The sequence below is a fragment of the Durio zibethinus genome, chromosome 25, assembly GCF_047325235.1.
Source record: "Durio zibethinus cultivar Kanyao isolate XHJ-2024 chromosome 25, ASM4732523v1, whole genome shotgun sequence".
NCBI lineage: Eukaryota > Viridiplantae > Streptophyta > Magnoliopsida > Malvales > Malvaceae > Durio > Durio zibethinus.
Window position 1 is genome coordinate 11,508,622 of NC_143186.1, and position 59,091 is coordinate 11,567,712.

General features: G+C 32.3%; 5 protein-coding genes, 1 long non-coding RNA gene and 2 pseudogenes across 11 annotated transcripts; 1 reads left to right on the plus strand and 7 right to left on the minus strand.

Moving 5' to 3' along the window:
• Window positions 1-622: 622 nt before the first annotated feature.
• On the minus strand, window positions 623-2,724 carry LOC111276576 (Carbohydrate-binding X8 domain superfamily protein). Of its 2 annotated transcripts, XM_022862326.2 has the most exons (5): window positions 2,571-2,724; window positions 2,192-2,220; window positions 1,863-2,097; window positions 1,217-1,269; window positions 623-892 (listed from the first exon to the last, which is right to left on the minus strand). In XM_022862326.2, the coding sequence occupies exons 1-4, from the start codon at window positions 2,623-2,625 to the stop codon at window positions 1,244-1,246; spliced, it is 345 nt and encodes a 114-aa protein (XP_022718061.1). In that variant the 5' UTR covers window positions 2,626-2,724; the 3' UTR covers window positions 623-892; window positions 1,217-1,243. The 2 variants fall into 2 exon arrangements, with proteins under 2 accessions (XP_022718061.1, XP_022718060.1); XM_022862325.2 differs by lacking the exon at window positions 623-892 and having other exon boundaries at window positions 921-1,269.
• A 3,485-nt stretch (window positions 2,725-6,209) lies between these two features.
• Window positions 6,210-9,453, plus strand: FAP3 (Chalcone-flavanone isomerase family protein). Its single transcript, XM_022861676.2, has 5 exons — window positions 6,210-6,511; window positions 7,820-7,921; window positions 8,518-8,673; window positions 8,819-9,033; window positions 9,196-9,453. The coding sequence occupies exons 1-5, from the start codon at window positions 6,307-6,309 to the stop codon at window positions 9,352-9,354; spliced, it is 837 nt and encodes a 278-aa protein (XP_022717411.2). The 5' UTR covers window positions 6,210-6,306; the 3' UTR covers window positions 9,355-9,453.
• LOC111275987 (receptor-like serine/threonine-protein kinase At1g78530) lies at window positions 9,339-12,162 on the minus strand. Its single transcript, XM_089754693.1, is given in 8 exon segments — window positions 9,339-9,473; window positions 9,476-9,644; window positions 9,992-10,125; window positions 10,204-10,458; window positions 10,744-11,082; window positions 11,195-11,336; window positions 11,435-11,479; window positions 12,041-12,162. Coding segments are annotated over 6 exon segments (1,056 nt in total). The 5' UTR covers window positions 11,331-11,336; window positions 11,435-11,479; window positions 12,041-12,162; the 3' UTR covers window positions 9,339-9,450.
• Window positions 12,163-18,349: 6,187 nt separating this feature from the next.
• LOC111276575 (putative purine permease 11 pseudogene) lies at window positions 18,350-19,933 on the minus strand (annotated as a pseudogene).
• Window positions 19,934-21,539: 1,606 nt separating this feature from the next.
• On the minus strand, window positions 21,540-29,590 carry LOC111275986 (putative disease resistance RPP13-like protein 1). Of its 4 annotated transcripts, XM_089754601.1 has the most exons (8): window positions 25,093-29,590; window positions 24,783-24,988; window positions 24,451-24,525; window positions 24,057-24,244; window positions 23,881-23,962; window positions 23,167-23,297; window positions 22,511-22,721; window positions 21,540-21,875 (listed from the first exon to the last, which is right to left on the minus strand). In XM_089754601.1, the coding sequence occupies exon 1, from the start codon at window positions 29,330-29,332 to the stop codon at window positions 25,130-25,132; it is 4,203 nt and encodes a 1,400-aa protein (XP_089610727.1). In that variant the 5' UTR covers window positions 29,333-29,590; the 3' UTR covers window positions 21,540-21,875; window positions 22,511-22,721; window positions 23,167-23,297; window positions 23,881-23,962; window positions 24,057-24,244; window positions 24,451-24,525; window positions 24,783-24,988; window positions 25,093-25,129. The 4 variants fall into 4 exon arrangements, with proteins under 4 accessions (XP_089610727.1, XP_089610728.1, XP_089610726.1 ...); XM_089754602.1 differs by lacking the exon at window positions 23,881-23,962; XM_089754600.1 differs by lacking the exons at window positions 23,881-23,962; window positions 24,057-24,244.
• Window positions 29,591-30,186: 596 nt separating this feature from the next.
• Window positions 30,187-31,596, minus strand: LOC149511631 (uncharacterized). The gene is made up of 2 exons (XR_016333786.1): window positions 30,893-31,596; window positions 30,187-30,527 (listed from the first exon to the last, which is right to left on the minus strand). It is a non-coding gene; the product is annotated as an uncharacterized LOC149511631 (long non-coding RNA).
• A 2,175-nt stretch (window positions 31,597-33,771) lies between these two features.
• On the minus strand, window positions 33,772-36,404 carry LOC111276574 (putative disease resistance RPP13-like protein 1; annotated as a pseudogene).
• Window positions 36,405-36,794: 390 nt separating this feature from the next.
• Window positions 36,795-46,963, minus strand: LOC111275985 (SH2 domain-containing protein A-like). Of its 2 annotated transcripts, none has more exons than XR_016333531.1 (12): window positions 46,775-46,963; window positions 46,099-46,287; window positions 45,034-45,240; window positions 44,849-44,935; window positions 43,749-43,826; window positions 43,507-43,671; window positions 42,224-42,568; window positions 40,467-40,750; window positions 39,808-39,970; window positions 38,368-38,717; window positions 37,183-37,345; window positions 36,795-37,100 (listed from the first exon to the last, which is right to left on the minus strand). XR_016333531.1 is itself a non-coding variant. In XM_022861663.2 (12 exons), the coding sequence occupies exons 1-12, from the start codon at window positions 46,928-46,930 to the stop codon at window positions 37,082-37,084; spliced, it is 2,127 nt and encodes a 708-aa protein (XP_022717398.2). In that variant the 5' UTR covers window positions 46,931-46,963; the 3' UTR covers window positions 36,795-37,081. The 2 variants fall into 2 exon arrangements, 1 of the variants encoding a protein (XP_022717398.2); XM_022861663.2 differs by having other exon boundaries at window positions 37,183-37,266.
• Between the last annotated feature and the right edge of the window lie 12,128 nt (window positions 46,964-59,091).

Here is a 59,091-nt window from a genome sequence, read left to right on the forward strand (position 1 = left end):
ATTAAGAGGTTCAAATTATATCAAATAATTTTAGTTAATTAAGTATTTATTTATAATAATATTTTTATATTAAATACAATAATTAATAATTAATATTATGAATTTTAATGTATTAAAATAGAAATGTTTCTGGACTTAACCCGATCAACTTTTTAAAATTTTTATTGAAACTCCAATTTGATTCATAAAATTAAATAAATTTATTTTTTATATATTAAAATATTTTTAAAAAATTATTAAAATATTAATATTTTATGCCACATTCATGAGTTGGACGAATAGTTCTATTTGTGAATATATTTATATTAAAAAAATTATTTAATATAATAACTTTAAAAACTAACTTTAAGATATTTGTTTTTTTTTCCAAAAAAATTGATAGAATAAATTTAGCATTAGTTCCAATATCATTTGCAAGAGACCGTCAATTCTAGCAGAATCAATTCAAACGGCCAAATATCTAAGGTTATGTAGGCTATATTAATACTTTTCATCTTTCAAATCACAATAAATAAAAAGTTTTTCCATTTGACCAAAACAACGTAATGAAAAAGTTGAACCAACAGTAAAAACCAAGACCAAGTCATGAAAACAAGATCATAAATGGGATCAAATTATGAAGAAATAATTACATATAAATTCTCAAAAGATTTCTTTTAGAATGGAAATAGAAATAATATTTAAATCCCTAAAAATATTTTATTCTTCTTGTGCACATGTTACATATTCCTGGGAAATTAGATATGAAGTTTGGATTATCTTTTTTGGGAACAATAAAGCCCCACTATATATGCTAGTCATGAAAAGTGCCTTTTTATCTATTTTCTAATATCAATATCTGATTTGGATATTGCAGATTCCCTGGATAGTTAACTTTTGTCCTGTAAAGACCCTGTAAAGTTGAATAAAAGAAAGAATCATCAAGGAAAAAGAATCAAGAAAAGAAAAGCAAAAAAGGGTGATGAGCTGGATGTGTATCTATTTGATACCCTTTTGAAGGTTTCCAAGCTGGGTTGTAAGGATTAAAGGATAGCATCATCTCAGCTAAAATTAGCTTTCCATGAGAATATCTTTTCACATTTGTTAACCAATTTAATTAATAGCAGAAGCTTATAATCAACCAGGTTAATTTAAGTGAGTTACATATTCCATATACTGAAAAATAGAAAAGTTAATAATTTAAGCTACAAGTTTTCCATTTCCAAAGGAAACATACAGTTGCTTGAACCAATACAGTGCTCAGCTACTCATAAATGCAGGTAGCATAACCTGCACAAACACCCAAAGAACATAGATTTTAGCACATTTACATATCACATGACAATCACTTAATACGTTAGATTAAAAGAAGTAAAGTTTATTGAAGATGAAAAAAAATGACAACATTCTCTAGATCCATCATTTAAGGCCTTGGGTTCGATTTCCTGTTTTATTAGATAACTTCAAGATTAATATCAATAATGATCCTTTTCACTCTTTGGAGTTTTCTCTAGATCTCAGTTTTGAGTTCAAGACCACAAAACTAGTTGATATAATAAAGTCCCTGAATCCTATTGCATTTTTCTAACTGAAATGAAGGATTTGGATAGTCCCCACTTCAGAGTTTAGTATGGTATTTCTTTTTCTTTTCTTGTTTTGTATCATATTCAGAATTTCAGATAATATTCAAGATTCAAGATTGTCATGTATTGAATTAAGATTACTGAAATTAAGAATTCAATATTCTACCAATAGAATTTCAGATAATAATAAATTATGGGTGCATTGGAAAGAACTACTTAAGGAACATAAACAAAATCATGTCCTTAGCCACAAATGGGAGTCATTTTTATGATTCTATCTTTTACTGAAATGAGACTTACTTGGATTAGTGACGACAATGAGACCAGAGCCTTTGAAATCACAATTCCACGTGTTTCTTCCCTTGGATTGGTAGTAAAGATTCATGGCAATGGAAGCATGGTTCATCAGATTATCAGGACTGAAGCAAGGACAACCCCTTTGCAAAACACGGCAATCCACTTGAGAGCATGCATAGTTAATGTTTGCCAGAAGAGTTGCCTGGTCTGATGATGGCTTAGCCACACACCAAGTTTTCTGCATTTCCATTTGCAAAATTTGCAATCAATAAGAAAACAATAGTTGACCTTAGTTTTTGAGTTTACAGGGCCCAAAAACTTGATGTAATTACCTGTCCATTGACCATCATCGAAGTTCCTCCTAGCAAAAGAATGAGAATCAAACCAAAAGAAAATTGAATGTAGTTAGAGTCATAAAACAAAACCAAACCAAGATCTGAGGAACCAAAAAATGTCGTAAAAAACCAGTTAATGCTGGAGATAGGACTACTTATTAGAAACCCAAGTCAGATTAAGACTAAACCAACAACTTAAGCAAGAAATTAATTGAAGTAGTAAAACTCAGATAGAATTCAATTACATTCATGAAAATCTTGCAAAGACCCAAAAGAAAGTAAAGAGAAGTGAAACTGTGAAAGTTTGTAAAATGAACCTTTTTTAACTTGTACTTTAGTAATGAATATGAAACCTAGGAGGAAAGAACTAAACTACCTGAAATGAAGGACAAGAGCAGGAAAAACAGAGAGAGTGCTGCCACTTTAGCCATTGAAAGCTGTACTAAAGAATATGAAATGACTATTGTGAACTGAAAACGAATGATGGGAGTAGTAATTGAAGTTGTTTGATTTGAGGAAAGCAAAGAAAAGCTGCGGCCTTTTAAGGTAGTGGGAGAGTAAAGATCAGAAAAGTCAGTCTAACGGCTACATTGTTTGAAGAGCCGTTAGGGTTGGAATAGGGACCTCTCTCGCAGAAAATGGATAGAGGAAAGGACAGAAATGGTGGGGACCAACTGCTTACCTTTCATGGTTTTGCTTTCTAATTGGTTCATTCTTAAAATTTAGTTTCAATTTGTTTTCTGTTGTGGGATTTTGATTATTACACTTTTTGAGCAAAAGATGATTAGATTAAACAGACACAAATTGATTTATAGATCAAATTCACTGTTTTTGGAGGAATGTTAACATGTTAGCACTGCCTTTACCAAATTATTTTCCATTTTTGTTGATGTAATGCAAAACTATTGTGCAAATTCGCGACATGTAATTTTTATGGTAACCTATTTTTTACTATTTAAATATTGATTTAATGTATTTAAAATTTTATTTTTAAAAGATTCTTTACAAGAATTGAATGAGAATTGACCATAAAAAGGAATTTTGTTAGAGAACTTTCTGTTATATTTTCACATTTGTGGAATGTGGAGCCTCTTTTCAAGATAAACTTTAAATAAGTGGATTAAAGTGGAAATGCAACATTGGAACATTTTGAATTGCTACGGTTTTAATTTTAAACACCCACCCTCTTTTCACCGAAAGCAAAAATGTGGCTTAATATTTTGGCATTGAAATTGGCAACTTGATCCTGGATCTGCCACCTTTTGACACTGAAAATGCAACAAATGCTGATCTGGTGCCAGCTGTGTAGCGTCGCGTTTAGCTTTCGACACTTTAAAATAGGAAAGTTAATTTTATTTATATTTAACGAAATATTTAATTTTTTATTTAAATAAAAATTAGAATAGATATTATATTATTGATATAAAAATTAAAATAAATATAATTTTAAAATTTTATTAAATATAAGTATGAAAACAAATAATTTAAGATCTGTCACGTACTTATATTTTATATATATTTATATATAATTAATAAATATATTTTTTATTAAATAATATAAATTATTATTTTAGATTAATTAAAATTAATATATTATTATTAAAAAAAATATTAATATGTATTTTGTAAAAAATTATCTAAATATATAAATTAAAAGTAAAAAACAAAAAAATCATTTTTATTTTTATTTTTTTAAATTTATAAATATAAAAATTATTAATATCTTTTAAATATAAATAGTGGAGATAAATATAATATAAAAAATTTAAAAATAAAATAAAAAATATTTTATTTATCGCTACCTCAAAGTCGTTGATCATGCATGGGGTTGCCACATTTGATGGGCGTCAGATCTCTCAACTGGCATCAAATTTGACACCTGATGGCCAAACCGAAATGTTCACCGACGCACATTTGTCAATTCAATGCTGGCCAAAGAGCTTTGTTAAAAGCAAGCACCAGCCATGAAAATCGAACCCCAATTCTAAAGAGAAATAAGAAGTGTAGTAGATGAAAGAATAAGATATTAATACTGAGTATTAATTCGGTTAATTTTTTAAAAAATAATATTTAATAATTTTAAATTTTAAATTTTAAATTTCACTATTTTTATTTTTTTTTATCTTTATATTGCAAATTCTTTGTACAATATTTTTATAACTATTATCATTTTGATATGAAGATTGAGCTATTATTTAAGGATACCAATGTGAGTAGAGAATTAGTAAAGTAAAATATTTTTCATCTTTATTTTTTGATTTTTATATTATATATATTTTAATATTTATTTTTAATGAATATTTTAAATTTATTTTTATTTTTATTCTCTTGAATATTTAATAAGCATGGATAATTCTCATATATATAATTTTAAAAAAATAAAAATAAAAATTTAGTTTTAAAATTTTTACCTTGTAAATTTAAGTAATTTTTTATAAATATATATTAATATATATTTTTTATAAAAATATTTTAATTTTAATTAATTTAAAATAATAATTTATATTATTTAATAAAAATTTTATGTATTAAATATACAAAAATATTTATAAGGTTACGGCAATAGATCGTAGTATTATATTACTTGTATTAATCTTTATACTTTATAAAAATTTAAAATTATATTTATAATATAATATTTATTTTCACTTTAATTCAAATAAAAAATTAAATTTTTTATTAAATATAGATAAGATCCACGTCCTTACAATTATTGGTTGTAAAAATCAGACAACTTAATGCGAAAATATTTTTTTACATTTAATATTTATTTACATAATAAAAATGATAAAATATATTTCTTTATCGTATAAAAAATTCTACATTTTAATCTCATAATTCAATTTGAAAACCTAAAAATTGTTTTAAATTTTTATAGCTTGGATAAAAAAAAAAGAAGGAAAAAAAGGGGGAATAAGTTAGAAATAAATTATGAAAAAATAGTTTAGGTGCTTTAGTCCAACAAAGAAATGGAATCCTTCAAATACATTGATTCAAAATTATGAAAAGACATTAGACTTAGACATGTAGAAATCACTTTGGAGCCTAAAGTGTAATTAACTTGAGCCTTGACAATCAGTAAAAAAATGACAAATTTTCATATATAAAGATCAGGGTGGGCAAAATCACCCGAACTTGTCGGGTTTCGACCCGATCCGACCCTTTAGGGTCAGTTTTTTTTTTTGAAAATCGGGTATCGGGTCAGGTAGGGTTGGATAGAGTAAAAAAAATTTCGAGTTCGGGTCGAGGTCGGGTTTTGAGCAAACCCAACCCTATCCGACCCGATATATATAAAAAAATTATTTTTTTAATTTTATATTTAATTATATATATTTTTATATATATTTAATTTTATATTTATATTTAAAATAATATTTTATTAATTTCGGATCGGATCGGATTTGATTTTATACAATGTCGAGTCAGATCGGGTTCGAATATTAAAAATGAAAAAATTATCAGGTCGGATACAGATTCGGGTATTGCATATTTAAAATCGGGTCGGGTTCGGGGCGAGCAAAAACCCGCCCCGCCCGGACCCGACCCGTTGCCATCACTAATAAAGATTTTGAGTTAAAAATTTGAAAATAATTATCTTCAATTTATAAATCATCTATCCATGTTAAATTCAAAATTAGAGGTGATAATTGATTGAATAGATTTATGTTGAATAATTTTAAATAAAAAAATTCAAATGTTTTTTAATTTAATTTATTTTGAATTTAGATTAATCTAATTTTATATTTTAGTTATTTAAGTTTACGTGTTTAAATTAATTTAAGTTCCAATCATTTTAAAAGAATTGACCGTAGATTCTAACACCATTGTGTTGGGAGAGTATTTCTCAGTGAGGATGGACAATATTCCAAGTAAAAAACTCAAATTATGACGGCTAAAATTCTCTCCAAAAAAAAAAAAAAAATCTCATTTGATGAGGATTAAAACTGAACAACTGGTCCCATTGGGGACATTCGATAAAAAAAAAAAAAAGTGAAAGCTTTTTAAAGAGTAAAGAAAGTAGACTTCAACGGAGTTGACTATCGACTTCAGTTCCATAAACATTTTCCATTCGAGAGTCCTGGAACTGCGGATTTTAACTCACAAAAACTCAAATGATGAGTGGACTAGGATCCATTTCCACACCAATGTGCATCTCTTCAACATTTCCTTCTAAACTTCAAAATCCCAATCCCAGAAAACTTTCACACCCATTTCTTTCATTTCACAAATCTCACTCTTTGTCTCTTTCATCTCGTTTTTCTCCTCAGAACAACAAAGTAACTGGAACCCTTTTCATTTTGAAAGCTTCTTCTTCAGGTAAATTCCCAAAATCTTTTTTTTTTAAATTTTCTATTGCTTATATAAAGTTGTTTCTTTTTTCTTGTCAGTTTTGTGTTAAACTGAATGAAAAAAGTTTTGAATTTGCTGATTGAAACAAATTAGAGTTGCAGTTTTTTCCTTTTATGTGCATGGAAAATTGTTTTGTTGACAATCATTCCAAGAACAATGTTTGAGCTGATTGGTTTTGTTTATAACTTCCTGGCTTTTTTTTTTTTTTTTTTAAGTTTTGTTTAATACATTGGTTAGGTAAGCTCAAATTATGTAGCTTTCTTGAAATATTTAGATGGCATTCTCTATCCCCTTAGTATTGAGGAATGAGGATAATTTCATGTGCATGGTCAATTAATAAAATTAATATCAGTAGGTTTTGTTTAGTTGAAGATTCTGTCACAATTTTGGAAATTTTGGTAGGGTACAAGGAATTAAGCTATCAAGGTTTTGGTTTTCAGCATAAACTAAGAACGAGAAAAATTTTAACTTCTTGGCAGGAAGAGTTGCTTGAAAATTTGATAATCAAATTTTCAGCCTATACTGCATTCTGGCCCTAACAAATTCCAAAAAATAAAAGAAAAAAAGTCCGTACTGTAGATAAGAATTGTAGAAAATTAGCATTTTATTTGACAGAATGATATGCTAGTTAATCATGAATTTAAGTTCTGTTTTTATTAGTAGTACTTCTGATCAGGTGAACTGTTTTTTAATTGCTTAAGCTTTCATTAATATGTGGATGTTGTCAGGCTAATAGAATTTAAGAATGTCCCCTAAGCCAATTAATGGCTAGAATTAAATGATTGTGGATTAAGATGTACTTGTATGAAGTACAAAAGGTAATATTCTGGTTTTCTTGCAATTTGCTAAAGGCTTAACAGTATGGGGAATATCGATTTTTTCCAACAATGTTCTTATTTGAGAGTGTACACTTACAAAATTCCGTAGTGCCTCAGTTATACTGGTTATATCTTGAGGAAGATGTGCTTACAGTTTGTGCACTAAAGGTTAAGTGGGAAGACTGCCATAGTTACTTGATATGGAGAAGATTAATGCAAAATGATAACATTGAACATTTGATTCCTTATCAGGTAAATTGAATGGAGGGAATATAAGAGTTATCATTTTCTATTCTTATTTTGGAATTAGTTGATATGCTAGTTTGATAAACTATAATGGATGATTTCTCCACGTTCTTAAGAATATATGAAGTAGCTGGAAGTATGTGAAGACATTTTCGCATCATTTTCCTTAAAAAAAAATCCTAATATTGTTTCTCCTTTTGTCGATGTGTAGTGGGAACTGCAGATTACACTGAGGAGCCTACAACCAAAGTGAAATTTCAGACATCCTTAAGTTTGCCTGGTCATTCAAGTTCATTGTCTTTGCTTGGTACAGGTAAGTTGCTAAAGTAACAGATGGCTAGAATATCTACGATTAAGAAAACTAAAGGTGAATCAAATGAGCTAGGGGTGCTCTATATCTTTCATTTGAAAACTTATGATCATAATTTGAAAGAATGATCATGTAGCTTTCTTCAATATACCTGCAAAGTTCTGGGCTACTTAGAGGAAATGCGCTAGTGGGCTATCTTTCATGGAGAGAACCATTGCATGAAATTGTTGGTAGTTAAGAGATTGCATACATTTTCCTTTGATTGTTTGACAGGAAAAGCCTTATGGTACAGGCTTCAGGAGTTTAGATATTGAAATAAGAAAGTTTCTTGACTCTCCAGAGTATGGGGAATGAATGGGAAGATTTTGTGGGAAGATATTACTTGGAATAAGCAGTTAACATACTTGTTTTTCTGCAGTTGTGAATTAGTTTATTGATAATGTTTACTTAATAATGCATGTGATTTCCAATAACGCCCTCTGAATAAACAAACAAAACATTCCTTAAATATGACAAAAGTATTACACTGTTGAGTGCTATTAATAACCCTTTAGCGGAATGCTCTATGTACAACTGTCTTAGCTGCCTAATGATCTCAGGGTACAGGGAGAAAGTTTTTGCCATCATTGGTGTTAAGGTTTATGCAGCGGGACTATATGTCAATCAATCCATCTTAAGTAAATTGGATGCCTGGAAGGGACGGTCAGCTGCTCAGATTCAAGATGATTTCTCCTTGTTTAAGTCAATTTTTGAGGGTAATAATGATATGATATATAGACATACATATATATATATTTATATATATATATATATATCATTATAAGGCTTATATATATAGATATTTTTGAAGAGAGGAAAGAGCCATTTTGAGGTTGCCAATTATCTTTCTTTTAACTGCAGTTCCTCTGGAGAAATCGTTACAGATTGTGCTGGTGAGAGATGTTGATGGTAAAACTTTCTGGGATGCTTTGGATGAAGCCATCTCCCCAAGAATTAAGAAACCAACTCCGGTTGATGAATCTGCTCTGTCCACATTTCGTAGTATTTTCCAAGGACGACCTCTTAACAAAGGCACTTTCATCTTTTTGATTTGGCCAGATCCATCTAAAATGCTTGTGAGTGTAACTTAAATGGACATTATTCTTTCTTTACATGGTTTAACATGGGATAAAACATTTTACCCATGATGTTAATCAAGGACTGTCTAGTTTCTCCTCTTTTATCCTTTATCATTTTTACACATACATATTCATTTGGATAATGTGTATTTCTTTCAGGTTGCTGTCTCGGCAGATGGATTGCCAACTAGAATTGATGCTACAATTGAGTCAGCAAATGTAGGTTCTGCCCTTTTTGATGTATTTTTTGGAGATGCTCCAGTTTCTCCTTCATTGAAAACCTCAGTTGCCGGTGGGCTGGCTGCAGTCCTCAAGTAAATTGTTTATGATTATTCAATCAAAAATATAAAAACAGGATAAAAATGTTGTATGTACAGTAGTTTTGAATGACTAGACTAAGAACAACATTAAGAATCAGTTACAGCGCTCCCTGATTTTATCTGCTCCAGCATCTTAACAACCTCAGCCATTGTAGGCCTCTTGGAAGGATCTGTTTCAAGGCACATCAATGCTATATTGAATGTATTGTTAATCTCATCCACAGGACAAGAACTTAAGCTACTGTCAAGCACATATTCTTCCCTCCTTTCTTCAACAACTCCCTTTACCTGTTTAAATATTAGCAGAATGATTAATACTGTGATGGATGTTCATAAATCTCTCAATAAATACAGCATCAAACATTTTCACGTAAGTATTCAGGATAAAACTTCAAGTTTATGTTAAACTTCTTAAATATGAGCTAGTAGAGGAAATTATCGTCGTCGTATTTGTAGGTTGCTACCAAGGGGGTGATGTAACCATTTTATTGGGTTTTTTTAATACAAAAGAGGTTGCAGCCTGAGGACAAAAGAAAGTGTTGCATAAACTAGGATTTGAATAAAAAAGGTAGCCAATATCAAGTAGTAATAAACAATAATGTCAAACTAAATGTTCATGAAACAAGAAAACTTACCCATGTAACAAGCTTTGTTCCCTCCTCAAGAAATGCTTCATCCGTTGGTTTCTTTCCTGTTAAAAGCTCCAGCAAAACAACTCCAAAGCTGTAAACATCGCCCTTTGCTGTTGCTCTTCCTGTATCGAAATATTCTGCAGAAGAACCAAATTTAATTATAAAAAAGTCAAAACAGTAGGGGAGAAGCATGACTACAATTTTGTTCGTCGTGCCTGGGGCTAAATATCCAAAGGTTCCAGCCACAAATGTTGAAACATGAGTCTTGTCTGGCTCCATCAAAGTGGCGAGTCCGAAATCTGAGACTCGCGCCTCCATGTTCTGATCGAGTAATATATTGCTGGACTTGATATCTCTGTGAATTATATGAGGGATACAATCATGGTGAAGGTATGCTATTCCTCTTGCAGCACCTAATGCTATTTTATATCTTGTTGGCCAATCCAATATCTTACTCTCCATTGATTTTCCTGCATCACGGTTTAATCGATCATCAATTAACCCCAGAAAAGTTAAACACAGTTAAACTTGATTTTGTGCTTCACGCATCAGTTCTGATATTTAACTTCCAAATTAATCCTACTTTCTGAAAATTTTTGAGTCTTGCTAGATGCCATGTCTTAAGGGTGGCTACATGAGCCAAATGACTGGGAATCAAAATTTTGACCTCTTTGCTTGAAAATAAAAATAAGAAAAGTTATAGTCCCTTTCAACATTGACAAATATGGATTCTTTTGAAGAAATAATGTGCATACCATGAAGAAAAGCATCCAAACTTCCATTAGGCATTAGCTCATATATAAGAAGATTGTAGTGGGGGGAGCTGTAATATCCGTGAAGAGTTATAATGTTGCGGTGCTTGATATCACCCATTGCTTCCAATTCTCTCTCAAATCCTTTATCTCTGTCTGCAGTTCCTCTGTTTAGCCTTTTCACAGCAAAGGCCAAGGTGTCATTTATCATTAACCTGTACACTGTACCGTACCCTCCAGCACCAATGATGTCTTTGTTGCTTAACTTCAATGTCTTCTTCAACAGCACATCAGATGTTAGAGACTGCAACACTGGAGACCTAAACATCACTACTTTCCCACCTGCATTTATGCATATGACAGAAAATACCAAGTTAGAAAAGCATGTTTTTGCTTATCAGAAAGTCAAATTATAGGAAAAATCATCGACTAATCATTTAGAAGGTTTAAATACCTGAGAAACCTTCCTCATAAATCACGTTCTTTTGTTTCCATCGCTTATAAAGGAGAATTGTAAGAATGATCTTTGATATGATAAAGGTAATGCAGCATATGGTGATGTAGAATGCTATTCCCAGATCATTTGCCATTTACTTCTGCAAAAACAAGATGGGAATTAACCAACTTGAAAATTGTTTTGGTACCATAGAATGATAAGATATTGCAGCAGAGGTATTTGATAGAAGTTACTGACACTTTTGCTTGAGATACCAATCATTCCAGGAAAAAAGCTCTCAAACTGAGTAAGAAGAATCAGGGAAAAAAAAAAAAAAAAACCAAATTAGCTACCATTGACAGAGTTGTTCAAGCAATCACTACTTTAGAAGTTAGAACTTTTATTTCAAAGCCACCATCGATAGCACCTAAGGTGCATTGAAAAGCAGCTGTTGAAATCAGTCACTTCCAGTATTTTTATACATAACTATTTGTTCATGAGAAGGAAAGACTAAAAAACAGGAGAATCATGGCAAACTAGAATGAGTTTAAGATTAAAAATTTCAGTTTCACCTCTCTCATTTCATCCTAAAGGGCAACATCTCCCAATTATTAGGAGCTAGCTGGCTACCAACTTTCAAATAAACTCTTACACAGTAACGTTCAATTATTGTTTCCAAAACTCTCTCACCTTATCTTTTCAAACATAAGAAAAAAATTGCTAGAAAGCAGGACATTGAAACATGTTCAATGGAGTTCTAACCCTAGCAAAAAGTATCAACAAACCAAGATCTTAAAACTCTATTAAGAAACATTAAAGTGGAATGTGATATTACTACAGAGGGAAATATGTTAGAATACTAACTTGGCAGTTGCCAGAAGATATTGAAGAAGCAGAAACTTTGGAGCTTAGAAACTTGAAAAAATCTTCATGGAATATCAGTTGGACCCAGAAATGAATGTAAAACGGACAACGAAAAAAGTGAATAGGAAACAGCTAGCTTGAAGACAAAAAAGGAAAAAAGAAAAAGAAAAAGTGCTCTTTTCTTGATTCAACATTTTCACACAGATTAGAGTTTATCTGAGAAATGACCAAAGCCAAACTCAATTTTTGTCCGCATGCTTTCTTTGACATTTAAGTTTGGTGCATGTTAACTCCTTCCCTTCAGGTGGAGTTGAGGCTATTTTCTCGTGAACTTTGAAGGGCCACGTCATTTGCATAGGTGGCATCGGTATCGGTATGATGACACGTGTCTAAATCATGCATGATTCATGTGTTGAGAGAGATTTTTGGCCTACTTTTAGTTTAGTCATTGTGCCCTTCCTCTAGGGCATCCGTTTGTACAAAATTCTAACTACATATGATAATTTGATGGTTAAAAAAAAAGGTTACTTCTGAATTCTGATATTGAATTCTCATAGTAACTTTGAGAAAGAAAAATTGTGAAAAAATTTGGACCAATTACTGAAATAGTAGCAAATATATTACTGGTTTTAGCCAAACTGCCAAGAGAAAAAGGTTGAATATGGAAGAATAATTAAGTTTATCATGTGAAAGTCTGTACTGTCACCATGAATATTCCACCATCTGTCCTTTACTATTTATGTGGGAGTTGGGAATTTCTTTTAAGCCAGAGGACATCTGTCTGTTTTTTATAAACCAAAGTAAATGTATAGCTGTGAAGGCAAATAGTTTAGGCACTTTTTGTTGAATCTTGATCCATGAAAATCTCCCTTCACACTACATGTGCTTATCTGGGTTCATACTAATGGTAGGCCTGGAATGAAATCTTCTATCCAGAAAAGGTTAAATTAGGTTAAATGAAATAAATTTTTGCTGAAGCTGTTAGAAAAATGGGGTCCAGTCCCATGTAAATAGTTTTGGACCAAGTAAAGGTTATGGGCTTTGATCTTTTATTTTATACAGAGCCCTAGCTACTTAATAAAAAAGAGATGGGATTATTTAAGGTGTGTGTCGACAACCAAGCAGAGAGAGAAGAAAAGCCAAGAAAAGCAGAGAGAGAAAAAAGAGAAGAGAGAGTTGGTTAAACGGAAGTCGATCCGTGGTCCGATTGAGTTGGAACCTTGTCAGGAGGTTTATGATTCAGAGTTATACATTCTGAACGGTGAAGATCGGGTTTGAAGCTCTCTAAGAACAAATCCAGGGTGTATTTGTTGAGTCACTTATTTGGTGAGATTTCTCCAATTGTTTCTCTAGTTGTTGATTAGCTCTAGTTTTAGCTAGAGAAGAACTTTGTATAACTATTATTTGATAGTGAAGATTTTTCTGGTGGCCCGTGGTTTTTCCCTCTACACTGGAAGATTTTCCACGTAAATCTTGGTGTGCTTTATTTTTCCTGCGCATTTGATTATTGATTGTTGTCTATTGCTTCTGTATTGTTGTGATTATTGCTTCAGGCGCAACAAGTGGTATCAGAGCGAGAGTTATTTTGAGACATCGATACAGAAGCAACCCAGGATAGAAGTAAATTCTGTTTGAGATCATGGAGGGTGATACAGGTTTCATGATAAAATTGACAGCATCAAATTATTCAATTTGGAAGTCTATGATGGAGGATCATCTATACTGCAAAGATTTGTATGAATCAGTATTGGGTGATTCGACTAAACCAGCAGATATGAAAGATGAAAGCTGGAAGAAGCTAGGTAGAAAGACGCTGGCTACAATAAGAAAATGGGTTGATATCAGCGTGTTCCATCATGTAGCGCAGGAATCAGATGCTCACATTGTTTGGGAAAAATTGGCAGCATTGTATGAGAGAAAAACATGTATGAATAAAGTTATGCTTGTTAAAAAGATTGCAACTTTACAGTATAGGGATGGACGATCTGTTACAGAGCACTTGAGTGATTTTCAAGATATATTTAATCGGATGACTACTATGGAACTTAAGATCGATGATGAAATGAAGGCATTATTTCTTTTGGGTTCATTGCCAGACAGCTGGAATACTCTAGTTGTGACTGTTTTTAATTCAGCTCCTGATTATAAGGTGACATTAGAAATGGTAAAGGACAGTATGCTTAATGAAGAAGCGAGGCGAAAAGATGTAGACCCTGAGAATCAAGCTCTGGTCACAGAGAACAGAGGTAGAAACATCGACAAAGGTCAGAACTCAAAAGGCCGTGGTAAGTCTAAACATAGATCCAAGTCTAGAGGGAAAGTGAAGTGTTTCCATTGTGGTAAGGCGGGTCATATAAAACGAAATTGTAGAATCTTGAAGCAAGAGCGAAAAGATGAGAAAAGCAAGAGTTCAGATGATGGCAATGTTGCAGCAGTGAATTCAGATAGTGATTCGGTTACTTTGATTTGTACACATGGTGATTGTAATCATGTTAGTGATCTCGGCATTGAGTGAATAGTTGACACAGGAGCGGCATATCATTGTGTTCTTAAGAGAGAGTTGTTTACAACTTACAAAGTAGGAAACTTTGGTTGTACCAAGATGGGAAACAAGAGTGTGTCGCAGATTGTTGGGATTAGTGATATTGTTGTACAAACTAGTACAGGCTACATGTTGACTTTGAGGGATGTTAGACACATTCCAGATATAAGAATGAACTTGCTTGCTATTAATGTCCTTAATAAGGAGGGATATGAAAGCCGACAAAAGAATGGACAGTGGAAGCTTCTCAAAGGATCTATGGTAGTTGCAAGGGGAAAACTATGCTGCACAATGTATAAGACATGGATGCAATTGAACGGTAACCAGGTAAATACCGTTGAAAATGATGCTTCAGCAAACTTGTGGCACAGGAGGCTGGCACACATGAGTGAAAAAGGGTTACAGGTTTTGGCAAGGCACTCTCTCATTCCCTTGACCAAAGGTATGTCTCTCGATTCATGTGATTATTGTTTGTTTGGTAAGCATCATAGAGTTTCTTTTCGTAAAAGTTCTCAGAGAAAAGAAAATAGATTGGAATTAATTTATTCTGACGTATGTGGTCCCATTGAGGTTGAGTCATTAGGTGGTAGCAGATATTTTGTTACTTTTATTGATGATGCTTCACGTAAGACTTGAGTGTATATGTTGAAATACAAAAGTCAGGTACTGCAGTATTTTTAAAAATTTCATGCCATGGTTGAAAGGATGACAGGGTTACCCTTGAAGTGTATTCGAACTGATAATGGTGGGGAATACACATCTAAAGGCTTTGAAGAGTATTGATCAAAGCATGGGATCAGGCATGAGAGGACAGAACCTGGAACACCGCAGCATAATGGTATAGCTGAAAGAATAAATCGCACAATTGTGGAAAAAGTCAGATGTATGTTGAGGATGGCAAAATTACCAAAGCCATTCTGGGGTGAAGCAGTCAACACAGCTTGTTATTTACTTAACAGGTCACCATCAGTTCTTTTGGGCTTTGACATTCCAGAAAGAGTGTGGACAGGGAAAGATGCTTCATACTCTCACTTGAAAGTTTTTGGGTGTAAAGCATTCATGCATGTACCAAAAGAGCAGATGTCAAAGCTTGATAGTAAAGCTACACAGTGTGTGTTTGTAGGATATGGTGATGAGGAATTTGGCTACAGGGTATGGGATCTAGTAAAGAGAAAGACAGTCAGAAGCAGAGATGTGGTCTTTCATGAAAAAGAAACCATAGCAGACCTTGAGAAAAATGAGAAGACTACATGAGTTACTGTTGAATGTGATGTTTCAACACCGACAGAGATTTCACAAGAAAGAGCCACAGATGGTGAAAATGAGCCAGAAACAGAACTTGGGGATATGAATGAGCCAGCCATAGTTGGTGATGAGCCAGATGCTATTAGTTTTGAGTAGGGGGAGCAATCCTCTCTACCTGAGAGTGTTGAGCAGGGGGAGCTACCTTCAGCATCAAGTGATGTAGAGTCTCAGCTCAGGAGATCTACTAGAGAGCGTAGGCCATCTACCAGGTATCCAAGTTCAGATTTTATTTTAGTTACCAGTGAAGGGGAGCCAGAAAGCTTTCAAGATGTGCAGGCTACTCCGAATAGAGAGCACTGGTTAAAAGTAATTAAAGAAAAGATGGAGTCATTGCGAAAGAATGGTACTTATGATCTTGTTAAACTTCCAACAGGAAAGAGGCCATTAAAGAATAAATGGGTGTTCAAGTTGAAAAAGGATGGTGACAAACTAGTGAGGTACAAAGCTCGATTGGTAGTAAAAAGTTTTTCTCAGAAACCAGGCATCGATTTTGATAAGATTTTTGCTCCAGTTGTAAAAATGAGTTCTATTCGAGTGGTACTGGGATTGGCAGCTAGTTTGAATCTTGAGCTTGAGCAACTTGATGTTAAAACTACATTTTTGCATGGTGATCTGCAGGAGGACATTTATATGAATCAGCCTAAGGGTTTTGAAGTGAAAGGGAAAGAGCACTTAGTTTGTAAATTGAAAAAAAGCTTGTATGGCTTGAAACAAGCTCCGCGACAGTGGTACAAGAAGTTTGATTCTTTTATGGTGAGTCATAGCTATAAAAGAACAGCAACGGATTCTTGTGTGTATATTAAACAATTCCCTAATGGTAACTTCATTATCCTATTATTATATGTTGATGATATGTTGATTGTAGGACAAGATGCTAGTATGGTTTGCAGGTTGAAAGAACAATTGTCTAAGTCCTTTGATATGAAGGATTTAGGTCCAGCAAAGCAGATTCTTGGTATGGACATTATCCGAGATAGGAGAGCTGGAAAGCTATGGTTGTCACAGGAAAAGTATGTTGAACGAGTGCTTGGTAGATTCAACATGCAACATGCTAAATCAGTTAGCAGTTCACTTGCCAACCATTTTCATCTAAGTAAGAAATCTTGTCCAGTGTCTAAGGAAGAGCAACTAGCTATGTCTAGTATTCCTTATTCTTCTGCAGTCGGTTCTTTAATGTATCTTATGGTTTGTACAAGGCCTGACATTGCTCATGCAGTTGGTGTAGTGAGCAGATTTCTTTCTAATCCAGGGAAGGTTCACTGGGAAGCAGTAAAATGGATTTTTAGATATTTGAGGGGTACCTCAAAAATGTGTTTGACTTATGGAGTTTCACAACCAATTCTAGAAGGGTTTACTGATGCTGACATGACAGGCGATCTTGATGGTAAGAAATCTACTTCAGGGTATTTGTTCACTTTTACAGGAGGAGCTGTATCTTGGCAGTCTAAGTTGCAGAAGTGTGTTGCTTTGTCAACTACAGAAGCTGAGTATATTGCAGCAACTGAAGCATGTAAAGAAATGCTTTGGATGAAACGTTTTCTTTTTGAATTGGGGTTGAATCAGAAAGAGTATGTGGTATTTTGTGATAGCCAGAGTGCTTTAGATTTGAGTAAGAATACCATGTACCATGTTAGAACAAAGCACATTGATGTTAGATATCATTGGTTACGTTCAGTGATTGAAGAACAGCAGATGCTATTGAAGAAAGTCCATACTGATAAAAATGTGGCAGATATGTTGACTAAGATACTTCCCAGGGAAAAACTTGAGCTTTGTAGTAACTTGGCCGGAATGAGTTCCCTGGCCAAGGTAAGTTCCAAATGAAATTGCTATGGTGATGAATCTCCTTCTAATGGGACTGGAGGGGGAGATTGTTAGGAAAATGGGGTCCAGTCCCATGTAAGTGGTTTTGGACCAAGTAAAGGTCATGGGCCTTGATCTTTTATTTTACACAGAGCCCTAGCTACTTAATAAAAAAGAGGTGGGGTTGTTTAAGGTGTGTGTCGACAACCAAGCAGAGAAAGAAGAAAAGCCAGGAAAAGCAGAGAGAGAAAAAGGAGAAGGGAGAGTTGGTTAAACGGAAGTCGATCCGTGGTCCGATTGAGTTGGAACCTTGTCAGGAGGTTTATGATTCAGAGTTACACATTCTGAACGGTGAAGATCGGGTTTGAAGCTCTCTAGGAACAAATCCAGGGTGTATTTGTTGAGTCACTTATTTGGTGAGATTTCTCCAATTGTTTCTCTAGTTGTTGATTAGCTCTAGTTTTAGCTAGAGAAGAACTTTGTATAACTATTATTTGATAGTGAAGATTTTTCTGGTGGCCTGTGGTTTTTCCCTCTACACTGGAGGGTTTTCCACGTAAATCTTGGTGTGCTTTATTTTTCCTGCGTATTTGATTATTGATTGTTGTCTATTGCTTCTGTATTGTTGTGATTATTGCTTCAGGCGCAACAGAAACAACGTTTAGTTTCTGTAAAAGTACAAAGAAATAAAACCCCAAAACTGAAAAGTTCAAGACAAGTTGCAATAAGAAGCTTATAGTTACATTCTATATATGAATGAAACAAAAGGTAATTTCAATCTCCCAATGCTGTTTAAAGAACTCAAGTTTTCATTTTAGTAAAGTTCCAGGTCAAACAAGCTTATCAGCATTTCCATCAAGCTTGGAATCTTCAATTCCTGGAATTGGTTTCAGTTTCCTCTTCCTTTGGCTTATTATCATCAAGGTATTGCTGGTAGAGATAAGAAGCAAAACCCCAAATAGTCAACAACATAGCCACTACCTTGATGCCATCCATTTTTTCATGATAAAACAGCGCAGCAACCACAGGAACAAATGGCAAAGACAGCGTACTAACAACATAGGAGAAGAGAGAAGATACCAAAAGGATTAGTCCCACAACTCCTACTGTACAAATCTATCAAGCTAAAGCTGCACCAACCAAACTCAGGACATAAAGCACCCTCCCCTTGTTAAATGTCTCCGTCTCAGAATTTAACTTCTTCCATTCTGAACTTGAAAACAATCCGACCATGCAAACAAAAGCGGAAACCAAAGAAGTGTAAATTTGCATCTCAAACACAACTGCAAATGTTTCCTTCTTCAGTATTTTTTCGAACGAAAATTGTGTAAGAGAAAGAAATAAAAGCATAGGCTGCTGAAGCACTAACTATGCATAAGAAACCAATGACATGTTCTTTCTTTCCTCCGGAATCTTTCTCATCTTTACATTCGGAGGAATCAGAATGAATTGCAACCAATGAAGCTGATATGGTAAGAAGGATTACCGATTTAAGTATTAGGATAGTTACCTTTTCGGAATTGATAACGAAGGAAAACATCACGTTAAATACCAACTGGCTTGCACAAATGAGAGAATATGTTGAAATAGGAAGAAACCAAAGGCCTAATGAATATAAGAAGTTGTCTATAGCTAGTAGACAACCCAGGCAGAAGTAATCCAAAACAAGAGTGACAAGTGAAGGCTGGCTTGTATTGTCACAGGTACTTGGGAACATTTTTGGGGAAGGGAACAATAGAAGTGGGAGGAAGAGGATTGGAAATCCAGCTGTTTGCACAATTGCTCTCATCCATTTACTGTGCCACCATGTTTGAAATAGAATTTGCCTAAAAGGACAGCAAAAGATTGACCAAGCAAGAGAAATGCAATGTTTAGTGCCACTAGAACCCACCATTGCCAGAGCTTATCGGGTCTGAACATTGAAGGTTGATCGGTGGCAGCAGATGCATCCTCTGGAAGAAGTGTTTGAAGTTCTGCAATGACATGGTACATTGTACATCATACATTGTGTAACCATAAGAGATGATTGCTGAATTGGTTTAAGACTAAAATAAGGTTGCTGCAGCTGCTGGGATAATCTCTAGTGCTCGGTACGTCTACCTTTATTAACACGTTAAAAACAAAATTGGACATATATATTTCATTGCTCCAAGAGTGAAAAACTCTAGGTCTTAGCATTATTCTTATATAATTTCAATTTCATCTCACATAATCTTTCAACAAAGGAAAAGAAGAAAACTTTGTTTAATCTATAAACTGGGATTTCCCTCTATTAAACATTTTTATTCTAATGAGAAAAAGAGCCTCTTATTTTCCTATAGGTGATAGTCGGAATAGATACTAGCTTGAACAAATGTGCTTACGTGCAAATGCATCTAAAGAGCCAGAGAGAAGCGACAGAGCATAAACCTGATTTGCTGCCTTGCTCTTGAGCTTCAATTGTATCCATCATCTACTCCAAAATGATCCAAACACAACAGTAATTAAAGTCTTTTGATATACGCAGCCAGGTGCTTCCTTGGGTAAAACATTTGGAGCTGTTTGCCTGTTACATTTTCTTGTTTTTCTTTTGTTCTTAATGTTCTTTGTTTCTTTCGTCCTTAACGAATGACCCATGCAATCAACAGTTCTGGACTGTTGTGATCTACGGATTCTGGTGGCGGCAGGAGTTGGTTTCTATTGGATTGTTGTTGTTAGATTAGATCCTTTAAACAATTTGTTTGGAGTGTCTACCATGCCTAAATTGTCTTATCCACCATGAATTATCTTTCATCTATGACAGTTTTTCTTGGCATTGGGGCTAGACAATATCTCTTTTTTGGTGCCTAGAACTATAATAAACTTTTATTTGGTTTTCTTTAAAGAATTCACGGTTTAAATAAAAAAAAATATTTTACTAATAATTCGTGAACATATTTAATTTTTATTTATATGTATTTATTTATTAAATTTAATAAATGATCACGAATAATATTTAAAGATTCATTAATTAAATGAATAAATTATGAATATAATAAAATCATTTTATGTTTCATTCATGTAAACAAAAAAAAAAAATTCAACGAATAATTCGTGAACAAATTTAATTTTTATTCGTTTTTAATCATATATTAATTTTAACAAATAATTACAAATATTTTAAAATTTATTAATTAAATAAATAAATTACGAATATAATAAAATTCGTTCGAATCCTACTCAATTACACCTCTAAAAAAATTTTGGTAATTGCTAGGTTGGTCTTTGAACTCTGCACAAACAGTGCTAGAAACATTGAATCAATATTTATATATGGCATCAAATGCCTGTCCAGTGGTTCAGAAATCAACAGGTAATAAATTTGATAGAGAAACATGCTCCAGCCAAACTTAAAAATGAAGCCTGAAACTGAAACCATGAAATATTAAAATCAAAATTTTTTTGAACTCCACGAGAGTCAAATAGGATAAACAACCGGGAAAAAAGAGAGCATAATTCTTCTCAATCTGCAATGATTTCAAAAGATTCATGTATTTGCATAGTTTTGTGTAGCTTCCATAGTTTTGTTTTAGTAATCAGGATTTTGCCTTATTTATTTGTTTTATGGTTTATCAAACCAACTATCACAACATCCTCGAATTAATACAATAGAATGAACCCTAGAAAATTTCCAAAGTTATTTTTATTTTACGAAGATCACAACTCAAGGATAAGAAAAACAGTTAATGTGCTGAAATTTAAATTCAAATATGTTAGATGTCACTCTTTAAGATAATTGTATGAATAAATTGAGTTAAGTTTAAAATCTAAATTTAAATTCAAAATAAAATTGAGTACTAAAATTTCAGACATCAAGTCCATGCAAGCTAATAGACTTGAAGAATTGCTTTTAGAATAAAGTATAAATAGTAAATTTGGTATTATATGAAAGTTTGATGAAGTATAAAAATGATAAATCAAAGACAAATTTATATGGGGCTGTTATAGTATTCTGTGTTCTGATCTTTTTGAGGCAATTGCTCCAACATTCGTTCATGAAACATGGATCCAATCGGATTGACACTATACCTTGACAACGAAGCAAGCATCAATGCCAAGCTGCCTCTTGACTGAAACCACTGTCACATTTTGATCTCTCAGTACATCTATCATTGTCACAACCTTCATAATTAAGCAATTCAGTCCATCACAACCGGTTGCCAACACCTACAAGCAAAAAAGGAATCAAAAAGCGGTTTTTGTAAAAACTGAAATTACAAGCTGTTTCATGAAGTTGGCTTTTCACTTCCAACTTTTTGGAAATGGAATCCACTATGTGAAAAAGGTTAGAACATACATGGAATTTCCCATTTTCATGGATGTATAGAAAAATACCAAGAAAAAACAGAACTTGTGCTATTGCGAAAAGGACAAAAATGACACTGCCACTAGGAAAATAGTTGATCTTCTTTAGTTGAGATATCCAGGGCAAAACAAGTCATCCCCCAAATATGTTATTTGATATCTATTGACAATTGACACGATGCAAGAGAGAGGTCAAGAATATGGGAGTTTGTTCACTCTCGTGGACAAGGCCATATCATCAGGTTGACATTTTAGTTGAAAAAAAAGAAAATAACATAGTAATTCCCATCCAATCATAATGCTTATATGGAACTGGGAAAGTTGGCACCAGTACAGGACAAGCATTGGTGGAATATCTGGGGCACTAACTACTGTTGTAAGACTCCATCCCAATGTTAGGCCTAATCAATGATGACATAATACCTTCTGTAGAGCTGAAGTACATTACTTTATACATAAAATGGAAAAATAACTGCAAAAAATCTAGTTGTTCACACCTGAAGAAGTTTTAATGATGAACACATTCAAGGGAAAGAGTAGTTACATTGCTATCAGCAAGTACAACCTACTCATCCTGAAAATGTCTGGAAGCTGAGATCGTAATATCTGCTTCCATTAGGATTTGCTTGAAAGTTTAATCATAATTCAAAATGGGGCATTCAACATTTAGAATTTGAGACTTCCTCATGAAAGTTTCAGGTTCAAATCCTGGAATGAGAAGAAAAAAGAAAGAAAACAATCAAAATAGCACAGTTCAAGCTCAAACATACCGATGATAGAAACTAACAGAAAGAGAATAATAGACACAAGAAAAAGTCTATATATGAACAACTTTCGCTAAAATACTATATGGCATCATCTTATAATGACACAATTCAGAGGACAAAAGGAAATCACCCTCTGAGGACTATTAAGTTTTTTTCAAAGTTCAAATAGTAACTGCTGAATGCAAAATATATTGGAAGAAATTGAATCACCTTCCTAGAAACTACTTCATGGAACAACTGCTTGATTAAGGTTTTTCCGTTCTAAGTTCATTATTTGTTTGATAAGTTTGTAAATTGACAAATTCACCAAAACAAATATATTTTCACCATAAAATTTCCCCAACAAAGTGATGTTGATACTAACATGATCATACTGTAATTAGTACCTTGAGTAAGCCATGGGCTGCAAGACAAGCTGAAGACACAAATATTTCTCCATGTTTGGGTCTACCTGCTTCTTGCGCAATTTCACCAGCTTGTCTGGGGAAGCAAATGCGTGGCCAAATCCACCATGAAACTGCGAAATACACAGTTAAAAAGGAGGGTAAAGAAAACAACTAACAAACATGATAAGCTCCCAACCTTCAGACAGAGGCAACATTATAATTATCACGTCAAATGAAAAATTTTAAATATCTAGCTATTGCATTTCACTGCCTGGCGGTAAGATATTAAAGTCCTGTTTTCTGCCTGGTACAATATTATTTTTGAAGGTTTACGAAAATAAATACTCCATTTGATTTTATATTCTACTTTCTTTCCCTTTTAATTCCTTTTCCCCTGTTTCTGTGTAAAACCAGCTTTCAGAAAATGTTCTAAGTCTCCTGACGGCAAACACTAAAACAGAATATAAATACTAAATTTCCAAATCTAATTCCCTTCACTAGCATGCTAGAATTACTACCCTCTTTATCTACAACCTCTATAATTGGTTTTAACTGTACAATGAAAAGTCACAATTTTTGAACTAAAACCCCAAATGCAGGAACATATAATCTTTATGTTACAAACTTAAACTCGAAACAATTATACAAAAGATATTCAGTTTAGTGGGATTGATTCAATTGTCATTATTTCATTGTTGCCTAACGACATCTCACATTGAATTGTATTGATTATTTGGTCATCAAATTGCCTCTGGAGGTTAGAATTCATTCTTCTTCAGATTCTTGTTTCAGGTTTCTGGATGTAGAACAAAATGACACTTTGTTATCATACAACACTTAATCAACTATTCAAAAGTTTAAAAAAAGAAAAAAATTTCCAACTTGAATACCTAGTGTTGAAACCAGAATGGGATGTGGTGTATATATATATATATATATTCAACTGATTTTTTCCAAGTTTCCTTTCGAGATCAAATGGAAGACAGGCTATCTTCAACCGCTCCCTCTTATCTGTTTTTTACAAGTTTCATTTTCCGAAAGGAATGCCAAATTAAGGGAATTGCAGATTGGCAAATCCCTGAGAACAAGGTATAAAAAATAAGCAACATTAGACATCTCTGACGGTTGAAATTAAAAATACAGTCAATGTAAGTTTAAAAGATGTTAGTATATCCACCTTCACATGAACATTGGCTTAAACATTTTAATATTGAAGACTCAAAGTAATAATGGAAATCTAATAGAAAATTAAAGTTTATGAAATAATTTAATGGAGCATCTTACCCACAGACAATGCAATCTTATATGCTTTCCTCTCTTTTGTTTTCTTTTTTTGAGTAATTCAACGAAGCAACTTACCTACAAAGAAGATGGAATGGAGACTGTAAAATTGTCAACATATAGACCAGATGAGAATGGAGTGAAATTAAAAGAAATAAGGTAAAGAATGTATTCCAATAGTTTGGCATGATTTGAAATTGTATAATTACATCAAATTCATCATAATAGAAATGAAGAAAATAAATAGTATTGTTTTATTTGAATATCAAATCATTATAAACTCTGGCAAAGCGCACAGTTAATATCTAGATGAAAGTTGCAGAGAATTAACTAACCGCTCCATTCACCAACTCTGCAGCACTTTCATAGGTCTGAAAAACAGAGTTCGGTCCAACGTTTTCCATGAAATGACCGTTCAAAACGAGCATGTGTCTACTAATCAACCATTTAACTTTACAGAACGATTCTTCCATTTTGGATGAAAAAGTGATGAGAAGGCTAGTCTCTTACCAATTTACCTTTTAAAAAGCTTGTGAATTGCCTGTATATGATCAATAAAAGGAATAATAGTATTATTTTGTTGATAAAGAAAATACTAAAAATGAGAAGCTTTTAAATTGCTCTACATTTCAAATGGTTTCATACCTGTGATTTTCACGGTTTAGCTTTCAATTTAACTCCTTTAGGCATCAAATTCCTCATCATGAAATTCAACACGAGGTATGTGGGCTATCTTGGACCACTCTCGCCCTTTGTCCCTTTGACACTCTTTCATTAGCAATGGACAATAACCAATGTGTAAGTCCAAAAGCGAGAGAAGCATGTCTTTTTCAGGAAGAGATGTGACCTTAGGGCAGTTGAAGATGCACAAATAATCAAGAGAGGTGAGGTTTTGAAAGCCCTTGGAGGATAGGCATTTCAGATTTTTGAAATTTTCAATGGTCAAATCGGTGAGAGAGGTAGGCAGCATCATTCCCATCTCCTCTGGTGGAAATGACACCAGATCGGGACATCCTATACCAGTTACCTGAAGTTGTACAAGAGAAGTGAATCTATGCAATCCCCATTCAAGTAGAGACTCATAATTCCTTGGTACTGAGATTATAAGTGCTGTTAGGTTGGTAGAGATACCCTTTTCTGGAATGAATATCTGATCTCCTGAGTCATTCTGAACCTCCAGTTCCTGAAGAGAGGTAAGGTTGAGCATGCAATTGGGCAGGGCTCGCAAATTTTCACAATTATAGATCAAAAGCTCTGTCAGGTTGGCGGTAGGCAAAAACCCTGTTAAGGAAACTAGATTTTGACATCCACGTATTTCAATCTTTTGAAGATGGTTGAGCTTGTCTAATCCTTGCGGCAAAGATTTAATACCACACCATCCAAAATAAATAGATTCAAGACCACAGTTTTCTTCAATTGCTTGTGCAACAGATTCCAGCTCTGGGCAGCTAAAAAGCTTAAGTTGTTTCAGCCCTGTGGGTAACTTGCCGCTTGCTGATAAGGAAGCTAGCTTTGAGCAACCCCGAATATTGAGATGTTGAAGCCTAACAGGTAATGATAAAGACATTAGAGATGGACACTCACTAATTTCCAAATGCTCAAGAATGCATGTGTCGGTCATGCTGATATTTTCTCCTTCATCCACCAAACATCTCAAATTCATGCAATCTCTAATTGTTAACATTTTTAAAGCAGGAGGCAAGTTGTTCTTTGCAAAAGAAACTATGTTCGGGCACTTTTCAATTCGCATCTCTGAAAGAAATGTGAGGAAATGCTTCCTTATTCTCAAAGACTCGATATTGAGGCCACAAATCCACACTCTCAAGGGTCCATCATTGCACAGATTTCCAACCTGCAACAGCTCATCATCTTCTGACTCCTCTACTTCATCTGGTTCTAAAAAGACAAGTTGTGGAGAATTAAAAATTTCCAAATTGCGGAGAGATCTGGATAATCCCATCTCCTTCACCAATGAAAATGTCAATCCCTTGCAACTATAAATCTTACAAGATTCCAATTTTGTTGATGTTGACACCAGCCTCTCAATTGGAGTAGAAAACTTCTGAATCTTTGAAAGATATAAGTTTTTGATTAAGAGGAAGTCTGCATTATCTCTGAGCACCAACTCTGCACACTCATTTATTTGTAATTCATTCAGCAACGGAAGGCCTGAAAGTGAAACCACCAATTGTGTACACCCATGAATTCGAAGCTTCTTTAAGGAATGAAGATGGTTAGGCAACGGTCCCAGCAATTGAGGGCAGTTTACGATAAAAAGCTCAACAAGGCTGGGGAATTTCAAAACTTGCTCATCAACTAACCATTCTTTCCATTTTGGCATATCCTTAAAGCACAATCTCTGTAATGAAGCAAATGCATTTGATTGATTCTCTCCATAGAACTCAATGCCAACCTTGTTTAACTCGTCCATGCCCCCAATAAAGAGAATTTTCAGCAATGGTAGTTTTCCAATTGATGGTAGTGCTATGCAATTTTTACAATTGTTGAGGGTCAAAGACGACAAATTTTGTAATGAAGAATTCATCCAAATTGGAAATTTTGTACCACCATAATTCTCAATGAGGAGCTCTGTCAGCATTCTGTGAGGTTCAAGCACGTTCAACACCTCTTCTTCAACTTCTTTATTTCTATTATCAACAAATTCTGTACTCCACTTCAGTTTCAATGTATCAAGGCCTGACTTATCAATTAACTTAGCCTCCCACGCATCTTGAGCAGAAACAATGTTCTCCAACCCTGAGATAGAAAGCTTATCCTTGAGATTTAACAAATTCCCCAGCTCTTGTATTTGATGTCCATCACCTTTTCCCAGAACAAAATTTGATAGTCTTCCAAGATTGGTTAATTTACCAATTCCAAATGGCATTCCTTTCATTGAAATTGCACCTGTCATTTCAAGAACATACAAGTTGACTAGAGTAGGTAAATTTGAGGGTAGCTTTTCAAGCTTGTCACACTCATATAATAGCAAGGTTTCTAAATTATAAAGGGTGCATATTGAATCAGGCAGACTTTTAATTGCAGTGTGAGAGAAATCTAGGTAGCGCAAGTGTCTTAATTTCTGGAAAATGTTTGGTAACTCAATGATGTGATAATCTTTCAAAGAGAGCAGCCTTAAGCATGTAAGTTTTGGCAACAAATCAAAGAGAACATTGTTAGCTATATAAGAACAACGTCTAAAAATGCTCCACTTTAAGACTGGTGAGAATGATAGGAACGTTCGTAAATGCTTGGTTTGATCAAAGGCTTCAAACTTTTTCATTCCATCGAGCATGCTGCGAACATAAGATGAATGTCGAGTACGATTTGAAAATTTCAGTTCTTTATTATCCTCCAATTTGCAGCATATGCCTCCAGCAACCATTTGAGCTAAATCATTGACAAGGTCATGCATTACGAATCGAGATCTACATCTATCAGAAGTTAGAAAAAATGACCTTGATACAAGATCTCGAAAATATTGGCTACCTAGATCTTCAGTTTGAGTTTTAGGCCCCGCTCCTTGTAGAAAACCTTCTGATTTCCATAACAAGATAACCTCCTCCTCCCCAAATTCATAATCCTTAGGAAGTATAGAGCAATATGCAAAGCACCGCTTCAAATACGGAGGAAGATGATGATAGCTCAATTGTAGAGCTGGAATTACCCCACATTTCTCTTCTGGTATGTCCCATATCTCGCTCTTTGATATTGCTTTCCATACCTCAGGGTCCAGACTAGTGCGTAGTAAGCCACCAATGGCTTTAGCTGCCAAAGGTAAGCCATCACACTTTTTCACTATATTTTCCCCAACTTCTTTTAACTCTGGATGTCCACTAAAATCACTTGCTCTCAATGCATGTTGAGTAAATATAGATAAACTATCTGCCTCTGATAACTGTTGTAGGGGGCTAGTTTTAACAGTGCCCAAAATGGAAGAAACATTCAGGCTTCGAGTTGTCACGAGAATTTTGGTTCCAACCCCAAAAGGAGATAGTAGGATGGTCAAATCATCATAATTCTCGTTCCATATATCATCCAAGACGAGCAAAGTTTTTTTCCCAGACCATTTCTCCTTCAACTTCACTTGAAGCAAATTTAAATCATTAGTATCAGTACAACACTTGGTACTAATTGACTGTAGAATTGTATTTGTTATGGAAACGGCATCAAAATCTTCAGAAACGCATACCCATGCCTGGTGATCGAAACAACTTTTCACACCATTATCATTGTAGACAAGCTGTGCAAGAGTTGTCTTGCCAATTCCTCCCATGCCAACGATGGGAATCACAGAAACGGCATTATCACCACCATCATTGCTCAAAAGCAATTCAATTATTGCTGCCTTTTCTTTTTGCCTACCGTATACATGAGTTTCATCCACCAAAGAAGTAGGTTGAAGCCTTTGTTTCATTCTATTGGATCTTGCCCCATCATTAATATCTCTCAATTCAAATTGGGTTTTCTTGGCCGCTACGTCGTTCACTCTAACACTGATCCCTTTTATCTTAGACATCATCTTGTTGTTAAACATGAAAGTTGTTGGAGAAAAACGGCTAGGAATGATCTTTTGTACCTTACTTTCCTCCTTGGATTTCAGCTTCCGCCCCAAAGCTTGAGTGGAAAACTCGTCCAAAATGTCATCTACATCGTAAGCCAGATCTTGAAGATCAGCCAACCAGTTCTTCACATATTGATCCTTCATCTGTTTCTCCTCTGCATCATCAAGCACTGCACGGATGTCCCGCAATATGTTTTCCCACTTCTTGAGCTCCTTGCGGACTTGCTTTTCAGTAACAAAGTTGAGGAACTCGGAAGAGGATAACTTACGAAATAACCCATCAACGAAAGCTTTGAGAGCAGCCTCCCCAATAACAGACATGGTTGTTTTTCTTAGGAAACAAAGAGAGAAATCGAAAATGGAGATTGAACTATAAGGATGTATTTTGTTATGTGAAAGTTAATAAGTTTGGTATTGACTTTGGAGTTCGGAGTTTGGAGTCGTTGAATTGTCATAGATAGGCCCAGGAAGTCGTGGGAGACCAATGGTACTCATGGGCAAAGAGAAGGAAAAAACGTTAGAATGACAATGAACCACCGAAAATAAGATCAATTTAATGCTCAACAAACAAATCGAACTGCGGTTGGTTGCCGAGCATTGAAAAAAGAAAAGTGTCGTAACTAGCTAGGATTGGCCAGGTGGACAAGGACTGGGATGCTTTCACTCAAACGTATAGATTGATCATTTGTGTATAAACTTCTGTTTATTTTATATTTAATCTACAAAAAATAAATATTATTTTATCATTAAATATATTTTTATTTTTATTAAATTTATACATAAATTTAATAAAAATTTAAATTCATGTCATTTTATGTTATTTTCTATATTTATATATATTATTATATTATGTTTAAAATTTTTAAATTTCTCTGCAGAAATGAGTTTTTGGATCACGCATACTTTTCTTCTTATGTACAATGAAATTTCATTTTTTTTGAGCGGCTAAAGCACCCACGGTTTTGTTCTCCGAGATATCAAGAATTACTAGTAGCATACTGGTAAATTTTGAGTACTCCCGCAAACTCAATCACAAATCATCATTAGAGAATACATTGGTAACTAAAGAACCTGTATCACTGGTTAAAGGATAAACAGCATTCATGCATAAAAAATGGTCAGATCAAACAGGTATGTCAGGCTCAATGATCATAGTTCTACGATAAAGGATGAAATCAAAGAAAACTAGTGGCGAGGCTTCATTGCTCAGCTGTTCAAAAACTTGGTTATTGTTCGACAAATCATTGCACATAAGTGCAAGGTCAGTTCACCTTCCTATATTTCTTATTGTAGCATGTTCAATGCAGTAATGATAAACGCCGTACAAGTTCTCCTGGTGTGTAAAAGCTCCTCTACATGATCACCTCTAGAATCTAGAGTTTTGTCTGGTGCAAACTGCAGACTCCATGGAATTTCCGGGGCTACTCCTGGTAATGAAGTTGCCATCAACCACAATTCTTGGAACTGTGATCTGACAGCTTGGTGCACAATGCAGGAATTCTCTGGCTCTTTTGGCCTGAACCAAAAGCAAAGCCAATGATTATTCAACTGACAAAGGAAAATGCAGAAATTCCTGAAGACTGGAATAAAAATTACCTTGAGTTCATGCTTAGAGGATAAAATCAAAATAATCACCAGAAAATTAGCAACTGCAAGTTTCTTCATCATTATTAAAGCAACATGATTCAAATCCATATAGAAGAACAAAGTCTATGCTTTCAAGTCTGAGAACCTATGCTAAGGAATCTAACCAAAGGCATGAAATTAAGAAATTTATATCCACATTCCACAATGACTGAAAGTTTGGATATCCATACAATTAAAATGTTATACAATGATCTATGCAAAAATGAGAGAATAGAAAGGACATGATGACCTGACCATCTTGTTTGGCAAGCAATGTTTGATTTGTTACTAACTGGAGCTATAGCTGCGTCAACAGCTTCATGATTCCCGTGCAGTCTACAACGATCTTATAAGCTGCCTTTCTCCAACTAAATAATATTATTGTTGCTCATACATCGCCAACTCTCGACGAATACTGGAAAATTTTTAACTGAGATGACTTTTGATTATTAGCTGATATAAACTGAATTACCATTGCTTGGGATTTAGATCCGTGATTATATATTATTCCTCCCAAACTATTAACTAGACACAAATTAGAGGCACACAAAAAGAACAGAGCTGCTAAATGGAACATAATTATAAGAGTGACTTTTAAATCATCAGAACCATCAAGTTCGAGAAGTGTCAATGCCTGCTCACCATTGCATTTTCCTTCTAGTGCAATAACAATGCATTAAACCACTGCTGCTGCCACGGTTGCACCATTGGTGTCTTAGTTATCTCCTACAATTTTTATTGATAACAAAGATCTAGCTCCACAACAAACAATTTTTATTGCCCCCCAAATCCTCCTGGTATTTATCTCCTACAATGTTTGATCGTAGCCAAGAAACACCACTTCTTTAGCTTCCAAATATTGGAATTGCCTGCAAAGTCTCAATGAAAAGAATCATAACTAATACTACAATTATTTTATTGTTTAAATTGCCACAATACATAAGTTTAGAATGATTTTGTAACGCCTCTAACCTCACATTAGGAGTATGTGTGGATAAGGAATGATATATATATATGTAGAGACTTAATTCCAAACTTGTGAGACGTTTTTTGTGTGACAAAACCGTGAGATCTTCGGGTCAAAGCGGACAATACCTCGTAGGTTGGGTGCGGGTCTCTACAAATGGTATCAGAGCGGTCACCAGTCCGCAGTCGTGGGAGTCACTAAGTGTTACACGGTGGAACCGTGGGAGTCATTAAGTGCTACACGATGATCTGGTGTGATCTTGGTCCTTTGGATGGACTCGGCTTGACAAGGACGTCAAGCATTAAAGGTGGAGAGATTGTAACACCTCCAATCCCACATCAGGAGGATATGTGGATAAAGAATGATATATATATATATATATATATATGTAGAGACTTAATCACAAATTTATGAGACGTTTTTTGTGAGATAAAATCGTGAGACCTTCGGGTCAAAACGGACAATACCTCAGGTTGGGTGCGGTCTCTACAGATTTATACCTTGAGCATGGGTAAATCAAGGGTGGATTGTCCAACTGGCCTTTGGAATGATGCTTTGATGGTCAACTAGAACTTCAGGTATGTGGGATATCTTCGACCACTCTGGTCCTTGATTCCATGTGCACTGGTATGTTAGCAATGGAGAATTCCAAATATATAATTTCCAATGGAAAGAAGAACATCTTTTTCAGGAAGAGATGTGAGGTTATTGCAATCTAATATCCACAATTCTTGACGAGAGGTGAGGTTTTGAAAGCCCTTGGTGGATAAGTTTCTTAGATTTTCAAATTTCTTTATGGTAATATTAGTGAGTCAGGGAGGCAGCATACCTCCCTCCTGTAGTGGAAATGTCACCACATCCGGACATTCTTCACCATTAATGCAGAGATATTTAAGAGAGGTGAGTTTATGCAATCCCCATTTAAGTAGTGAGCTACAAAGTTTAGGTACTGAGATTGAAATTGATGTCAGGTTGGTAGGAAAACCCTCTTCTGCAAAGGACATGTGAGGTGAGCAACTAAAGAGCATCAATTCCTTTAGAGCAGTGAGGTTCTGCATGCTGGGCAGGGCTTCTAAAATTTGACACTCATTAATCTGAAGCACCGTGAGGTTGTTGGTCGGCAACCCACTTTCTGTCAAGGAAACCAGACTATCACACCGTGATATTTCAATCTTCTGAAGATGGTTGAGCTTGTTTAATCCTCGCGGTAAAGATATAATATTCCTACACCCCCAAATACAAAGATGTTCAAGACAAGAGTTTTCATGGATTCTTTGCACAATGGATTCTAGCTCTTGGCAGTCCATAATCACTAGCTGTTTAAGCTCCATGGGTAACTTGCCACTTGATGATAAGGAAGTCAGTTTTGAGCACCTTGAAATTATGAGAATTTGAAGCCTAATGGGTAATGATAGAGATACTAGTGATTGGCATGCTACAATTTCCAAGTGCTCAAGAAAACATGTGTTGCTGATGCTGGTATTTGTTCCTTGATCCACCAAACACTGCAAATTCATTTAACCTTCAATTACTAACCTCTTTAAAGCCGGGGGCAAGTTATTCTTTGAAAAAGAAACTATGCATGGGCACTCTTGAATTCGCATCTCAGTAAGAAATGTGAGGAAATGCAAATCTTGTGGTAGCCTCTTAAGCCTTTTACAGTTCTCTATTGTCAAAGACTCAATATCGCAAAGCTTCCCTAGTTGCAACTGCTCTTCTTCAACCTCATCTGGCTCTCATGACACAAGTTGTGGAAAACTCAAAAATTTCCAGACCACGGAGATGCCTCAAATGCTCAAGTGATCCCAACTGCTTCCATGACAAGGACGTCAACTCGTTATTATGATTAATCCTGAGATGTTCCAGGCTTTTTAATCCTGACACCAGCCTCTCTTTTAGGGAACAAACCTTGAAAATATTTGAAAGAGAGACTTTTCTCAACAAGGGAAAGTCTGCATCATCTTTAAGCACCAACTTTGCACATTCATCTATTTCTAAGTCATACAGTAGTGGAAGGTTTGAAACTGAAATCACCGATCGTGTACATCCACGAATTACAAGTGTCTCTAAGGAATAAAGAGAGTTAGGCAACCTTCCCAACAGTTGAGGTCATTTTATGATACAAAGCTCATGTAGGCAGGGAAATTTTGCGACTTGTTCATCAAAATCCCACTCCTTCCATTTTGGCATATCCTCAAAGCATAATCTCTCCAATGATGCAAATGCATTTGATTGGTTCTATCCAGAGAACTCAATGCCAACCTTATTCAATTCATGCATTCCCCTGATAGAAAGATCTTTTAGCAGTGGCAGTTTTCCAATTGGTGGCAGTAATTTGCAATTTCGACAGTTGTTGAGATCCAAAGACAACAGGTTTTGTAATGAAGGATCTGCTATCCAATTCGGAAATCTTGCACCACCATAATTCTCAATGACGAGCTGTTTAAGATCTCTGTCAGGTTCAAACATGTTCAACACCTCTTCTTCAACTGCTTTATTCCTTGTATTATTACTAAAATTAGCACTCCACTTTAGTTGTAATCCATCAAGGCCAGATTCGTCGATTAACTTAGCTTCCCATGCATCTTGAGCATTGGCAATGTTCGCCAACCCTGAAAGAGAAAGATCACCCGTGAGATGTATTAAATTCTTCATCTCTTTTATTTGATGTCCATCACCTGCTCCTAAAATGAAATTAGATAGCCTTCGAAGGTTGGTCAGTTTACCAATTCCAAAGGGCATTCCTTTCATCTTTGTACCAGTGATATCAAGATGATTCAAGTTGGATAGGAGTTCTATTTCTGAGGGTAACTTTTCTAACCAACACTTCCTCAATGGTAAGGTTTCTAAATTGTAAAGGGCGCATATTGAATCGGGTAGACTTTTGATTGCAGTATAAGAGAAATCTAGGCAGCGTAAATGCACCAAATTTTCGAAAAAGTTTGGTAACACAGTGATGTAATACCCTTTCAAAGAAAGAACCCTTAAGCATCGAAGTTTGGGCAATAAATCAACGAGGACAGTGTTGGTTAGAAGGCAAACCCCATCATTTGGCAGCATAAATGGTAGAAAGGTTCGTAAACGTTTCATGTGACCAAAGGCTTCAAACTTTTTCGCTCCATCATACAAGCTGCGAACATAAGATGAATGTCTAGTGCCCTCTGAATTTTTCAGTTGTTTGTTACCCTCCAGTTGAAGCATATTTCTCCTGCAACCACTTGAGCTAGATCATTGATCAGGTCATGCATTATAAACCGAGATTTATCCCTACTAGAAGTTTGGAAAATGGACCTTGATACTAGATCTCGAAAGTATTGGCTACCTAGACCTTCGGTTTGAGTTTTCGAGTTGGCCTGTAGAAAACCTTCTGCTTTCCATAACAAGATTATCTCCTCCTCATCAAATTCATAATCTTTAGGCAGTAGAGATCAGTATGCAAAGCATCGTTTTAGATGTGGAGGAAGATGATGAAAGCTCAACAACAGAGCTGGAATTACACCACATTGCTCTTCAGGTAAATCCCATATCTCACTCTCTGACATATCTTTCCAAACTCCATAATCCACATGAGTGCCTAGTAAGCTACCAATGGCTTTAGCTGCCAAAGGTAAGCCATTGCACTTTTTCACTATGCGTTCCCCAACTTCTTCTAATTCTGGATGCCCACTAAAATTACTTGATTTTAGTGCATGTTGAGTAAACAAAGAAAGACAATCTTTCTCTGATAAATGCTGTAATGGGTAAGCATTAGCAGTGCTCACAACAGAAGAAACCTCGCAACTCCTTGTTGTCACAATAACTTTTGTTCCAACTCCGAACGGCTTTAACAGGATGGCCAAATCATCGTAATTCTCGTTCCAAACATTGTCCAAGACAAGCAAAAATCTTTTTCCGAACAACTTCTCCTTCAACATGCCTTGAAGATTGTTTAGAGAAGGAACTATACAACACTCATCAGTGATTGACTATAAAATTTTCTTTGTCACCAAAGTGGCATCAAAATCTTTAGAAACACACAACCAAAGCTTGTGGTTGAAAGACTTTTTTATTCTATCATCATAATAGGCAAGTTGAGCAAGAGTTGTCTTGCCAATCCCTCCAATCCCAAAGATGTGAATCACAGAAGCTTCATTCTGATTGACATTATTGCTCAAGAGCAATTCAAGTATTTCGGCCTTCTCTTTTCCCCTACCATAAATAGGAATTTCATCCACCAAGGACAAAGATTGCGGGCTTGCTTTTATTCTCTTTGACATTGCTCCTTCATCAATCTCTCTCAATCCCAAACTACCCTTTTCTGTCGCCAAACCATTTAGTCTACCAGTGATCTCTTCTAAGTTGGAAATCATCTTCTTATTAAACAAAAAAGCTCTTGAATTAATGAAACTACTAAACCATGTATCTATGGATATCGGTAACTAAATTGCTCTGGCTTGATCATCTTCGTGCAACTTTCGATTTACAGCCTCGATAGCAAACTCATCCGAAATATCATCCACATCATAAGCCAAGCTTTGTAGCTTAGCCAACCAGTTCTGCACATTGGGATCCTTCATTTGCTTCTCCTCTGCATCAATGAGCACTTCTTGAATACTTGGCAATAACTTTTGCCACTCCTCGAGCTGCTGGATGACCTGCTTTTCGTAACAAAGTTGAGGGTCTGATCGTAATAGGCCAACTTGGCAAACAACTCAATAAAGATAGAAAGTGCAGTCTCTCCACCGGTAATGGACATGGTTGTTTCTTCAGGGAAAGAAATATGAGAAACAAAACCGTGAAGAGAAAGTCAACAATGCAAAATTGAAAGTAAACGGGAATGCTATACGTACAGCTGAATGGCAACTTATTCTTGAATTTTTTTTTATCTAAATTATGAAGTATTGAGCTGGAACTTTGAAATTCTCAAGGATCCCATGTGATTGTCACAGTTTGGAGGTCAACGTTTATGGCTAAATATAATATATTTTCTCGAATAAAAAAATTGCTTGAAGATATATCACATCTATTGTATCTTTATGCAAGCCCTATCTTCTCTGCTTACACAATGAGTCGAAATGCAACCGAGCATGACGAAGCGTCGATGACAAATTTATTAGAAATTCCTTGAATAAGAACGGTTAACGGTATATATGAAAGAGCATCAACTACCAATTCACCAGTATTGCATGCCATTAACAATCAAGTGATCAATTTGACAAGAAAAAGGCATCACAAAATCGATTTCTCTTCACCAATTTGGCATCTGTATGTAAATGAACCAGTCGTTCATCAGAAAATTGCCACATTTACAGTATGGACACGACCCTTACTTGGCTTCTGATATTACATATATAGTTTCATAAGTACATCAAAGAGGAAAACAGAGAGACTGAAGCAACCTAAGAGGGAAAGAACTAGCAGCATGGCAGTGACAGCAAAACCTACTAATGTTCACGACAAACCAAAAGCAGAAATGCAATGCTTCATCCGAACAATGGTTACTGGTGTCTTATTATCCTGCAATTTTACATTTCAAAACTAAAAATTAATACGAGACATCTAATTCATACAGAAGGAAATTGCAGTGAGGTGTTCTTACCTTCCTAACCGAGAGAGCTCAGGTTCTGCCAATAGCATATCTTGCAATGGTTTTACTTTGACATTCATTTCCCTTGCTCCAGAGCTACAAGCAAATGTGGAAACAAATCTCTCAGTCCATTTGTAGAAAGGATATGAGACAAATTATCCATAAACTGGCATATCTGAGGACAATAATAATGAACATCTTTAAATAGTGTAACTACACCAATGGTACCTCCAGTATCAACAAATGTTCAATTTGGTATCTTAACTTAGAAAAAAAAGAATGTGCAGTGTGGTACGTGAAGTTTAATCTCCTCAAAAAAACACATTTCACCAACATTAGCAACATTTGCGACAAAAGGTGGCAAACTAATTTCCAACTAAACCAAGTTATAACATTTCATATCAGGACAAAAGTGATCCACCCATTGATTTACTTCTTGTAATTAGATTTTAACCCTTTTTCTCTTTTTTCTTTATTTATTTATTTTTTGTGTTTTCACATTTTCTTTCTCCAATATTCAATCACATTCAAATTGCAAGAAGAAAATTTGCCAAATCATATATTATGACATGATCTAAAAGAAGAGACAAACGTATGGTTAGGTTAGATTAATTTTAAATTCTGTATATCTAGAGAGAGAATGTTATGGTTAAAACCAAAAAATGCGAACAAGTTGAGAGCAAAAAAAATCATCTTCCCAGCCATTGCTATTTCTGCTTCCTAGAAAACCATTCTGTCACCGGCATTAAGCTTTCTAGCCCCATCATTTTCCAACTCCAAACCTTATATGCTATTTGCAGCTCAAAATCCTCTCAAAAGTCCACTTCTGCTGGTCTTTTCCTCTATTCTCGGATAAACATGATGAAGAAAGCTATAAGGCTTTGGTGAAGAAAGCTCATCCAGAAGCTGTGCATGCGCATTCAAGTCGAGCATATTATGATTATTCCTAATTCTGTGGTTCTTTTCCTCTACTCAGACAAACTCTATCATGTATAGTGTTGCAAAGAAATTATTAAGGATTTAGATATAAATAAAAAATAATCCACCTAAAAGTCATGACAATCAGGCTTTCTCCTTTCGCCATTTAAAAAATAATTTAGTGGTTACAACTCTAACAAATGTAAACAAAAAGAGAATATTCTTAGTGAAAGTTCAAGTAAGACTACAATGAAATTTAATAAAGCAAGAAAGACACACCTGTTTACATTATCAAGGGAAAGCAACCTGTGGTGAAGAGTGTAATCGCTGCTAACATATGTCACAACTAAGCTACCAGCATCTGGGTGGGGCCAACTCCTTGAAGTAGGAAACCTAAGTATAAATGTTCCAGGCTCTTGCAGGCCCCTTGGACCTTGAAGTGAGAGTTCTGCTTCTTCCTTCGTTATAAATCCTTCTATCCACTTTGGTGATGTAGAATTCCACATTTCATTTATCCAGTCACTAGATAATGTAAAAGCTACAGGGTATAACCAACACCACAACTTCTCAAAGTTTTCTTGGGCCATGTGATCTTGGCATCCGGCAATTTTTCTCAGAAGCTCAAAGTCCTGAAACAATTGTTAGCTCAATAAGTTTTAGTCCAACTATGACATTTTCACAGCGATTTTCATAACAAAGAAAATATTACTATTTATTCATACAAAACATATGGGATCCATCTATGATGAGGAAGCAAATTTCCACATGAAACATGACTAGGGACAACAGTAGGTAGAGTACCCACTAATTTTGAATTACCTAAACCTGAATTTGAATAAGAATAGTGGCATCCATCCTGTTTTGCCCTGATACTCAACCCTTACCAGAATGATGTTCAATATTTCTGAACACTTCAACCTGCCTATTTTATCATATTACTACTAAAACTATTAGCAGTAAGTTTGCTACCAGAATCCTATGTAATTGGCTCAGATCAGGTCAGGAACCCAGAAAACAACACCCATTCCCATAATGCCAGCCCAACATCACCAAGATCAACTAGAATGATCTTCAAAGTCGAAACTTGCTATCCTGGATGCTAATATCCTTGTCCTCCAACTAAAATTAGTCTAAACTCTAAAGCAACTATGTGCAACTACGACTAGGGTTGCCTTGAGAGAATGCTATCACTTAAGCCTTATTAAGCACTATGGCAACTTTCTTTCTTTTGGGATGAAAAGCACTACGACAACTTGGTTATAAGCTATAGTAACATCCCTCAAGCAAAGAGCTTAAACTATTTCTCACTTTATCAGATTCTATTAGGTACAGAAATGAAGAGAAAAACCTAATATTGGGAAGGAATGTTTAATAAATGTGAATCAATAGATTATGGATACCAACCCCCTTCCTGTTACTTCCCTCCAATAGCAACATTAAGCACAGAGTGCAAGACAACCTATCACAAGAGGTGATTATATATTTGTACCCAAAAACTGCAACTATTTCAAAGAAATAGAAACAAGAATTTCATCCACCCCGGAAAAGTTTACTTATTTAATCATTGGACTATTACTGAGTAAAAGAGCCAATAACTAAGAACAGATCAACCATTAGAAATAGCAAATGCCTAAGCCCCCAATAAAGCTAAAAAAATAACAAAAGAGAAAGATAGACTTACATAATGTGGACCTAAAATAGTTATTGATAGATAGATACCTGTTGGGTAAGAGATCTAGTAGTGCAACAAGCAATCTTCATGAATTGCTCTTCAATCTTGAAAACTGCACTCTCCCATTGAACTTGGAGGTTGTTTTGTGATATCAAATTCCAGGCTTTTGTTCCATCATCTATCAATCTCTTTGACATTTTTATTTGATGCCTACGAGCAGGAAACAATTTTTTCATTAGCAAAAGGAATAGAAAAATTAGACAATACATGATATAGATCCCAAGAATAATTGAAAGTGTTGTATGTTTTCCCAATACTCAAAGGCAATGGTATAGTAGAAGCACTTGCTTGGTCCAATTTTTATCCCCTAAATGGGCCCAAAGATACTTGGTCACCTTTTGATGAGAAACAAAAGCCAAGGACCATCGGTTGGACAAGAACAAGGCTTTCAACATGGTAGAATGTAGTTTGTGAAAAGGTGTTAGAACAGCAACATATTTACAATTAGCAACAAATACAAAATAAGGTCAATCAATGAGTCAGAAAAACAATCCCATGAGACTAATATGAAATAAAATCCATCTACTATTGTTAATAGCAATTAAGAGATACCATGATGGGTACTATTACATTCCTGGCCATAACCCAACAAAAATATAATAATCACCACAATAATGTCTGAAACAAGCAAAGCATTGTAAATTACCTATGATGAGAACATCCCGAGTACAGGGAAACCTGGTCAGCAAATCCTGTAATTTCTTCATCTGAAGTAGTTGTTGCAATTTCCTTCAGTAAAAGAGACCTATCAGTCAAGCCTCCCAGGCAGTACCTAAAAATTGTCAAATCTGAAACTGAATGTCCCCTACTTGACATGCTCTTTAAAGCTGAATCTCTGGCCCCAGTGCTCTCTGAATCAAGTAGGGAATTGTCCACTTCTTCAAAATTCTCAGGTCTCCCCTCCAAACTAGACCCAATACCATTCTCGACCTGATTGAAAATGGAGATGCAGTTGTCATCCATGGATAAAGATTATTGAATATTCAATTTAAAGAAGGAAACAGATGTTTGACAAGGAGTTCATTGCTCTAAGGATGAGACCAGGCATGAAGGTTTTCTTTTCCTTTCTTTTGGCCATTGGCACGAAGGGTTTAACAATAAATAACAAGATACTATTACTAAAATATCTTCTAAGATATTATCACAACATTATCATATTAATTAACACTAATTGTTGTCATCGTCATTCATCAAAACACCATATCTTTGGTAAATACACAATATCTTTGTTTATCATCATCCTCCTAATTTAATCTAATCTATTGCTTAACAAATTTAATGGAGCATCACAAGTATTCTAGCTAAATTTATGGCTCATAAAATTCTATAAAATGTTATTGATTTCCAAAGATTTCTTGTTCACCTGTTCTTTTAATTTTAAAAAATATAAATATAACTATAAACATAATACATTCTAAGAAATGAAATTTTATGTAATGGGGGTAAAGAGGAGATTTTAATATGAATCAAATCTCTAAGGTCTGGCCAAACCAACCTTGTACATTCCTTTGGTAGCATAACTTTCTCTGTTTCAAATATATCCTCTATTAGAATGGAAAATTTGAAATACCAGCAAAGCATGTGTGATATAATGCTAGCTCTTAAATTGTTCCACTCTCAAAAGTCAACAAAGAATATACATCTCTTTGCTGCTGAGTTGTTCTTAGACTTTGCTTGGTAGGAAGGATGGAAAGAGGTGAGGATGGAAAACTTGTTAATCTAATTGCTACAATTCATGACAACTTTCCTATTTTGTAGCTTAACCATTAGATTAACAAATTTTCGATCCTCATCTCTTTCTATCCTTCCAAACAATCAAAGCCTTAGGTTTGTTTATGTGGTAAGTTGAAAATAGAAATAATATAACAAATGAATAATAATGAAATCATAACTTGTGCATTCATGTGCCCCATCGATAAAACAAGGAGACTGGGAATATTTTCCATCAATAGCACATGGATGTGTCTTTTTATGCAGTTTCATTGGTTCCACACTGAAACTAAGAACATAACAGTCTTCACTACCAAATTGGCCCTAATGCACTGCTACTATACCAATAATCACAATATAAAGGTAACAAGTAGGGAGGGGGTAAAGTGGGTGAGTAACCCAAAATTTGGATGGCCAATAATCACATATTACATTGACAATGGTTTAGATGTTCTTGGACTACTCAATAGGGTGGTGAGTTTCTATTTCTACCATCAAATAAAGCATGCCTAAGGTTTACAGATACGTTGTAGCTAGTGCTTTGCTAGTTCCCCCATCAAATTGTAGCAAAACCACCCAATGCAGAAACTTTTATGAAAGTGATTTATGCCCCACTTTTATTCATGGTTCATCAAGACTTAAATGATGATGATGTCATGGGAAAATTAAAAGGACAACAGTCTCAATCAATACCTGATTGGCAGCCCAGGCAAGAGAGTTGCATTCTTCACCAGGTTGGTCAGTTGTAGAAATCTTTGCTTCTCCCAACCTAACCCGCTTTGATGTTGGACTAAGTTTTGCTTCATGTACGGTATTGTGCTTAAGTTCATAAGAAACATCATCTAAGCCTAATGATTGAGATCCATTGACTGGATGAACAGCAGACATTTTTTTCCAAATAATAGTAGATGTCCTTGGAGTACGATAGCGAGAGATACAACGAATTGAAGGGGAAAAGTCCTCAAGGAAATGATAACCCTCAAACTTTGGTATCCCAAATTTAATGCAGAACTGCCTATTATCACACTTGGATGAGAGCTGAGATAATATCAGAATCAAGCCATCAGTGAGTTCAAGATGAATTGATACAAAAATAAACAAATATGATATAAAAAATTAAATTCTAGATCAACAATATAATTCCCTGATCATTATTGTTAATTCTGCCTGAGTCTCTAATAGCCAAGCTAGTATTAATATGGCAAGCCTGGCTTGTGAAAGTTTAATTCAAGCTCAAGCCAAGCATTTCTGCCAGTGCCATTTATGAGCTTGACCTTGGTTTTCCAATCAGCCAATCTGCATCACGCTTATGAGCTGAATTTAGGAATTTTCAAATTTTAAAATTCAGAATTCTAAAACTTGTTTTTATGATGAATAACATATACAAGTACTTATAATACATTTCATAAGAATTAGGTGAACATATTCTGAAAACAAAAATTAGGTGATAAATAGAAATATAACACTACTAAACCACAGTACAAGCCTAACCAAGATAGTTGAATTATTTACTCCAAAAGCAATAACTTACCCATTCAATTTGGTACAAATATATTTAGTTTCTAGGTTATGCTCGGGCTGATCGAAACCAAGCCTATGCTTGTGAGCCTTAATCAAAACAAATTTGTATTTGTTTCAGATTGGCATGAGGAAACATGAAACTTTTATTTATTTGCTAGTGCCATTGGAAACATTTAGAATTTAAGCAAAACCAGGTTTAAACTCAGGCAACCTAGCTACATGAAATATGAAACCTCTATGCTGAAAAATAGTTTAGCAGTAATTATATTGTTGGATGGTTGCATCAGCAAAAGACATTATTTTCAGCCATGAAAGACCTCAAGGAGAACCATAAACTATAAATTAGTTTCTCATGCACAGAAGCAAGTTCCACATAGAATTTTCCACAACTAGCTAGATGCATAAATACTGAAAAAAAGATTCCGCAAACAAATTTTGATATTTAATAGTATCACCTTGGAGATCTTCAGCTTAAAGGATGCCCGCCCTTTCACTAGTTTACTAGGTCGATCACAAGAGGCAAATTCAATTCCATCATAGCTAGCTAGAAGAGGAGCTTCTTCCTCATTTGTCTTCTCTACTGATGATCGATCATGAGCATACAAAAGTGATGCAACAACCTTTACAACACTTAATGTGTAAATTAGGAACCAAAGAAAAGCCAGTACTGCAAAATAAAAACAAAAGACCAAATTACCTCTAGTTCCTTGTTTACTGGCTGGCCAAAGGCATTTAATAAAACAACATCCAAGGAAAAAATCCTGCGACAAGATGCCTGCAAAATGGTAAATATTAGAAAATCTAAGGAGTGGTAACCTTATCTCATTTGGGAATCAATTACCTATGGTAGAAAACTGTTTTGTATCTTATGCAATGAGCAGCATATTAACATTTCAAATGCCTAAGACCATGAGGATAAGTGCTAAAATATCAACAATGTTTACAGACTAAAATCGGAATATCCTTTTCCCTTTGACCTTAAGGTCTTTATATCTTCCTGGTTACATGAGGCTTGAACCTAAAAGCAAAGATCTATACCAACCTACTCAACATTCATGGCTTAAACTGAAGTATAATGGCATACAACTTGACAACCTATCAATTTATTATTTTACAGTCCAACATCAATATCAGGATAAATTTTTTAATTTGATAGCAAATTTATGTGCCTGTTCAAATAGACAATCAAAACAAGTAGGATGTAAAGCTCACATATATTGATACAAGTGAACATGGATGTCTCTGAAGATATCACTTTCCAATGAATATAAATAAAAACAAATTGTTGCGGAAACAAAAGCACCTAAAGGACAAGAATAGCATGCTGTGATAAGAAATTCTTTCCGGAAAATTTTCAAGCACCGCAACTGTTGTGCCCCTTGTAAAAAATAAGAAAGTTATCCATGGGAAGTTTAAAAATGTATGCTACTAGAAGTGCATCAATCATGTTTCTTTTCAGTAATTGATGCAAAAGCTTTCATTAGTTGATAAAGACCATAAAATTAGGTAGTTATTAGTACTTTGCCTTAATATTTATTAACCATGACATTTAAAATACCAAACAGGAAAATTGTAGTGGCCCCATTCAAAGAAAAAAAAAATGGTTCTATTGGTAATATTATAACAGCAGACAGAAAAATAACACTAGCTGAGTAGCATTGATATAAAATTCATATCTATAAACATATATAATATACAAATAATCCATTAACAATAACACAAAAGAAAAGCGTAACGGCTATGATTTAAGTATAAAAGTTGTAGTATAAAAAATGTTCAGAACCCTCTGGTGTTTACCTTGCCACCAACAATATTCCAAAAGCCATTGTCTTCTTCAATATCAGAGGCAGACGACTCATCAATAGACAATCTTAGAGGTGGATCCTGGCACCAGATTTTCACATTATTGTTCTAAACCTTAAGCTAAACTCACATGCCATGAGAAACTATCAAAGAAACATGAGAATTATAAGTAAGTGCACCTTAACATATTGGTCCTTTATAGACAAAGTTGAAGGCAAGACTTTTGCATCGTGTATATAACCCTGCAAATCATTACCACCACTAATACATACTAATGTTCTCTTCTTCAAACCATTTGGCATGGAATCTTTGTTTAAAAAGGAAGAGAGCTGCAGCTCTCCTGCAATATCCCCATTAATGTGAAGCCGTACAAAGCCAGTAGAAACCTGTCAAGAAAAGAAAAAAACAGAAATGTTCACATATATGGTAATAACCAGGAGCAACCAAATTAGTATTCATCTAGCAAGCATAGTTGCAAGCATACTTCAGTAAAACCTTAGGCACAAAGTGAAAAGAAGGAAAACAAACAGGAGGGATACGCAAACTGAGAACCATTGCCTCAAAAAGCTTTTTGCTCCTACTTCAATCTGGTGTTAGATTTATATTTTTTTTTTGTTCCTTTTCATTTTTCTCTTATGTTGTAATAATAGATTGGTGTACTTTACATAACCTCAAATTTCATATATATGCTTGCCTAATTCATCTTCGCTCATTTTCTTGTGCTCCTTTGTACTTTCAGCGTTGCTTATTCTCAAGATTCTAAACAACCAACCACTTCACAAACCAAATTATTTATTAAGGCATTTAAATTTTAAAAATCTTTTATTAATCTCAAGAAAAAACTACATTTCCCCCCTCCCGCCCTCCTCTTTCCTTTGGAATACTCTATGTAATTTTTTGAATCTATCCATGTATTTACAGAATTTACATTGAAATGCTACTCTTCTAGCAAAATTCATTATTTTCCAATGTCACTCTTGTATAACATTCACAAAATAAAAAGCCATGTAGATGAAGATGTAAAGAGCCTACTATCCACACGAACGACACCTTCAGATAAAAAGGCAACCAAACATACCAAATTAAAACCAGTCCATTCAGTTCCCTAAGTCCCAAAACCATCTCAAAAAATTCAAACATTATGACAAGATGTTAAAGCAAAAAGATAACACTATCAATCAAGATGCAGCTCTCATACTAATCATATCCTTATATTACAGTTCTGTCTGATGTTAAAGACATACCTCATATCCGACATGTATCCATTTGTTCAGAGGGTGTTCAATCTCTGTAGATACTTTGGGAACTTCGGTTGGCAAAGCAATATTTCCAGGACTAGGGGCTTCATTTTGCAGGCAAGTCAATGGCAAAAACATCATTGTCTTTTCATTAAGAACAAGTAAAGGAGCATTGCTGTTAGTCTCTGCGTACACCTATAAACAGAAAATAATTCAAGTTATTAGAAGAATGGAAGTCCAGAACTCTTTTATACATGACTAATAGATAACCATCAAAACAATAAAATTATGGTGATGATTTTTGCTCTAATAGATAATACACAGAAACACTCAAAAAATCATAAAAAAACTTCTTAGTACACAACAACATTCATAAAATCATAAAAAAAAAAAAAACATAAAATGAGAAATGGGCATTCTTCCTAACAACGAAAATTTTTGGGTGGAAAGATTAGCCAATAAAAGAAAAAAAAAAAGGCAGTTCTTATTCCTGTTCAATAATCATCTAAAAAAAAAAAACAATTTATTTTAAGAAAAGACGCATAAAATCACTTTAAAAAGGCAAATAAACGAGAAATGGATAGTTTTCCATATCCAAAAAAATGAAAATTTGAGTGAAAAAAAGAAACCCAAAACAAAAAATAAAATGAAAATAAAAATAAAAGAGCAGCAGTTTTAAGACCTGTTTGAGAATGGTGGCAGGAAATGCATTGGAGTTGAAAACATAAACCCAGAAACAAAGAGTAAAACCCTTTTCTTCTTCAGCTTCAATTTCCGCTTCGAAGTCCTTCAACAACATGTATTCTCTTTCATCAATTATCTGATTATTCCCACCCATGATTTTCGTTTTCCCTTGATCAAAAAGGAAAACAAAAATCCGAGCAAATTTACCAGTCCCCTTATATATGAAGTAACCAAAGGAAAAGCAGACAAGGTTGTTTTTGTCTTCTGTAACGGACGTTAAGGGTGGTGAGGGTGCTTAGAGATTTGGTGGGTTTGGGTGTTGGAATTGAAATTTTAGGAGCCAATGATTTGGGTTAAATTAGTTTAAAGCAAAGTCAAAGGTTGACAATTGATGACGTGGTGATTTTAATTAGGTTACGATAGATTTTATTTTGTTGTAAAATTTTGTTTTTTATTTAATTATTTTTCTAGAGAATTTTTTATTTTATTTTTATCAAATTATATTGTTAATCGAAGCTTAAATTTAGTTTATTTTATTTTTATAATTTTCTTAAATAATAATATTCAATAAATTTGATATTTAAATTTGAATATCTAAAAAATTATATTGCTCAATCTTGTAACTTAATAAAATGATAAAATTAACTCATTTGAAATTGACTCCTACCATATCAACGTAAGGGTATGATTGAATTTAGTCTAATTATGAATAGGTCTAACATCTAAAATGTTTATATCGTGAATTTTTAGATTTTAAGAGAGAAAGTAATTTTAAGAAAAAATGATCATAAAAAATATAAGATTTTTATATTTAATTAGAAGAATATAAGATTATTTAATATAATTTTTTATTATATTATTTTTTATAACAAATAAAAAATGTATTATATTCATAACATATGACATATAAATAATATATATAAACAAGTAATTTATTTAAATTTTTATTTATTTAACATGTAAATTTTTTATTTAATATTTATTTAAAATTATTTAAGTAAAAGCATTTTAAATTTTATTATACAAATAATAAAATATATATGTAATAATAAATTTTGGGAAGAAAAATGATTTCATGGGAAAGTAATCTCAATCAAATGCCCCGTAGGGTTAATTACAATTTTAATATCTGAATTTTGAAAGAATATACAAATAGGTATTTTAAAAAAATAAAATATTGTACTCTAAACTTTCAAATAATTTACAATTTACACATTAAAATTTCAAATTATGTACATATTAACAAAAATTCTAATCATATTAATTATATCTATTTATATATGCAACGTTTGATAAATATTATTAATTATGTTTTCGCCACGCATAATATCAATATCTTTTTCAATGTAAATTACAATTTTATATTTTTATCTAAATCGTAAATATTATCTATAATTAATTGATCATTATTTACATGACATTCACATAAATTTTTTTTTACAAATATTTTACTTTATTTCTTTAAGTACCAATTTATATATTTTCTTAAAATTCAAATATCAAAAGTGTAATTAACTCTTACTAATATGACATTGTCAAATTATCTATTTGATAAAAAGTGTTGATATTGCATTTTTTTTATTTGCAACGCAAATTTTTAACCCTTCTTTCTTCTCATTATAAAATCAATGTGAGTTCTTTGGAATTTACTTTCCTTCTAAAAACCTTTCAGGGATGCTTACTTCACAAAATAATAATAATAATAATAATTCTCTTTAATAATCTTACTTTTAGTAATATGATTTTTCACTTTGATTTCACGTATTATTTATAACATCTGGAATATTATATTTCCAATAATGTCAATAAAGGACAAATAGGAGGAATAAGAATCTTTCTCGAATGTAAATTCTATCCTTCTTTTGCCATAAAATGATAATTACGATTTATTTTACCTTTTAATATCAAAGAAATTGCAGAATAATTCAAGACACAAATTGCTGCACATATAAGCATTCCAAGGCCAATCTTTTGACTTTTGGCAATATCCCAAATTAAATTTCACTTTTCAAAAAATATTAATTAATTCAAGTTTTATATGTATTGAGTTTTTATTTAATAGGATTAAATTTGTATTCAATTTTTACAATTAATTTGAATTTATTTAACAAAAAACAATAATTATAATTGTGAACATATTTATATTTTAAATAATATTGTAATTATTAGAAATCAATATATATTTAACAAATTTGTGGGTTATAATAAAATTTTTGTTTTCAATTGATTAAAAAAATATTTTTCAAAATTGTAAAGTTTCTGTTAGAAAATTCAAGATCCAAAACTTACATTTTCATTACAAACTTTGCAAAATTTGATGATGACCTTCCATTTTTATCTTTAGTTATACTCTCCTCTTAGAGCCTTGGTTGGTTTTGAGATGAAATTTTCAAAGAAAAATAAAATAACTTCAATGTATGCTACAAATGCCACTTTCTTTAAAGTTTATTGCGATTTCTACCAATTATTGTATACAAAAAAGATATAATCAAAATACTTCCAAAATACAATAAAATTTTATTTGGTTTCACTTTGCACTCGTGATATTAAACTACTAAGTACCATTTGATGAAAACGAAAATATCAATCTTTAAATATTAATTTCTATAAGAATAATATCAAAGTAACTTTACTTTATTTGTGAAAAAATGAAAAAAAAAAAGAAGAAGAGAGTTTTTGTATTGTTTAATCTTGAACATTATTTTTGAACTATTTCAAATGAAAACTAACAATTTCTATTTATAAAAATTAAATCCTAAAATTATGATCTTTAATTGTGTTATTGCAATCAAAAATCACTTCCTTTAATTGAAACATACCTTTATGAATCATTAAAGTTAAATTAGTTTATTTGAATGATTACTTTTTTCATTCTTATAGAAATTATTTTCATGTTTCAAAAAATTATAACTTTTTAAGTAGAGTAGTCGATTTCTCTCATAAGGCAATTGACTGTCTCTTTATAATTTTCATTTCTGGAGCATTCCAAGTAGTAAGGTGACTAACATCTACCTTAAGGTAGTTAACTACCTTCAATTTTAGAATACTCAAAACTTAAAATAATTGGTTCCAACCAAAACATTTGCCTAAGGTAGGCAGTCGATTGCTTCTATGTTAAGTTTTGTACTTAGTCTTTGACACCTTTCTAGAATGCATACAATCAACTACTCCTCTATGTATGAACATGGCAATCGATTGATTTTCCAAAGGTAATTAAATGCTTTTATGATATGCCTTCTTTCATTAATTCTTTAAGTCTATAATCAATCTTGTTGGTCATGGAATATTTTCTTAAGTTATTAGCTAACTTAGTATGGTTTCTCTTATGATTAAGTCTTTATTTAATCAAACTATTTTCATATTTTGAAAATATTACTAACACTCCTAACTTAATTCAAAATAACGCAAGTTTTGATATTTTCAAAAATATTATACATAGGTGAAAATATTATATATACATCATGGTAAAATCTCTACTTTAGTGATAAAGTGTTTTGAATTAGTCAAATTGCATGATAAATCTTAGATCTTTGTATCAACCAATCTATGTGACTACTCATGCACTAAACCACACATAAGCTTTCAAATCTCATCAAAAGATCATTTAGCCATGCTTAAACACAATTTAATTACTATGTGTCATGTATATTCATAAGTGCTTAGAGCCAATCTCATTGCTCATAAAAGTGGCATCACTCTCACTTAAATAGATGAACTCCATAAAAAAATGCAACCATATAAGTATTCAAACACTATATTGACATGTTATAGATCCATTAAGAGTTTAATCTCAACCTTCCTTATAACATATGATTCAAGTACTTATCTACCTAAGGATGATTTTAATTTAAGTACTTGTAGTTACGTACAAATGATGTACTTTATTCATTAAAACTCAAGCCTTAAAGTGTAATTAAACGTTGAGCATGTGACTTAATAAATAAGCTTGTTATCCATCTCTAATGAATGTCTAGGTATCAATACAATTCCTTTATCAAAAGATTTGTTTTCTTGATTTTGACAGAGTACCTATATTGCTCGCATCCTTTGTCAATTTTCACATAGTTATGCTTTCACTAAATTGTCTAAATTTCATTTACATGCTTTTAGTATTTGATAGTGTAGCTTAATTATCACTACCAATTTGTAGTACATTGGCTTGGACCCTAAAGGAATTATAGATGTAACTTATTCTTTTACTTGAATTTTCCTAATATTAAATCTTGCAAATTTTAGTAGATCTTTTTAATATAACTTATTTCTTTTAAATTTCAAGAAACATTACCCTCACCATTTATATATATCGATTGAAATCCAATTCTACATGTTAATCATTTTAACTTTACATTGGTCTATCCTTCTAATACATAATAATTAATTTATAATGTATATTATGCTATTTTTAAAGACCATCCCAATGCAATTTAGGTTATATATCTACTAATCTTTTGTCAACTACAAAAACAATATCCTTCTTTGTGTATGTGTGTCATAACATATAGATTCAAAAATCTATAGCTAGATCTAACAAATGAATGGAGTGGCCACCAATCTTTTATTAGGTGTGATTGGTCACCTAAGGAATCTATCCTTTTAAAGAACTCCTAAGCTTGACTAAGGGTCCCTAAAAGAATAGGTTCGGGTCTATTAACCAGAACAGGGTCTGGGAGTTCTGTTACATATGGAGAAGGTTATAGCACCCTCACATGCCCATCCAAGAGATGGTACCATATTATTTCAAATTTATCCTAAGGTTTGGAGTCTAATGGTTTCAAATTTTATGTTAAATACTGAAAATAATTTTTAAGATTCTCCATCAATCTGGTAGAACTATTAAAAAATACTTCTTCACTTTAAGAGTATTCAAGAATCCTATTTGATTTCTTGAAGAGGCTCCGTCGTTGGAAAAATATTTTTTTATTTTTTTATTGGAAACAAATCTAATTATTCTATCATTTAGACCAAATTAGACATATTTTTTCTTTTGAATTTCTAAAATTTCCACCATTTAGAAATTTCCTTTTTCTTTTTTTTTCTTGAAAATAAAATAATATGATAATTATTTCTATTGAAATTTCATCTAAATTATTCCACAACTTGGGTCAAATTTAAAGAAAATTTCTCATCTAGAGATTTTTTAAAAATTTACCATTTGAAATTTCAAAGAATCTCATCCTTAGATAATTATCAAATATTTTCAATCCAAATTTTTATGTGAAAAAGAATACAATTACTTGTATTGAAATTTCATCTAAATCATTCCACCATTTGGGCCAAATTTAGAGAAAATTTCTCACCTAGAGATTTCTTAAAAATTTATCATTTGAAATTTCTAAGAATCTCAGCCTTGAGTAATTTGTATTTAATTCCAAAAATTTTATATTTTTATGCTTTTTATGTTTTTTTGTTTGAAAATATATATTAATTATTGTTATTAAAATTTTATCTATATTATTCCACCATTTGGGATAAATCTAGACAAAATTTCTCCACTAGGAATTTTATAAAAATTTTCATATGAAATTTTTATAAATTTCATCATTAAATAATTAATATTTATTTCCAAAATTTTTATTTTATTATTTTATTTTATTTGATAAAATTAAAAAAAACAAGTAAAACAAATAAATTATATAAAATAAATAAGAAAATACCAAAAATTCAAAAATGGCTCAGCTCATGCTTGGGATACATTTCAGCTCAAGACCAAAAATCACAGCTCAGATGCGCGGCTCGGGATCTCGGCTCGGGTCAGGTCTTGGCAAAACTCACGGTTCTTGTGGGTTTACTAACGCAAAAACGATGTCAATTTGGGGAGGGTATATAAGGCTGAAGATCGATTTTTTTTCAGAATTCCCTTCTCATCTTCTCTTTCTTCCCTTCTTTTCTCCTCATTCTCTCTAAACAATTCTAGATTCCGATTGAATTCCTACCGAAATCTGAAAAAAGTTACCAAAAGACTTCAAATCTAGTCAAAAAACTCGTCAAAAAATTCAAACTTCGTCAGAAAATTTTACCGGATTCTAGAAAATTTCCAAAAATTTTCCAGAAAAAGCACTCCAAAAATTCGAAAAAAAAAAACTTCTAAAAATCCTATACTGCCTCTAAACGCTTTTTGCTTCTGTTTCCTCTTTTTTTTTTTTCTCCCCGATTCCTCCCGTTTTTCTTATGTGTGATTTATGGATCTATTTATAGGGATTGATCAGAAGAGTTTATGATCAATCCCAACTCCTTCTGAGATTTGGATTCAATCTTTGAATCCAATCTCAACTCTACGAATTCTCAAATCACAGCCAAATTCATTCCAATTTTTTTATCCCAATCCTAATCTTAATTGAAAATTAATCAAAAAAATAATAATAAATAAATAAATAAGATAAATATATATTAATAGATAACAAAAAATAATTAGATAAATAAAAGAAATAGATAAACAATAATAATAAAAAATAAAAGTAGATAAATAATAAAATATTAATAGATAAAAATATATATATATTAATAAATAGACAAATAATAAAAATAAAAATAAAAATAAAAACCAATTGGGCTTGCTAATTGGATCCTGAATCGGACCCAATAGGCTTAAGTCCAAATCCTATTGGACCAGGCCCAATGGCCTTAGGCCCGAACCAAATAGGGTGTCTACAATGTGTTAACATACATCAAACATATAATTATTTTTACATTTTTTATTGTGCAATTCACTTTCTGTTACTAGTGTTGTTTTTTATTACACAATGATAGATTCCTTTTAGAATTATTCTACTTTAGTGAGATTGGAAATTCATTTGGTATCTTATAGAAATTTTTATTTTCAAAATCACTTTCGTAATACTTTGTTTCCATAAAGAAACTTTTTGGCATATAATAAGTTTTTAGTCCATACCAAACTTTATCATATCATCTTCATAATTTCAGATGATGAATCTAGTTGAATTTGCTCTGAACACATTTAAACATATCATATATTATATGATATCATAAACCAAAATTTTCTTTCAAAATGGAATTATCATTTCTTGAGAATTTAAGTTCAATTAAGAACTTAATTAATTTATATATTTTTGGAATCCATAACCTTTAAGGTTATTCTATATACATTTTTTAATCCAATTCACCTAATTAGTATAATGTGATTTTCAAATTAACATGAGTGTAATAAGCATCCATTTTGTATCTTTTTATATACTTACAATGGTGTATATGTACCAAAACACATTTGTGTAAACTTCCTTAACAAACATTTGGCTAGTTTTTTGTCCATAGCTTTATCAATTTTATTTTTACAAAATTTCACTTGTAAACTTTATTGGTTTGCACCAAGAAGATTATGTCTACTAACATAAAAATGTTATTTAACATGATTATATATTAATAATTTATAACATCATTCTTGAATGCTATATATTAACACTTAATTTGTTTTAATAATACTTATAATTAGATTTCATAATTATCATTATTGTATAGATTTATATACAACCTCATTTGTTTTTTAAATAAGAATCTTCATGAGATTTAACGCTCTGTTTGTTTTAAGAAAAATTACTTTCAAAAAATAATTTTTTAAAAAATTTACATTTCTAAATTAAAAGAGATTTTCTATTATTTGGATGAGTTAATAAAAAATATTTTTCATTATTTGGTTGTTTTTTAAAAAATCTATTTTTTTCAAATAATATTAACATAACTATTAAAATATTAAAAATGATTTATATTAAAGTATATTGAAATTATTTATTATTAAAATTATTAATATTAAAAAATAATTATATTTTAATAATAATATTTAATATTAAAATATTATGTCAATATAAAAAATAAGTAAAATAAAACTATTTATTAATATATTATTTATTAAAATATTATATTACATAGTATATTATTTATTAATATAATATTATTTATAAGTAAAATTATATTCAACAATATTGATAAATAGTTTTACTCATAAACAGCTATTTTTTAAAAAAAATATTTTTTCTTTCAAATTTGTAAAATAATTTTAAGAAAAATGACCCTTTTTTTCATTGATTAGTAAATCATTTTTTGTTGATTAACTAGTTTTTTGTCAAACAAACACCTGAAAATATAAAAATCATTTTTTGAAAGTAATTTTCTACAAAACAAACAGAGTCTAAGTCATATGATTCCTTTATTCTTTTAGTAGAAAACTTTAATCGTGTTTCACTTTTTAACTCTTTATTACAAGGTCTATCTTCTATTTTGAAAAATTCTTACCAATTTCATATGAACTTATTTGAGCAATTTAATTTGAGGAATTCCTTGAATATTTTACTTTTTTCAAATATGACATCCTCAATTCAATCACAATGTTGATTATAATTGAACTTTTAAATTCAATAAATTGAATCTATGTCTTATTTTATGCATAATCAAATGCACTTTAATTTCGCTTTAATTTCTTTGGATCGCAAGTTTTGAAAATTTTACAATTGCTCTATGTCTCCAAACCTTTAAAAATCTTAAGTTTGAATTACATTTCCTAGTTCACGAGAATAATCTTGCTCCTTTTCATTTGGAACTTTATTTAATCTTAATATAATATCATAAATGCTTTTGTCTCATGACGTTGTCATTAATAAAGAGCTTAACATTAATCTTGTAGGTTAAGCATTTAACAAGAATTATACCACACCAAAATGGTGTCATTGTAGTAGATTCTTCATATATAGGATCCATGTCTTTTTACACCAAAGTTAAAACAGTTGAACAATTCAATTCATTGCACATCATGCATAAAACAATTATAGCAACACTTAAGTTTATCACATATAGAAGTTTTATGTCATTTTCCTTCTATTAATCTTAAGCAATTATTTAGTACAATTAATCTCAAGATTCAAAATCAAATATATTCAACATGAACAATCATATTACATATATTTCATAATAGTAGTTATGAAATCATTTTTCTACTATTAACCAAATTAGTTATGCATATTTTATTGTTGAAAGCATTTCAATGATTCTCCTTTAAGAGAGAAATTACTTAATTTCTTTATTAAAGCATATAATAAATCAAATATGTTAGTTACATGTTTGATGTTAACATCATTCAAACATGCTATATACTTATATATATCAAAGCCAACAATAAAATCATATTTTGTCAAAACTATAGTATAACCATAGCTTATATCAATTGCTATGAAAATTATTATTATAAATCAATTAATGCATATTATAACATGATTCTATTTTAGAAAATAAAATCTTAGATAGCTTATTAAGAATATAATTTATTAAAAATATTATTTAGGCATGCTTAATCATATAATCCTAAAATTATGCTTTATAAATTATGTATCATAATAATCATGCTAAACTATTTGTCAAAATATAATAGCATACAAGGTTTTTATGCATATCTTTTTCATTCATAATCTTTTCTAGAGTATATTCCATTTCAAATTATATTTACATTTAAATAAAGCATATTTTGCTTTTGCTAAAATATAATATTGAAACCAACTTTACGAAGCATACTATAAATTATAATTTTATATTTCTTTAACTTAGGTTTAAATATGAAGGAATTCAATGTTTGTCACTTATCCTTCTTTATGTATAATTGGAATGCTTTAAAATTTCTTGCTATTATATTTTGTAGTATTAGACTTTACTTACAATGCCTTATATACATTTAGATATTGTAAATTCTACTTTTCAAAATACTTTTTATGAAAGGTAATCAATTCCTTTGGTCAAGAAATCAACAGCTTGTATTCTAAAAGCTAGTTTTGAAGTAGGATAATTGACTACCTAGTATAGAACAATTGACTTTTTTTTGCAATTAAAAAGCCAACATACTTATTGAAAGTTATAGGTAGTCAATTGCTTTAAGTGGACAGTTAACTGCTCCTATCAAAGTTTACAACAAGTAAAATCTTGTTACTAGTGCACTTTTCTTCCTTTAAAAAGATTTAGTAGTCATTTTTATGACTTTATTTCAATAAATCATGCACTTTATAGTATTAACTTAAAATCTTTTCTTTAAATAAGATTAACTTAATTCCATCTCATTAACAATAGACTATAATCGTCTTTCTTTTGTTCTTTAAGTTACCATTTTTTTATTTGAAGATTAAACATAATCACTTAAACCTTTCATAACAATGACCTTTTTAAAATTCAACTTCGTGATGATAGACATACATGAATTATGAGAGCAAAATGAATTTAATAAAATCCATTCTAAGTAACCTTTCGTAGTTGCTACTACATCATATAAATAAATGTAACAACAAATAATTAAAGTCATAAAATCATTTATCAAAACAATGGATATGATTTATTTGATTTTTGGAACAAATCATTGTAACCTTATGTGCCTTTGAACATTTTCATCTTAGGTCATGATGAGTGAAATTAAGCATTAAAATTGTTAGAAAATTCAATATCCTAAGCTTGCATCTTCTCATGAACTTTGTAAAATTTGATGATGATCTTTCATTTGTATCTTTGGTTATAGTCTTCTTAAGCCTTGGTTGGTCCTAAGATGAATCTCTAAAAAAACAAGAAAACAATTTCAAGGCATGTTACAAATGCCACTTCTTTAAAGATTATTTTGTCTCTACCAATTATGTTATGCAAAAAAGATATAATCCAAATGTCTCTAAAATATAAAAAAATACTTGTTTGATTTCAATTTGCACTTGTAACATCAAACCACTTAACTTCATTTGATGAAAAACAAAAATATCAACCTTTGAACATTAATTTTTGCAGAAATAATGTCAGAGTAATTTTACTTTATTTGTGAAAAAATGAGAAAAAAAGAAAAGAGTTTCTAAATTGTTCAATTTATTATTTTTAAACTATTTCAAATACACACTAACAATTTATTTATAAAGATTAAATCCTAAAATTGTGACTCTTTGATTGTATTATGTTAATCAAATACCACTTTCTTTAATAAGAAAGATACCTTTAGAAATCATTAAAGTTAAATTAGTTTATTTGAATGATTATTCTTTTTATTCCAATAGAAATAATTTTTATGTTTCAAAAAATTATAACTTTTCAACGACAACGTCAATTTCTACCATAAGGCAGTTGTTTGTCTCTTTGTCAGTTTCAGTTCAGAACATTCCACAAAATAGGGTAGTTGACTGCTACCTTAAAGTAGTCAATTTCTCTTAATTTCAGGATACTCAAAACTTAAAGTAATCAATTCCAGCTATAACAGTTGGTTGTCTATGATAGACAATCTATTGCTTCTGTATAAAGTTTTGTACCTAGTCTTTAACACTTTTATGGAACATGTGGCAATCAACTATTCCTCTAAGCATGAATATGACAATCGACTAATTTTGCTAAAGCAATCAATTACTCATATGATATGTCATCTTTCATTGATTCTTTGAATGTATAATCAATCCTATTGGTCATGGAACATTTCCTTAAGTTATTAAATAATTTAGTATGATTTCTGGTATGATTAAATCTTTATTTAATCAAACTATTTTCATATTTTAAAAATATTTCTAACAGTTTCAACATAAATTATATTTTTAAGATAAAAAAGTTTATGTTAAAAATATACTATGAGACAAATAAAAAATGCTACTTAAAAGACTTCAACAAAAATAATATAATCACATTTTTAAGACAAAATATATAGTTTATGTTAAAAATATGTTATAAAAAATTTTATTTTTTAAAATTTTATAGTTTCATGATAGACTATATTTTTAAGATAAAAAATATAATCAATGTTGAAAATATAATGAGACAAAAACTAAAAAAAATGCTATCTAGAGGATTTTAGGATAATCAATATAGACTATGTTTTTAATTTTAAAACGTAGTCTATGTTGAAAATATAATATAAAAACTATTTTTCAAAATTTTATAATTTTAAGATAGACCACATTTTTAAATTAAAAATATGTTATGAAACAAGGACAAAAAAATATTAATCAGATGACTTCAGTAGAATTACAATAGACTATATTTTTAAGATAAAAACATAATCTATGTTAAAAATATATTATAAAAAAAGTTTTAAAAATTTTATAGTTTCAGGATAGATTATATTTTTTTTAGATAAAAAACATAATCTATATTGAAAATATAATATGAATTTCATGCTATTAATTTTGGAAAAATTACTAAGCTCTCAACCTATCCGTGTTGCCCAATCTTTTTCTTTTTCTTTTTTTTTTAGTTTTTTGCTAAGCTCTCAACCTATTTACTTAATCCAACATTTTCTTTGGCTTGTTTGGTTTTTTTTTTTTTTATACTTTTTAAAATTTTAATTGATGATTGATACATCCTATCAATTTT

Coding starts and splice junctions, on each gene's coding strand:
- LOC111275986 (XM_089754603.1), bottom strand. CDS start 29,332: ATGTCTGTTATTGGGGAGGCTGCTCTCAAAGCTTTCGTTGATGGGTTA.
- FAP3 (XM_022861676.2), top strand. CDS start 6,307: ATGATGAGTGGACTAGGATCCATTTCCACACCAATGTGCATCTCTTCA. Junction 6,512..7,819: donor TTTGAAAGCTTCTTCTTCAG/GTAAATTCCCAA, acceptor GTCGATGTGTAG/TGGGAACTGCAGATTACACT. Junction 7,922..8,517: donor ATTGTCTTTGCTTGGTACAG/GTAAGTTGCTAA, acceptor TAATGATCTCAG/GGTACAGGGAGAAAGTTTTT.
- LOC111275985 (XM_022861663.2), bottom strand. CDS start 46,930: ATGGGTGGGAATAATCAGATAATTGATGAAAGAGAATACATGTTGTTG. Junction 42,569..43,506: donor TTAAGCTGAAGATCTCCAAG/GTGATACTATTA, acceptor ATATTATCTCAG/CTCTCATCCAAGTGTGATAA. Junction 37,267..38,367: donor TCCCTTGATAATGTAAACAG/GTGTGTCTTTCT, acceptor ATTTGCTTGTAG/CTCTGGAGCAAGGGAAATGA.
- LOC111276576 (XM_022862326.2), bottom strand. CDS start 2,625: ATGGCTAAAGTGGCAGCACTCTCTCTGTTTTTCCTGCTCTTGTCCTTC. Junction 2,098..2,191: donor CGATGATGGTCAATGGACAG/GTAATTACATCA, acceptor ATGGAAATGCAG/AAAACTTGGTGTGTGGCTAA. Junction 1,270..1,862: donor CATTGTCGTCACTAATCCAA/GTAAGTCTCATT, acceptor GTGTTTGTGCAG/GTTATGCTACCTGCATTTAT.